The sequence below is a fragment of the Triticum aestivum genome, chromosome 5A (genome assembly GCF_018294505.1).
Source record: "Triticum aestivum cultivar Chinese Spring chromosome 5A, IWGSC CS RefSeq v2.1, whole genome shotgun sequence".
Taxonomy (NCBI): domain Eukaryota; kingdom Viridiplantae; phylum Streptophyta; class Magnoliopsida; order Poales; family Poaceae; genus Triticum; species Triticum aestivum.
In genome coordinates, this window is record NC_057806.1 from 682,842,620 (window position 1) to 682,914,708 (window position 72,089).

At 46.2% G+C, this 72,089-nt stretch overlaps 2 protein-coding genes across 5 annotated transcripts; both read left to right on the forward strand.

Annotated features, from left to right (window-relative positions):
* The first annotated feature begins 5,741 nt into the window (after positions 1-5,741).
* Positions 5,742-10,920, forward strand: LOC123105977 (WAT1-related protein At5g64700-like). Of its 4 annotated transcripts, none has more exons than XM_044528161.1 (7): positions 5,742-6,068; positions 9,355-9,366; positions 9,460-9,573; positions 9,667-9,907; positions 10,104-10,262; positions 10,349-10,500; positions 10,673-10,920. In XM_044528161.1, exons 1-7 carry the CDS (start codon positions 5,881-5,883, stop codon positions 10,821-10,823), a joined length of 1,017 nt encoding a protein of 338 aa, XP_044384096.1. In that variant the 5' UTR covers positions 5,742-5,880; the 3' UTR covers positions 10,824-10,920. The 4 variants fall into 4 exon arrangements, with proteins under 4 accessions (XP_044384096.1, XP_044384094.1, XP_044384095.1 ...); XM_044528159.1 differs by having other exon boundaries at positions 5,744-6,068; positions 9,304-9,366; XM_044528160.1 differs by lacking the exon at positions 5,742-6,068 and adding an exon at positions 8,426-9,144.
* Positions 10,921-29,754: 18,834 nt separating this feature from the next.
* Positions 29,755-36,924, forward strand: LOC123101801 (WAT1-related protein At1g44800-like). The gene is made up of 6 exons (XM_044523089.1): positions 29,755-30,033; positions 35,258-35,270; positions 35,492-35,605; positions 35,697-35,937; positions 36,378-36,529; positions 36,702-36,924. The coding sequence occupies exons 1-6, from the start codon at positions 29,856-29,858 to the stop codon at positions 36,922-36,924; spliced, it is 921 nt and encodes a 306-aa protein (XP_044379024.1). The 5' UTR covers positions 29,755-29,855.
* Positions 36,925-72,089: the final 35,165 nt, after the last annotated feature.

The following is a 72,089-nucleotide window of genomic DNA, read 5'->3' on the forward strand; positions in this document are numbered from 1 at the left end:
TCTTTTATTTTTAAACGTGCCTGGGGGCGGGCCTGGGGCCGGCGGCTGGGGACCTACTCGCCCCCAGGCCCAATTTTTGCGCCGGCTCACCCCCAGGCGGTGATTTTAGGCGCCCCTGGGGGGCCAACGGCTGGAGATGCTCTTATACCACTGGAGCACCCCCCCCGGCCCTCTCGCTCGACCAAAACTCTCGAGAACACCCAAACCCTAGAAAATAACGATGTCGGTCTCCTACCCCCTCCCGCCGCGCCCCTATCCGATCGACAAACTCTCTTGAGGCCACCCAAATTTACCAAGTTAAAAGAGCGCTGTCGTCGAGGCCACCCCAAACCCTAGAGAAGCGTCGAGGCCAGGCCACTAATATGATTCCTTATTGTGCTTAGCTAGCTAGTTCAACGTTTGCCACTAATATATCCATCTGTCATGTTTGAATAATAATTGTCATGTTGTAAATATTTGCAGAAACTATGGATCTGCACCCCTGAGACGAAGCAAAAGAAGCGGTGTTGGGGGAGATAATCGCACACGGAAGTGATGCCGTCTTGTCGTTTCTCAACGTCACATGCATCGATGGTCTGGAAAGACAGGATGAAGAAGCAGGCTACGACGATGATCAAACAATGGAGGAGGAAGGACACTGTGATGACGGCTCCGGTGACCGAATGGAGGGGAAGGACACCGTGATGACGGCTCCGATGACTGAACGAAGGGGGAAGGACACCATGATGATGGCTCCGGTGACTGAACGGAGTCCGGCCAGGTATATATATTAATTAATTATGTGCTGACTATAGCTAATTGATGCATTAATTGTTTTTGGTATGTACACATATTAACTCTCTTCTTTTTCTTCTTTTCTAGCCCTCCGGATCGAGCAACACTTCGGTAACGAGACGAGGCCCGAAGAGAAAGTTGCGCGCGGATGAAAGGTACACGATCATCGAAATTGATCGCGCTGGCCAACCGATTGAACCCCTCCGGACCAAGCAAAAATTTAATGCTTAGTGCGGCGTTCTAGTTAGGGACATGATCCCAATCAGCATCAAGCAATGGTTGAAGCCTAAGGACAAAGACTCTCAGGTGTCTTATGTCAGCGATAGGCAGAAAGCTGATCTTTGGACCGCGCCGCAGGAAAATTTCACCTTCCCGCCAGAGGAGGATCCGGAGAATCCAGTTAAAAAGCCAATGATCAAGGCTTATGCTCTTAAGAAGATGGCTGAGCTATTCAGGAGGTGGAAGAATGACCAAGACAAGACTCCAGAATTCATCGGCCGATTTGAGAAGATCAAAGATCAGTGGCCCACATTTGTCACCAAAAAGAAATCTGAGAGAGCAGCGAAGATGTCAGCGACAAACAAGAAAAATGCTGCAAAGAAGAAGCATCACCATCGCACGGGGTCATGTGGCTACCTGAAAGCCCGACCGTTGTGGGACACGGATGAGAATGACCTCATTGATAAAGGGATCGAACCAGAGACGCGACATTGGCCAGACCGTTGCAGGACTTGGTTCTTCGGGATTGGGGGAAAATGGGACCCTGTAACAGGGAAGTGCGTTTGGACCAACGAGCAGCTAAACACACCCATCGAGAAGCTTCAGGAGTATATCGAAAAGGCGCAGCAAGGGACGTTCGTTCCAAACAGAGAGGACGACGAGCTCACAGAGGCCCTCGGGAATCCTGAGCACCCTGGACGGACCCGAGGCACGCCAGGCTCCCATTCGTGGAAGGCAGGATTTCTCGATGCAGGCGGTTACAAATGTCGGGAGAGGAAGAAGAAAAAGGAGTTGACCCAACTAGAGGCGCTGCACGCAAGGGTACAAGCGCTAGAGGAACGAGACGAGGCCCGCAGCACGCGACCTGCCGAAGCTACACCCGAAGCTACCCCGTCATCTCAGCGGAGAAGTAGCGTGGCTTCCACGGAGATGCTTCAGGAGCCTGTCTTCACGGCTCCTGCTAGCTACCCTGTGGATGCATGCTATCACGGAGTCTCAGAATTGCCACCTTATGATGCAGTGGATGGAACTGAAAGTCAAGGCGGCTGTTGGCTCTATTGCACCTCCTGAACCTGGCGCAACTTTTCACCGCCGGCCGATTACAGAAGGATATGCTAGGGTGATGGTGGATGAAATCACAGAAGGATTTGAGGACCTCCAGCTTGACCACCCTACGGGTGGCGGGGAGACTCGGCTGGGTTCTTGTCTGAAGACTCCATGCCTATGGCGGAAGGAGCTCATCAACCTTCCGAACTGGATGCCTCCGCCTCCTCCTCCGGTGAGTCAGGGCACTCCACCTCCTCCACCACCTCCTCCTCCGGCGAGTGATCAGGGCACTCAGCCTCCTTCTCCAGCGCGTGGCGGCACTCCGCCTACTTCTCCGCCTGTGCCGGTGCGCCCGAGCAGCCACCAGCCTCCTCCTTCTCCGCCTCGCCAGCAAGGGCGGAAGAGACTCGCCGCCACCCCGGCTGCTCCGGCGTGTCGTAGTCCTCCTCCCCGTAAGCTAGGAAAGAAGACAGCCGCAACCGCTCCGTCTGCTTCGGCGTCTAGCAGTACATCCAGAGGCGGGAGGCAATACAGATTCGGTCCTTCTCTGAAGACTCTAGAGAAGTTACCATACGAGATGACCCCGGAGGAAAACGAGAAGATCGTGCGACACGAAGTGAGGAACTTCTTTGAAGGGGTGAAAGCAAAGAAACATCCACCTTCGGAGGAGAAGGTAGATCCGGTGAAAGCGAAGCGCACTCTGGAAGCCCTGAAGAAACCACCAAAGTCTCCGCCAAAAGGCAACTATGAGCGCATTATTGAAAAGTCATTTATCAAAGCGGAGTGGTCGAGAAGTACTGTCAGTGATCAAAGGTTAGCGGAACGACGAGCTGGGAAAAAAATTGCTCAGCTAGGCGAACAAGCGAACCAATCGTCCTCCCCGCTCAAGGTGTCTAGCGATATCGTCGCTAACAATTCGAGGATGGTGCCCGGTTATAACAATCTTGATGATTACCTGCCCGACGATGTACATTATGAATTCTTGGAGGTGGAAGAACACAGATACGAGTACGGGAAGCCTCTCGTCAAAGATGAAAGGTCTCTAACAACGATGATGCGAAGATTCCATGATTGGTACATGAAAACCTGCAGAGAGTCTGGGGGGAGGAATACTTTGACGCTGAGAGTTAAAGAGGAGCATGACCTCGTTGGAACTGATCTGTTGAATGTTCCATTTGAGGAGTTCTTCCAGCTTTTCAATCAAAGGGCCCTCGATAAATTAACGGTCACTTGCTACTGTCTGTAAGTACTACTTCTGTCATTAAGTCTCTATATATAAGTCAGCTCTTTCATTGCATGTATTTATAATTATCCTTGCTATATTATGCAGATTGAAGATCACCGAATTGAAGAAAAGACAAATCGGTGATATTGGGTTCATTAACCCAAATATCATAGATGCATTTTCGATTGAATTTAAGAAAAAAGAAACCAAGGCCAACTTGCTACGATAGTTGGTATTAAATCAAAACAAAGTTATAATACTCTTTCCTTATAACTTCAAGTGAGTGTTACTTTCTTGTGCTTATTTGGTTTCCCTTATTAGTCGAGGTTATAGTAATGTAATTGATGAGTTATGCATGCGTGCGCAGGTTCCACTATATTCTCCTAGAGATTAAGCTCGGGCAGGGACTAGTAACCGTCTTAGACTCGAGACGAAAAGATCCCAAGGAGTACGCGGACATGACTGAAATTCTCGAGAAGTAAGTTAAATCGATCAGAGGATATGTGGTCAAGCAGTAGCGCGGGTAAATGGGCCCGCGCTACTGCTACCGAGTTACCTGCAGCGTCGGGTAGGTGGCAAGCGCTACTAGTAAGTGAGGCCAGCAAGATGGCTATACGTATAGATAGTAGCAACGATGAGTACAGGACCCGCACTACTGCTACATGGTTAGTTGCAGCGCGAGTAGTATACCCCGCGCTACTACTATGGCTCGACCCAGGGCTACCGTAGGGCCCACTTAGCAGCAATGTGTTTTATGTCAACCCGCGCTGCTACTAAAACATACCTGTAGCGTGTGCTCTTGCCCGGGTACTGCTACTTAACAGTAGTGTGGGGCTCTTACCCGTCGCTACTGCTAAGCATCTACTTATGAGGTATTTCTTAGTAGTGCATGGCGAAATGAGATTTAAGATCAAAAAGCCTCTTATGTAAAGCATATAATATGGGGATCAAATAGCACATCTTTTGTTGAGGATAACTAACTATCGGAGAACAAAAGTGCAAAAGTTGTGAAAACTATGGATCCCAAATAAAAACGCAGGGAGCCAACTCGAGGAGGCGTTAGCTTGGTGTTGACACCAGATTTTTGTATGGAACAAAACCCAATAAAGATAACATCAGATGAAAAAAATTTCAAACATCAAAGTTGTGCGTCTCATCGAAACTGTTAATTTTGATATAAAAATCATCTTGATCTGAGTTCGTATGTAAAAGTTAAAGCCAAAACGATATTTCTGCAGAAAATTGGACATTACCGGACTGTCCGGAAATTGGACCAGACTGTACATGGACGATTATGGGCTTAAGATGGAGTCAAATCAAAAAACGCATAACAGTTTTGAACAGTTCAGTCCAAACCATGCGAATTAGAGTCAAATTAGGGCGTTTAGAGCTTTAGACGTGAATCCAAGTTATTTCTTGCACGGGAAGCTCAGCCACCTCTTATATACCTAAGGGGTGACGGCCGATCGAACAACAACACACAATCGACAAAACCCATCTACTTTTTATCCTAATTTTACATCTCTCCCTTGTTCTTTCTCTCTCGTTCTTCATTCGTTCTTCGTGTTGAAGGGCAGCGATCCTCGAGGCTCTAGGGGCGAGCAAACCGACCGAGGGCAGCCCATAGCCGCGCGCGTTCAGACGGGGTCCCTCCCGGGCGTATGGGGTTTCAGATCCTGAAATGCACCCGCCAGATTGCCTGCGTGCCGCGCTTTCGGACGGGTCTCGTTCGACGTGAGCTGCGGTGCATCATCCTTGGCGTTGGAGGTATACGGTGACGTGTTCATGTGCGAAGAGTTGGCGAGGAACATGCAACCAACAAACAGGATAGTGAAGAGAACGGTGGACGGAAGTCCTGGCCACCGGTGCAGCACCGGGGGTGGGAAAGAAGAGAAGAGGCGCGACCATGCAAACCCCATGTGCGTACAATAATTGTTTCCGAACCGGTTTATTTAATTTTTATTTCAAACATTTTTCTTAAAATATTGTTAGTCAGTTTTTAACATGGAAAAATGATATCGCTAAAAATGAAAAAGTGTTCATGTATGTACATATGAATAAAAATCCCACCGCGTATATAAAAATGTTTGTATATAGAAAAAGGTTCATGTATTTTTAGAAATAGTTCATAGCTAGTTTTGTTTAGAAAATATTCATACACATTTTGAATATATATTCATGTACTCTAGAAAATATGTTAAAAAAATCCAAGAAAAGGAGGACATAAATAGACAACAAAAAGGTGGAAATAGAAACAAAAAAATGATAACATAAAAGGTAAAACAAAGTAAGCAGAAGTATTGAAAGAAAAAGGAAAAGTCCAACTAAAGAATCTGCCCAATAGACTGGCTGAATCTACTCTCTACCAAGCAGACTGAACTTGCTGTAGCAGTTGCGCGTGAATCTAGCTAGGAGCGAAGAATGGGTCACACGGCCTGCAGCTCGCCCGCCCGATCCCACAAGAATCTCTCCCCTGGTTTGTTACTTCACTCCAGTGGTTGGCCCATCGATCACCCATCCCACTCGACCCCCCCGCAACTCGCATCACACAACTCCTATTCTCTTGTTGGCTGATCAACCAAGTTCTCGTCGTCTCGATCGTCGAAAATCTATCGATGGGGTCGTCGTTTAAGTCGGAGTGGGGGCCGGCGATCTGCATGGTGCTCATCGAGCTGTTCACCACGGGGCAGCTGCTGCTCACCAAGGTGGTGGTCGACGCTGGCCTCATGGTCTTCGCCCTCCTCACCTACCGCTTCTTCCTCGGTGCCGCCCTCGTTGTCCCTCTCGCCCTCATCCTTGAGCCGTACGTCATCGCTTCTCTACTCACCGCCAATGCATCTCATCTTCAAGATTTTATTGTTACTCCCTCCGATCTATATTAAATGTCGCTGGTTTAATACAAAGTTGTTAGAGGGAGCACTTATTAATTTATGCACGCATGCATTTCTGACCGATTATATTCATGACGTGACGTGATCGAATTCCTTCTTTGCACTTATATTGATATGTGGTTCGTGTGTGCCTATGGGTGGATGGCATGTTGTGTTTGCCTGTTGCCGCCGTGTCACTAGCATGTACTCCTAAAAATGTATAAGATTGTTTAGACCACGAAAGACTATTTCTTTACAGAGGGAGTAGTCTCCAGACAAGTTTAGCTTGACAGACCATTTGTCTTCTTTCCTGGCGGCCGAAGAAGCTACTGAGTTTGGCGGTGGGAACTGAAAGCATATCAAATCTGATATGTATGCCACGCACATATGTTACCAGGATCTATTTCACGAGTCTTCCATGACAACAACACAACCTTGGCGCCTGCCTTATAAGTAGTATGGAGGGCGATCACATCTTTAGGGAATGAAGGGGAAGTAGTGGCTACTGGCTAGGGCTACACCTGGATCAAAAACATAGCAAAACATTTCAAAAAAAAATCTCTGTATTTTTTTACATCCCAGGAGCTATGTAGCTCTGTACTTTTTGCAAAGCTGCTCGGATGTCATTTGGGAATCAAACTTTGCAAAGACCTATAACATTTGTTCATAATCATTGTCACAAAGTTAGACAACATGGTCTACAAGTAACACTTAAGGCCGCATCAACGAAAATTACGCTCGTAAATTAAAAGTAATTGGATACACTAGCACCACCTCATGATCAGAAATTACAATATGCATGATCTTTGCATTTATATTGATCTGTTATGTTCTTCCCTGCTGGACCAATATATGGTTTGTGTTTTGTCTATGGCGTGTTTGTCCGTTGCGTTCACCATGTCGCCAGCATGTGTTCTGTTACTTCTGTACTGTGTTTAGCTATTGTTTATCTTCTTTCCTGATGGACAAAGAAGCTATACTGGGTTTGTAGGCGTGGGAATCATAAGCATATCAAATCTGATATGCCAAACATATTTTCCCAAGATCTTTTTAAAAAAATATGCAGCAAAGTCCAGCTATTTCTCTCAAAAAAATCTCAAGATCTCACTAGCCTTTTTTCGAAACAGAGGCAAAAGCTTTGCCTCATCTCATTAATAAGAAAAAGGGTAACAAGTTGCCCGGTTAATTAACAAAGAACCGGGCGAAAACCGCTACAACACAACCACAAGAAAGGGCACCCCGGTCGACTTGGCACCGACGAGACCACACACACCACCAAGAAGAGGACACTGCCGAGGTTGCCTGCAATGTCATCGTCATCACCTCTCCCCGAGCAGGCGACTCCGATTTCGCCGCTGACGACCCATCAAGACACCTTCGAACAAGCGACACACGAGAACCTCGCCGGCCAAGGGCAACACCACGCGACCTGGCCACCCACACGAAGACACACACGCTGGCGAGAAGAAACACAAAGCTGAGGTTTCCACCAGGTCTCATCGTCGTCACTCCTCCACGAGCCAGTGATTCCGACTTTACCATTCAACTTCCACAAACGAAATCCTCGTCGCAACAGACGCCGGTACCCATGCCGGCCCATGCCAAACAGTCGACCCTCGCGTAGCAACAGGCAGCTCCGACTCTGATGACAAGCTCCGGAGAGGAGATGCGCAAGACCCGCGCCGAAGAAGATCTTCACCACCGGACCGCCCCTTCCAGGTCATCGTACGCCGCTCAAATGAAGAGGCTCAAAAAGCATAGCAGCTCAGACTTCACAACAAGCGAAGACCAAGACGAAGATACTCGGACATGCCAGAGCCAAGCCCACTAACAACGTCTTGCCTCTACCAGACCATCGCTCACCAACGTCATCGTTGCCATACAAGCCGTCACACGGACCTCTCACATCGCCGGCCACGTGCCGCGATGCCGTGCAAGTCCAACCCAGGATCTCACTAGCCTTTCATGACAACAACAACAACAACAACAACAACAACAACAACAACAACAACAACAACACACCTTGCATATGCTTCTCATATGGTTATTTACCAATATGGGTTTAGCTCTCGATGTCTTTGGGTTTTGGAAGTCCTCCGCCGAACGAGTAGTATTTCACCATGAAAGGCTTACAAAGAAATTCCACTAGTATCCTACAGACTACTCCCTCCGATCCAAATTAATTGACACGGATTTAGTACTAAATCCGTGTCAATTAATTTGGATCGGAGGGAGTACATGATAGAGGTTGAGCTCATTACTCGAATGAAACCAAGTCTACAACAAAAGGCTAGGAATTACTTTATTACTCCCTCCGTTCACTTTTATAAGTCGTTTTAGATAACTGAAAGTAAGCTAATTTGCACCTTGTCTGAAATGTCTTCAAAGCCTTATAAAAGTAAACAGAGGGAGTAATTAATTGGAGGCATGTAGCTAACAGAGCAGGCCATAAATCTGAAAGATTAGAAAGTTGAAAGTATAGCTAATTAGATGCAAACATAAATTCTTTGTATAGCTAACAGAGCATGCACCGCCCACCCATATTCCACTATTTATTTTTTAGAGATTGAGGAATAACTCTTATATATCCCTCAAACATAAAGAGAAAAATTAGAGGGTGGAGACATCTTGCAAACACAAGTTCTCTGTGCATGCACGCCACTAGCTCACACATAAAGAATGACAAGCACTTGGTGAGTTGTGAGAGCTAGCACTCATCTCCCCTCCCTCCCCGTAGCTTTGCCATTCCCTCCTTGTCACTTTGCTCAAAGGCTATCTCCATTCTCCAATTCTCCACCACGTACGTACAGCGACAGTAATGGGGGGCTCGACGAACGTGAAGGAATGGTGGCCTGCCATCTTCATGTTGTTGATCCAAATTTTCACGACAGGGTTAATGTTGCTCACAAAGGTGGTGGTGGACAGTGGGTCACTTGCTTGGACCTTGCTCACGTACCGCTTCTTCCTTGGCGCCATCTTGGCCATCCCCTTGGCGATGTTCTTTGAGAAGTTAGCTCTAATTAACTACTGTTATTTTAGCATATTTTTCTCCTTCTCATGGTTGTCATATGACAGGAAACATTTGGCAAGTAATTATCAAAATGTGTCGTGATATAAAAACATTTTGCAAATGATTATCTGTTTACTTACCCTCATCACCTCATCTAGAGGGAAGTTGAAGGAGCTTACACTGAAGGCGTTCATATGGATTTTCACCAGTGCACTTGTGGGGTTAGTCATTTCGTTCACATCATCTCAGTTCGGCAATGGTTCTGATAAATATCTACGCACAAAGTAGTGGTGATTGTTGCTTTCACCTTCCAGATTCACAATTCCTGGTTTCGCCTACATTGGCCTCGGAGACACATCGCCAGGATACGCGGTAAACTTCTATAACATCATACCGATTGCCGCCTTCATCCTCGCGGTTCTTTTCAGGTAAACAAGATGGAAATATAATCACAAACGCCTACTAGGAATATTGGGTCCATAGAGGAAGGAACTGCAACAACCGACTGTTATTTTTCTCAGGAAGGAGCCACTGGACATGAGGAGCCTGGTGGGGAACATCAAGGTCGTCGGAACCCTAGTCTGCGTTGGAGGAACGCTGGTGATCAGCCTGTACAAGGGCAAGGTGCTGCACCTTTGGCCCACAAATATCATTGGCTACCACCCGAAGCAAGCCGGAGCTGCTTTTGGTCACCACCATGTGCGTGGAACCATCTTGCTCATCACCAGCAGCCTCAGCCTCGCCGTCTGGTACACAGTACAGGTATATAACAAACATATAAGCAACAAGTCACTATTGCAACGTCTCAAATAAATAGTATTACCTATATATCATTAATTTTGTACAGGTATTTCATGCAAAATTCAACTCCTCCTCCGAGGGAGTATTACCTTTTTTAAAATTCTTAAGCAAAGTGTGACCAATACAGCTTAATTATATATGAGTTTGTAATGAGCAGGCTCAGATGCTAAAAGTGTTCCCATATAAGTACTGGTCCACTGTCGCTACATGCTTCGTGGGGAGCATCCAAACGGCTGTCGTGGGGGTTGCGATGAACAGAGAGAAGGCAACATGGGCGCTCAAATGGAACATGAGCTTGCTCACCATTGTGTACTCGGTAAAACTATTCGGCTATTCCTTTTGTTGTGCATCAGTTCACTTTGTGGCCCTCAGTTGAAGGTCCTCATTTACATCTTGCTGCAGGCAATACTCAACACTGCTGCCAAATTTGTGATGATTTCGTGGGTCGTCACGCAGCGTGGGCCAACCTATCCGGCCATGTTTTGCGCCGTGACGGTGTTCTTCACTACTATTCTCGACTCGTTGCTTCTCGGCAATGATCTGTCCGTTGGGAGGTATGCTTACCACTTCTCTCCATCCTATGTTAATAAGTGCTGATTTTGGCTAACGTTCTTAAGACCGTAGGTATATACCAAAATATGCATCGCCAATTACTAACATTATTTTCTTAAAATTTGTTGCTGAGTTTCCTTGCAATTAATAACCGATCTGTTTACATGCATGCAGTGTTCTAGGCATGTTCATGATTCTAGCTGGGCTCTATCTTTTCCTTTGGGGAAAGAGAAAAGAATCGGTACCTCCGAGTGAAGAAAATCCAAAGGAACAAATGTTGTTTCAGAGTGGAGACAAGAATGATAAATCAGTAGCTAATGTATGATTATTTCATTTGGCAATATTACAAAAGGGACTATTCAGAAGTTTGTGTATTACGAAAAACAGAGGAAAAAGGTCAATATTGTTTGTGATGTCCTCAACCATTCATCCAATTTGATCATCACGTAAAAAGGTCAATATCCCAAATTGTTGATTATGGTAGTTGTCTTCATTTTAGTTAGCGAATTTTAAACCAGACAGTGAAAATAGCAAAATGACACAATTAGTTCTAAGTTTTGTAGTTTCTTTGTTTGGTTTTATATGAAGTCCTCAAGCATTGACCCTGCATTATTGTATCTCTCCACTGCCTCATGCCTTTTCCTCCTGTCTGAAATGATCGAGGTGGATCTGCGAGGGGCCAGGGCGTGAATAGATCTCTACAATATTTATAATGCTTGCAAGGTCAAGGGACCAAAGTAAAACACAAATGAATGAGCTACGGTTAAGGACAATCGAAGGCACGGGGAAACGAAGATTTATTTCGATGTTCACTCCCTTGGAGGGGAGATAGTCGCACCGTTGGAGAGGTGGGAATCCACAAAGGAAACCTACACCACATTGCATAAGAGCAACTCCAATGCACCGACCCAAACGGACGTGCTCTTTGTCCGTTTTTTGTCCATTTGGGTTGGTCGCCCGCTCGACGTCCGCCCTCTTTTTGATTTGGGTCGGCTATGCGCCCAATGCACAGGACCCATTTCATGTCCACACATAAATTTTAAAAGGCTCGCGGTCATAGATCATGTCAGCGGCCATGCCATCGGCCAAAATTCATGCTGGTGCCATGCCAACGGCCGGGATACAAAGCCAGTCTCCCAAAAATACACCACACAGTTTATGCTAGCACACTTGCCAGCGGTCGGCACACATGCCAGCACACAAAAAGGGGTGGGAATTTGACCACGCCATCTCAGCCGTGGTCATGCCAGCACACTTGCCGGCATACAAAAAAAGGATGATGCTCTCCACCATAGATCACTCGTTGTTGAACTTGAGCATGTCGGCCTGAATCTTCTCGAACCACGCCTCTTCCTCGGCGACACGGTGTTCAGGTCCACCTTCATGACCTCCACCCCCGTCATCATGCTAGCGAGTGCCACTTATTTTGCCTTTCTCTTGGCATTGGCGGCCTCGATCTCGAGCATCTTGGCTTGCTTCTCCGCTTCCATCGCAAGCATCTTGGCTTGCTTCTCTCGAGGTCAAGCCTCCCCCTTTGGATCTCCATGAAGGTGTTCATTTGATCTTCCTTATCTTGCCGACGCTTCTCCTCCCTTGTGTCCTTCTTGCTCATCATGCCCTCCACGGTTGCAAGCAAAGAAATCAACGCCGCATCACGCTTGTCCTCCTTCTTGGAGTTGGTCTTCCCTCGCGGCCGTGGCTTTTCGCCCTCCCCAAGCTGCTCCATGGCTTCCTTTGTTGGGGAACGTAGCAATAATTCAAAATTTTCCTACGTGTCACCAAGATCAATCTATGGAGTCATCTAGCAATGAGGGAGGAGTGGATCTACATACCCTTGTAGATCGCGCGCGGAAGCGTTCAAGAGAACGGGGTTGATGGAGTCGTACTCGTCGTGATCCAAATCACCGATGATCCTAGCGCCGAACGGACGGAACCTCCGCGTTCAACACACGTACGGAGCAGCGACGTCTCCTCCTTCTTGATCCAGCAAGGGGGAAGGAGAGGTTGATGGAGATCCAGCAACACGACGGCGTGGTGGTGGAAGTAGCGGGATTCCATCAGGGCTTCGCCAAGCACTGCGGGAGGAGGGAGGTGTGTCATGGGAGGGAGAGGGAGGCGCCAGGGCTTGGGTAAGGTTGCCCTCCCTTCCCCCCACTATATATAGGGCCAAGGGAGAGGGGGAGGGCGCAGCCTTGCCCCTTCCTCCAAGGAAGGGTGCGGCCAAGGGGGGAGTCCATCCTCCCCAAGGCACCTAGGAGGTGCCTTCCCCCTTTAGGACTCTTCCTTTCCCCTCTTCTCTTGGCGCATGGGCCTCTTGGGGCTGGTGCCCTTGGCCCATATAGGCCAAGGCGCACCCCCTACAGCCCATGTGCCCCCCCGGGGCAGGTGGCCCCACCCGGTGGACCCCCGGGACCCTTTCGGTGGTCCCGGTACAATACCGGTGACCCCGAAACTTGTCCCGATGGCCGAAATAGCACTTCTTATATATAATTCTTTACCTCCGGACCATTCCGGAACTCCTCGTGACGTCCGGGATCTCATCCGTTACTCCGAACAACTTTTGGGTTACCGCATACTAATATCTCTATAACCCTAGCGTCACTGAACCTTAAGTGTGTAGACCCTACGGGTTCGGGAGACATGCAGACATGACCGAGATGACTCTCCGGTCAATAACCAACAGCGAGATCTGGATACCCATGTTGGCTCCCACATGGTCCACGATGATCTCATCGGATGAACCACGATGTCAAGGACTTAATCAATCCCGTATACAATTCCCTTTGTCTAGCGGTACGATACTTGCCCGAGATTCGATTGTCGGTATCCCGATACCTTGTTCAATCTCGTTACCGGCAAGTCTCTTTTACTCATTCCATAACACATCATCCCGTGATCAACTCCTTGATCACATTGTGCACATTATGATGATGTCCTACCGAGAGGGCCCAGAGATACCTCTCCGTCACACGGAGTGACAAATCCCAGTCTCGATTCGTGCCAACCCAACAGACACTTTCGGAGATACCCGTAGTGTACCTTTATAGCCACCCAGTTACGTTGTGACGTTTGGCACACCCAAAGCACTCCTACGGTATCCGGGAGTTGCACAATCTCATGGTCTAAGGAAATGATACTTGACATTAGAAAAGCTTTAGCATACGAACTACACGATCTAGTGCTATGCTTAGGATTGGGTCTTGTCCATCGCATCATTCTCCTAATGATGTGATCCCGTTATCAATGACATCCAATGTCCATGGTCAGGAAACCGTAACCATCTATTGATCAACGAGCCAGTCAACTAGAGGCTTACTAGGGACATGGTGTTGTCTATGTATCCACACATGTATCTGAGTTTCCTATCAATACAATTCTAGCATGGATAATAAACGATTATCATGAACAAGGAAATATAATAATAACTAATTTATTATTGCCTCTAGGGCATATTTCCAACAGTCTCCCACTTGCACTAGAGTCAATAATCCAGTTCACATCGATATGTGATTAACACTCAAGGTCACATCCCCATGTGACTAACACCCAAAGAGTTTACTAGAGTCAATAATCTAGTTCACATTACCATGTGATTAACACTCGATGAGTTCTGGGTTTGATCATGTTATGCTTGTGAGAGATGTTATAGTCAACGGGTCTGAATTTTTCAGATCCGTGTGTACTTCGCAAATCTCTATGTCATCTTGCAGATGCAGCTACTACGCTATATTTGGAGCCATTTCAAATAACTGTTCTACTTGGAGCTATTCTAAATTGTTGCTCCATTATACGTATCCGGTATCTCTAATCAGAGCTATCCAGATAGGTGTTAAGCTTGCATCGGCGTAACCCTTTACGACGAACTCTTTTACCACCTCCATAATCGAGAAAATTCCTTAGTCCACTAGTTACTAAGGATAACTTTGACCGATGTCTGTGATCCATTCTTGGATCACTCTTGTACCCCTTGACTAACTCATGGCAAGGCACACTTCAGGTGCGGTACACAGCATAGCATACTGTAGAGAGCCTATGATAAAAGCATAGGGGACGACCTTCGTCCTTCCTCTTTCTTCTGCCGTGGTCGAGCTTTAAGTCTTAACTTCATACCTTACAACTCAGGCAAGAACTCCTTATTTGACTGATCCATCTTGAACACCTTCAAGATCATGTCAAGGTATGTGCTCATTTGAAAGTACCATTAAGCGTTTTGATCTATCCTTATAGATCTTGATGCTCAATGTTCAAGTAGCTTGATCCAGGCTTTCCATTGAAAAACACTTTCCAAATAACCCTATATGCTTTCCAGAAATTCTACATCATTTCTGATCCATAATATGTCAACAACATATACTCATCAGAAATTCTATAGTGCTCCCACTCACCTTTTTGGAAATACAAGTTTCTCATAAACTTTGTATAAACCCAAAATCTTTGATGATCTCATCAAAGCGTACATTCCAACTCCGAGATGCTTACTCCAGTCCTTAGAAGGATAGCTGGAGCTTTGCATACTTATTAGCATCTTTCAGGATTGACAAAACCTTCCGGTTGTATCACATACAACCTTTCCTCAAGAAAATCGTCGAGGAAACAATGTTTTGACATCCTATCTGCAAGATTTCATAAATAATGCAATAATCGCTAATATAATTCCAACAGACTCTTAGCATCGCTACGAGTGAGAAAGTCTCATCGTAGTCAACTCCTTGAACTTGTCGGAAAACATCTTAACGACAAGTCGAGCTTTCTTAATGGTGACATTTACCATCATTGTCCGTCTTCCTTTTAAAATCCATCTGTACCTAACAGCCTTACGACCATCAAGTAGTTCTTCCAAAGTCTACACTTTGTTTTCATATATGGATCCTCTCTCGGATTATATGGCCTCGAGCCATTTATCGGAATTCAGGCCCACCACCGCTTCTCCATAGCTCGTAGGTTCATTGTTGTCTAGCAACATGACTTCCAAGACAGGATTACGTACCACTCTGAAGTAGTACGCATCCTTGTCATCCCACGAGGTTTGGTAGTGACTTGATCTAAAGTTTCATGATCACTATCATAAGCTTCCACTTCAATTGGTGTAGGTGCCACAGGAACAACTCTTTGTGCCCTGCTATACACTAGTTGAAGTGACGGTTCAATAACCTCATCAAGTCTCCACCATCCTCCCAGAAACTTTTCCTCGAGAAAGGACCCGATTCTAGAAACAATCCCTTATTGCTTTTGGATCTGAGACAGGAGGTGCACCCAACTGTTTTGGGTGTCCTATGAAGATGCATTTATCCGCTTTGGGTTTGAGCTTATCAACCTGAAACTTTTTCACATAAGCGTCGTAGCCCCAAACTTTTAAGAAATGGCAGCTTAGGTTTTTCTAAACCATAGTTCATATGGTGTCATCTCATCGGAATTATGTGGTGCCCTATTTAAAGTGAATGTGGTTGTCTCTAATGTCTAACCCATAAATTATTGTAGTAATTCGATAAGAGACATCATGGTATGCATTATATCCAATATGGTGCAGTTATGATGTTCGGACACACCATCACACTATGGTGTTCCAGGCTGTATCTATTGTAAAACCATTTCCACAATGTCTTAATTCTGTGCCAAACTCATAATTCAGATATTCATCTCTATGATCATATCATAGATCTTTTATCCTCTTGTCACGACGATCTTTCAACTTCACCCTGAAATTACTTGAACCTTTCAATAATTCAGACTCATGATTCATCAAGTAAATATACTCAACATCTACTCAAATCATCTGTGAAGCAAGAACAAAACGATATCCACTACATGCCTCAGCACTCATTGGACTGCACACATCAAAATGTATTACTTCCAGCAAGTTGCTTTCTGGTTCCATTTTACTGAAACTGAGGCTTTCAGTCATCTTGCCCATGTGGTATGATTTGCATGTCTCAAGTGATTCAAAATCAAATGAGTCCAAATGGTCCATTTGCATGGAGTTTCTTTATGCATATCTACCAACAAACATGGTTCGCATGTCTCAATCCTTTCAAAAATGAGTGAGTCCAAAGATCCATCAACATGGAGCTTCTTCATGCGTTTTATACCGATATGACTTAAGTGGCAGTGCCACAAGTAGGTGGTACTATCATTACTATCTTATATCTTTTGGCATGAACATGTGTATCACTACGATCGAGATTCAATAAACCATTCATTTTAGGTGCAAGACCATTGAAGGTATTATTCAAACAGAGTAACCATTATTCTCCTTAAATGAATAACCGTATTGCGATAGACATAATCCAATCATGTCTATGCTCAACGCAAACACCAATCTCGATGGTAGAGGGAGCGGACGATATTTGATCAACCTTGGAAATACTTCCAACACATATCGTCATCTCACCTTTAGCTAGTCTCCGATTATTCCGTAGCTTTTATTTCGAGTTACTAACACTTAGCAACCGAACCGGTATCTAATACCCTGGTGCTACTAGGAGTACTAGTAAAGTACACATCAACACAATGTATATCCAATATACTTCTATCGACCTTGCCAGCCTTCTTATCTACCAAGTATCTAGGGTAATTCTGCTCCAGTGGCTGTTCCCCTTATTACAGAAGCACTTAGTCTCGGGTTTGGGTTCAACCTTGGGTTTCTTCACTAGAGCAGCAGCTGAATTGTCGTTTCATGAAGTATCCCTTCGTTCCCTTGCCCTTCTTGAAACTAGTGGTTTCACCAACCATCAACAATTGATGCTCCTTCTTGATTTCTACTTTTGTGGTGTCAAACATCACGAATTTCTCAAGGATCATCATATATGTCCCTGATATAGTTCATCATGAAGCTCTAGCAGCTTGGTGGTAATGACTTCGGAGAAACATCACTATCTCATCTGGAAGATCAACTCCCACTCGATTCAAATGATTGTTGTACTCAGACAATCTGAGCACAAGCTCAACAATTGAGCTTTTCTCCCTTAGTTTGCAGGCTAAGAAAATCGTCGGAGGTCTTATACCTCTTGACGTGGGCACGAGCCTGAAATCCCAATTTCAGCCCTCGAAACATCTCATATGTCTCGCGACGTTTCAAAACGTCTTCGGTGCCTCAACTCTAAACCGTTTAACTGAACTATCATGTAGTTATCAAAACGTGTATGTCAGATGTTCGCAACATCCACAGACAACGTTCGAGTTTCAGCACACTGAGCGGTGCATTAAGGACATAAGCCTTCTATGAAGCAATGAGGACAAACCTCAGTTTACGGACCTAGTCCGCATAATTACTACTATCAACTTTCAACTAAATTTTCTCTAGGAACATATCTAAACAGTAGAACTGAAGCGCGAGCTATGACATAATTTGCGAAGACCTTTTGACTATGTTCAGGATAATTAAGTTCATCTTATGAACTCCCACTCAGATAGACATCCCTCTAGTCATCTAAGTGATTACATGATCCGAGTCAACTAGGCCGTGTCCGATCATCACGTGAGACGGACTAGTCAACATCGGTGAACATCTTCATGTTGATCGTATCTACCATACGACTCATGCTCGACCTTTTGGTCTCTTGTGTTCCGAGGCCATGTATGTACACATGCTAGGCTCGTCAAGTCAACCTAAGTGTTTCGCGTGTGTAAATCTGTCTTACACCCGTTGTATGTGAACGTAAGAATCTATCACACCCGATCATCACGTGATGCTTCGAAACGACAAACTTTCGCAATGGTGCACAGTTAGGGGGAACACCTTCTTGAAATTTTAGTGAGGGATCATCTTATTTACTACCATCGTTCTAAGTAAACAAGATGCAAAAACATGATAAACATCACATGCAATCAAATAATAGTGACATGATATGGCCAATATCATATAGCTCCTTTGATCTCCATCTTGGGGCTTCATGATCATCTTGTCACCGGCATGACACCATGATCTCCATCATCATGATCTCCATCATCGTGTCTTCATGAAGTTGTCTCGTCAACTATTACTTCTACTACTACAGCTAACGGTTAGCAATAAAGTAAAGTGATTACATGACGTTTATGTTGACACGCAGGTCATAAATAAATTAAGACAACTCCTATAGCTCCTGCCGGTTGTCATACTCATCGACATGCAAGTCGTGATTCCTATTACAAGAACATGATCGATCTCATACATCACATATATCATTCATCACATCCTTTTGGCCATATCACATCACATAGCATACCCTGCAAAAACAAGTTAGACGTCCTCTAATTGTTGTTTGCATGTTTTACGTGGCTGCTATGGGTTTCTAACAAGAACGTTTCTTACCTACGCAAAGACCACAACGTGATATGCCAATTGCTATTTACCCTTCATAAGGACCCTTTTCATCGAATCCGATCCGACTAAAGTGGGAGAGACAGACACCCGCTAGCCACCTTATGCAACTAGTGCATGTCAGTCGGTGGAACCAGTCTCACGTAAGAGTACGTGTAAGGTCGGTCCGGGCCGCTTCATCCCACGATGCCGCCGAATCAAGATAAGACTAGTAACGGCAAGCATATTGAACAAAATCAACGCCCACAACTACTTTGTGTTCTACTCGTGCATAGAAACTACGCATAGACCTAGCACATGATGCCACTGTTGGGGAACGTACCAATAATTCAAAATTTTCCTACGTGTCACCAAGATCAATCTATGGAGTCATCTAGCAACGAGGGAGGAGTGGATCTACATACCCTTGTAGATCGCGCACGGAAGCGTTCAAGAGAACGGGGTTGATGGAGTCGTACTCGTCATGATCCAAATCACGGATGATCCTAGCGCCAAACGGACGGCACCTCCGCGTTCAACACACGTACGGAGCAGCGACGTATCCTCCTTCTTGATCCAGCAAGGGGGAAGGAGAGGTTTATGGAGATCCAGCAACACGACGGCGTGGTGGTGGAAGTAGCGGGATTCCATCAGAGCTTCGCCAAGCACTGCGGGAGGAGGGAGGTGTGTCATGGGAGGGAGAGGGAGGCGCCAGGGCTTGGGTAAGGTTGCCCTCCCTTCCCCCCACTATATATAGGGCCAAGGGAAAGGGGGAGGGCGCAGCCTTTCCCCTTCCTCCAAGGAAGGGTGCGGCCAAGGGGGGAGTCCATCCTCCCCAAGGCACCTAGGAGGTGCCTTCCCCCTTTAGGACTCTTCCTTTCCCCTCTTCTCTTGGCGCATGGGCCTCTTGGGGCTGGTGCCCTTGGCCCATATAGGCCAAGGCGCACCCCCTACAGCCCATGTGCCCCCCGGGGCAGGTGGCCCCACCCAGTGGACCCCCGGGACCCTTCCGGTGGTCCCGGTACAATACCGGTGACCCCGAAACTTGTCCCAATGGCCGAAATAGCACTTCCTATATATAATTATTTACCTCCGGACCATTCCGGAACTCCTCGTGACGTCCGGGATCTCATCCGGGACTCCGAACAACTTTCGGGTTACCGCATACTAATATCTCTATAACCCTAGCGTCACCGAACCTTAAGTGTGTAGACCCTACGGGTTCGGGAGACATGCAGACATGACCGAGATGACTCTCCGGTCAATAACCAACAGCGGGATCTGGATACCCATGTTGGCTCCCACATGTTCCACGATGATCTCATCGGATGAACCACGATGTCAAGGACTTAATCAATCCCGTATACAATTCCCTTTGTCTAGCGGTACGATACTTGCCCGAGATTCGATCGTCGGTATCCCGATACCTTGTTCAATCTCGTTACCGGCAAGTCTCTTTTACTCGTTCCGTAACACATCATCCCGTGATCAACTCCTTGATCACATTGTGCACATTATGATGATGTCCTACCGAGTGGGCCTAGAGATACCTCTCCGTCACACGGAGTGACAAATCCCAGTCTCGATTCGTGCCAACCCAACAGACACTTTCGGAGATACCCGTAGTGTACCTTTATAGCCACCCAGTTACGTTGTGACGTTTGGCACACCCAAAGCACTCCTACGGTATCCGGGAGTTGCACAATCTCATGGTCTAAGGAAATGATACTTGACATTAGAAAAGCTTTAGCATACGAACTACACGATCTAGTGCTATGCTTAGGATTGGGTCTTGTCCATCATATCATTCTCCTAATGATGTGATCTTGTTATCAATGACATCCAATGTCCATGGTCAGAAAACCGTAACCATCTATTGATCAACGAGCCAGTCAACTAGAGGCTTACTTGGGACATGGTGTTGTCTATGTATCCACACATGTATCTGAGTTTCCTATCAATACAATTCTAGCATGGATAATAAACGATTATCATGAACAAGGAAATATAATAATAACTAATTTATTATTGCCTCTAGGGCATATTTCCAACATCCTTCCCCCCATGCGACATGAGGGTGGCATATTGCGCCTTGAACTTCTCCTTCCCCTTGATGACCATCAACAATGGGAGAGGTGGAAGGACTTGCCATCATGTTGGACCTTGAATGCCTCCAAAGCTTGGAATGCCTACAAATGAATAGCATGCAAGCATATGGGCAAATGGACATGCAAGCATAAATGAAAATGTAAACAGATACGAAGAGGGGCACATGTATAACATATCTTGCATGCGATGCCGCTCATGGGGCGTGCCTTGATGGTCTCAAGGATGGCACAAAACTTGTTGCACTCTTGTTGTATCACCCTCCATCGCTTCGAGAGGGACACCCACCCACACTTGCTTTGCATTTGGTACGGCATAAACTTCTTGTGTTCATGGTACTCGTGATGCACACGAATCCAAAAGGTTGATGCCTTTTGTTCGGCGTCGACCTTGGGGTCTTGCCCAATGCCCCTCCAACACTCACAAAGGAGCTTGTCCTCGGACGGGGTGTATGCCTTCGTCCACTTGCTTTTGCGCTTTGGCTTCATGCCGGCTTGGTTGAGGAGCTCGTCCTCGAACAAAGGCTCCCCGTCGATGTCCATATCATCCTCTTCCTCGAGGTTGTAGTCCTCTGGGAACCCGTGGTCGAGCGGGAAGCTGCCCAGACCGACCTGATCTTGCATGAACGCGTCCTCCATGCCAGCTTCATCATAGCTCGATGGCGTGAATGGCGCTCAGTCGTCATGGCTTTGGGCCTCCTCGGGATCATAGGCAGCTGCAGCGGCACCGCCAACGGAGGCAGTGGCCGCTGCACCACCTTCGAAGATGATGTTCTCCATGATGAAACAGCTAGCCGTTTCGTCCTCGTCGGCCGCCGCCATTCTGTCGAACAGGTTGTGTGCGCCGGGGATCATGTCGGCTGGCATCTCCCGCGAGCGTTTCCTCGCTCCTCTAGAGGATGATGAACTGGCCACCGACGTGGCGTTGAGGTCGATGGCCATGGGCGCGGGCGTGGATGGCGCCACCATGCTCACCTCCGGCGAGCATTCCCAAGAGAAGTGGGAAGCTTCCGAATAGACGTGGAAGCCGGGAATCGGCTGCGTGGCAGACGTGCGCGGCGACTCTGGCAGCACCATGGGAGGAAACGCTGACGAGCCCGTGCTGGTCGCGGCCACGGCGGCGCTGATGAGCCCGATCTGGACAGAGTTCAACCCTAGGTACATCAGGGCCTCCCTCATTGCGGCGGCGACTCGGGCACTGGTTTCCTCCTGCTGCGCGGCGGCAGAGAGGGCGGTGACGGCCGCCGCTTCGTCCCTTGCGTCTGCCACGTGCCTCTGGTCCGTTCGCTTCGCCGACTGCACGACCCACTCCGCGTCAGCTTCTTCTTCTTCTTGGGTGGCGTCGCGGTCTTGCGGGGCACAGGCGAGGCCGGCGGCGGCATCAAGGGTCGGCGCGTCATCGACCATGGCTGGGAGCGCGAGCGGGCGGGGCGTTTTGGGAAAGTGGAGGGAAATGGTGGTCGATGTGCCACCGACTGGCGGGCCAGGGGGAGGAGTAGGCGTGCGTCACACGCGTCCGTTTCGTGTTCGCGCCGACGCAAATGAGGCTTAAATTTGGGCCAGCAATGGATCGGCGGGCGGACGAAAAGCGGACGCGCGTCCGTTTGGGTCGGCTTGTTGGGACGACTTTCTGTCCGCGACGACCCAAACGGACGCGCGCGGACGAAATAGGTCGGCGCGTTGGAGTTTCTCTAAGGGACTAAAACCTGAGTGTACACTTAGCAAACATATTAGTCCTTATCAATGTCGAAATCTGAATATGTTGACTAAAACCTGAATGTACTAGAAAATGTTGACTAAAACCTGAATAACATTTGACAATGAAGGAGATGCTGTGCATTTTAGCACGTCGAGGAAGTTCTTCGGTTCCGCCAAGTTAAGAGTACATTTTTGTACATAACTTGACGAGCTGCCCGATGAGATTCCAATCTTGTATTTTTTGCACGTATGATGTTTCTTCAGGGATCTCCATGGTAGTGTCGTCAAATCCTTTTGGCGTTGCCTATTCTCCTTGAGATATCACCACAAAGGTGATTAGCAACCACTAGTGTTATTGTGTTAGACCTTGAGACAGCATCCAAACCTTCATAAACTTTCCGAAGGGAAATCACAAGTTGATCCCTCATAGGTCCATCTCGGTCATTTCACCCCCAACCCATTCATAGGTTCCAAATTATTGGAAATCCAAACAAAAAGACCTCAGAAGGTCCGTAGGAAACATGCTCGACGACTTTGAATGAACTATCGTGAGCCTATCCTAGAAGGCTCTGAATGAATGGAACATAAGGTTTTGTAAAATTCACTTATCCCAAGTTGAAGGTTCCGACCCACTCACCATTCGGATGGTACGAATTATATTGGGACCTAGGGATGTCGCTAGTGATCAATATCAAGATGTTTGGGTGGATATGTATATAGTGTCCAATTTCATTGAAACCAAACTTCACTAGCTCAAGGGTCTTGGAAGAATTCACTTGCAGGAACCGAATGAGAGTAGGACCATCTTTGGCATCATGTAATGTATGAACCACCAGATCGAAGGGTCTGAACAACACTCAAAGTAACTCGAACACTCTTTAAAGGACTCGAGGTTCCAAAGATAATGCACTCTAAAGGCTTGGGGCATGAAAAGAGGAGAGGATATGGGTGGAAGAGTGAGGGGTTTTGTGCGAGTTCTGGAAGTTTGAGTTTGAGCACTTAGCAAGAAATAACTTCTTCTCACAAAGTCCAATATCCCATGGTTTCTTTTAAGGGTGGGCATAAAAACCGACGAACCAAAGACCGAATCGATGCCAAAACCGAAAAAACCGAAAGTTTGATTTTTATTGTTCCTACAGAAAAATTCGGTTTTTAGCTATGTTAACCGAACTTAATTCCTTTGGTTAACAGGAAACCGAACATTGATGGGGACACGTGAATCTGCAGCGATGCTCCCGCGCTAGGCGGCAAAAATGACAAATTGACCTATGGACGAAACTATTTCACAAATTAAACTATGTTTGAAAAAATTTCACCCGACTGACCCTTTTGTGTAGCGCCCGACATATAGGCGTCACATTACACGATGCAATGTCTAGCTCTCAGGCGCTACACACCTAGCCAGAGCCGCATCTCAGAATGTCTGAAAAATACTAAGTCAGTGTGCAACGTTTGAGAGTTAGACACTACACTATACAGTGTAACGCCTAGTGTGTAGGCGTTGCACAGGATACGATATGCAAACCCATGCACAAAGTTAATTTAACACGCAGGAGAGGGCAAGGAAACAAGCAGACAAAAGAGCCTACAGGCAGAGGTACGACGCTCAGCATGTCTGGATGGACATGTGCTTTCATGCATGCATGCAGGAGAAAAAGTGGTATAAGTATACTAGTATAGGTAGTATATATGAACATGGTAAGTGGAGAAAATATTTGGGCCGGGTCCACACCGTGTCATGCATGCATGGGCTTGCCCTGTAGAGTGTGTCCACACCGTGACGTTGGGTGAAGTCACTGCAATGCCTACACGCTAGGCGCTACACTATACAGTGTGGCGCCTAGTTCTCAGTCGTTGCACATTGACTTAGCATTTTTCAGGTAGTTTGGAGTGCGACGCTGGATATGCGTGTAGCGCCTCAGAGCTAGGTGTTGCACAGTATAGTGTGACGCCTAATTGTCGGACGCTACACAAAAAAATTAGTTGGGTGAATTTTTTTCAAACAAAGTTCAGTTTGTCAAATAGTTTCGTCCATAGGTCAGATTTGTTAATTCTGCCGCGCTAGGCAGCCTCCGGAAAGCTTGCGGTCGCGATAAAAAGATTCCCTGCATGCAGGCCCAAACTTACAAGCAATTATGGATTTATGGGCTTCTTTTTCACGTGTGACGCTGATGTAGTACACAGCGCTGCAGTTTGATCGTTTAGTGTCGCCTCGGCCAGCCGCACAGAAAGAGGTGTATAGCAAATACGGTATAAACCGATTACCGAACCGAAAAGCTCGGTTGGTTAACCGAACTTTTGGTTAGCTCCTTTTAGAAGCTATTTTCGGTTTTTATCTTTGCTAACTGAATTTATAAAATAATCTTATCGATCCTTTCTCACAGTTTTTGAGGGGTCAAGAACATCTCTACCAACTAGGTGGACTAGAAATGATCAATACTTGAGTAAAATGTTCGTCCATCAATCTTGTCTTGAATCGTCAAAACGTAGTATGGGGGCCTAGATGCACTTTCAACCTTTATTATACGATGTATTATTTTGTAGATGTATTAGTTTTGTCTTGTATATATGCAACAATACATACACAAATATATAAGTACACTCTTTGTACAAACTGTAGATCTTCAAAGCGTTGAACAAAACCAAACTAAGATTACCTCAGATGGTTAGGTTTCACTAGTGCTCCCATTTTTCTGGATTTATTTCAGTCTTTCTAACGATGTTCGTTTAGTGGGAGGAGACGTTCCCGTCGACTACGAAGCATCTGTGGTGACTTCGTCAATCCCACGACGTAGGCTCGGTATCTCAAAGGTGCTCATAGAGGTTGTGCATGTGCATTCATAGGGGTTGTACTGTGTTAAATAAAAGTATTGAACGAAAATTTTGAAAATTGACATTACTACTCATTTTGTTTCAATCCAAACACCGAAAATAATGGAATTGATCACCAATTATATTGCTCGAGGAACTGGAATTGGTAAACAGATCCTAAGTAGAATTTTAATTATCAACTGTGTACTCACCCTCTATAGTCAAAAACCGCCAGCGCTATATCTAGCATTCAGCGAGACAGTAGAAAACCTCGTTGAAGCATCTACAGTAATTGGGTCGGCCCATCCGCACACATTAAAGGAAAAGGAGAATGAAAAAGAAGGAGAACACAGCTTCTAGTCGAGGCGATTGGAGCCGGTTTCCTCCGTTTTTTTTTTGTTTTCTTTTGTTTCTTTTCTTTTTCCTTCTCTATTTTTCATTCCTTTTTCTTCTACGTCAGCTTACATACATAGTATTACTACTATTTTCTTTTTCTTCTCCGATTTTTTCATTCTTTTAGCATTTGTTTCTTTGTTTTCTATTTATGATTTTCTTTTTTCTTTTTTTCTTATTCGGTTTTTTATCATTCTTTTTGCATTTGTTTCTTTGATTTTATTTTTTGGTTTTTTGTTTCATTTTTGTTTATTTTTCGTTTTTCCTTGTTTCTTTTGGTTTTTTCTACATTTTTTGTATATGTCTACAACATTTTTTCCAAGGCAAATATTTTTAAAAATACATGGTCAACAGGTATTCTTTGCATATTTTTAACATTTTTCAAATACTTAATTAACATTTCTAAGACCAGATAAACATTTTATGAATACATGATCAACATTTTTTCTATACAAACTTTAAAAAATTTCAAATACATGTGTGCATGCATTTCTGATCGATTATATTCATGACGTGACATGATCGATTTCCTTCTTTGCACTTAGAGTATCTCCACTCGTTCGGCCCCCCAGCGCACATGTCAGCGTTATTTCAGGCGCCCGCCCGGCGCTTTTTAGGCCCTGGGGACGATCTAGGTCCCAGCCACGCTCCCAGGTGCCGCACCCCAAGGCGCCACAAATTCAAACTTGGTCATTCCCGCTCCCAAAAAAGGCCACAAGTCTGGCAATCAATGGCCCAGTTCGGCGATCCCCTTGCCACAGTTCGGCAATCAAATGAAAAGCAAAAAAGAAAGGACGCGCAGGCAACGCATCAAACGACATTGGTGGAGTCGGCGTGCGCGGGCTGGGCGGCGTCATCGCGGCTTCTGTGCTTGGCGGCGTCGGCGCGGCTTCTGTACTGCTGGGCGTCGTGGAGGCATTATCGCTCGGGCTTGGCGGCGGCGGCGGCGTGGGCGTGGGAGTGGGCGGCGGCGGCAACGGCAGCTGGTTCAGGATGAGGCCACGCTCCACCAGGTACCACGCCTTGAGCTGCTCGTCGTTGCTCTGGAGCATGTCCGCCCCGCCCATCACGAAAGCCGGGTCGGTGTTCCTCTTCTTCCCGGCGCCTTCCGGGCGCTGAACTTCCGCCCTCCAGTCGGCGTTGGACATGCCCGGGGGCTTGGACGATGGCGCCCTCGGCTTCCTCTGCTTCGGTTGGGTGGCGGCGACAATGGTAGCATCCGCCACGACGCGGGGGGGGGGAGGGGGGCACGTACTTCTTCGGCGGCATGCCGGTCGACTGGGAGTGGAGGAGGAGGAGATTGGCGGGAGGAATGGAGAATGAGAGGAAAGCCAATGGGGGAAAGCGGGAGGAAACGGCGGGGAAAGGGCCTCCTCGGGCGCTTGGGTTCGGCTCGAGGAGACGGCTGTTGTTTCGGCCCAAACCGACGCTAAATGAGATCCTGAGGGTGCGACTGGGCCGATTTTCGGCCGTCGGCGCTTAAAAAATGCCCTGAGGGGACCGAGGGAGGCTGTTGGGGACGCGGCCGGAGATGCTCTTCTATTGATATATGGTTCGTGTGTGCCTATGGATGGATGGCATGTTGTGTTTGCCTGTTGCCGCCATGTCACTAGCATGTACTCCTAAAAAAAGATTGTTTACACCACGAAAGACTATTTCTTTACAGAGGGAGTAGTCTCCAGGCAAGTTTAGCTTGACAGACCATTTGTCTTCTTTCCTGGTGGCCGAAGAAGCTACTGAGTTTGGCGGTGGGAACTGTAAGCATATCAAATCTGATATGTATACCACGCACATATGTTACCAGGATCTATTTCACGAGTCTTCCATGACAACAACACAACCTTGGCGCCCGCCTTATAAGTAGTATGGAGGGTCATCACATCTTTAGGGAATCAAGGGGAAGTAGTGGCTACTGGCTAGGGCTACACCCCGGTCGAAAACATAGCAAAACATTTAAAAAAAATATCTCTGTATTTTTTACATCCCAGGAGCTCTGTAGCTCTGTATTCTTCACAAAGCTGATCGGATGTCATTTGGGAATCAAACTTTGCAAAGACCTGCAGCATTTGTTCATAATCATTGTCAGAAAGTTAGACAATATGGTCTACAAGTAACACTTAAGGCCGCAACAACGAAAATTACGCTAGTAAATTAGAACTAATTGGATACACTAGCACCACCTCATGATCAGAAATTACAATATGCATGATCTTTGCATTTATATTGATCTGTTATGTTCTTCCCTGCTGGACCAATATATGGTTTGTGTTTGTCTATGGCGTGTTTGCCCGTTGTGTTCACCGCGTCGCCAGCATTGTTCTGTTACTTCTGTACTGTGTTTAGCTAGATAGGTTGTTTATCTTCTTTCTTGATAGACAAAGAAGCTATAATGGGTTTGTAGGCGTGGGAATCGTAAGCATATCAAATCTGATATGCCACACATATTTTCCCAGGATCTTTTTTAAAAAATCAATAAAAATATGCAGCAAAGTCCAGCTATTTCTCTCAAAAAAAATCCAGGATCTCACTAGCCTTCTTTTCGAAACGGAGGCAAAAAATTTGCCTCATCTCATTAATAAAGAAAAAGGGTAACAAGTTGCCCGGTTAATTAATAAAGACCCGGGCGAAAACCGCTACGACACGCCCACAAGAAAGGGCACCCCGATCGACTTGGCACCGACGAGACCACACACACCATCGAGAAGAGGACACCGCCGAGGTTGCCTACAATGTCATCGTCATCACCTCTTCCCGAGCAGACGACTCCGACTTCGCCGTTGACGACCCATCAAGACCCCTTCGAACAAGTGACACACGAGAACCTCGCCGGCCAAGGGCAACACCAGCCGACTTGGCCACCCACACCAAGACACACACGCTGGAGAGAAGAAACACAAAGCCGAGGTTTTCACCAGGTGTCATAGTCATCACTCCTCCACGAGCCACCGATTCCAACTTTACCATCGAACTTCCACAAACGAAGTCCTCGTCGCAACAGACGCCGGTACCCATGTCGGCCCATGCCAAACAGTCAACCCTCGCGTAGCAACAGGCAGCTCCGACTCTGATGAGGAGCTCCGGAGAGGAGACGCGCAAGACCCGCGCCGAAGAAGATCTTCACCATCGGACCGCTCCTTCCAGATCATCGTACGCCGCTCAAATCAAGAGGCTCAAAAAGCATAGCAGCCCCGACTTCACAACAAGCGAAGACCAAGATGAAGATACTCGGACACGCCGGAGCCAAGCCCACTAACAAGGTCTTGCCACTACCAGACCATCGCTCACCAACGTCTTCGTTGCCACACAACCCGTCACACGGACCTCTCGCATCGCCGGCCACCTACCGTGATGCCGTGCAAGTCCAGCCCCGGGATCTCACTAGCCTTTCATGACAACAACCTTGCATGTTTCTCATGTGGTTATTTACCAGTATGGGTTTAGCTCACGATGTCTTTGGAAGTCCTCCGCCGAACGAGTAGTATTTCACCACGAAAGGCTTACAAGGAAATTCCACTAGTATCCTACAGACTACCCCCTCCAATCCAAATTAAGATTTAGTACTAAAGTTGTGTCAATTAATTTGGATTGGAGGGAGTACATGATAGAGGTTTAGCTCATTACTCGAATGAAACCAAGTCTACAACAAAAGACTAGGAATTACTTTATTTATTAATTGGAGGCATGTAGCTAACAGAGCAGGCCCTAAATCTGAAAGATTACAAAGTTGAAGGTATAGCTAATTAGATGCAAACACAAGTTCTCTGTATAGCTAACAGAGCATGCACCGCCCACCCATATTCAAATATTTATTTTTTAGAGATTGAGGAATAACTACTATATATCCCTCAAATATAAAGAGAAAAATTAGAGAGTGGAGACATCTTGCAGACACAAGTTCTCTGTACATGCACGCCACTAGCTCACACATAAAGAATGACAAGCACTTGGTGAGTTGTTAGAGCCAGCACTCATCTCCCCTCCCTCCCCGTAGCTTTGCCATTCCCTCCTTGTCACTTTGCTCAAAGGCTATCTCTATTCTCCAATTCTCCACCACGTACGTCCAGCGACAGTAATGGGGGGCTCGACGAACGTGAAGGAATCGTGGCCTGCCATCTTCATGTTGTTGATCCAAATTTTCACGACAGGGTTAATGTTGCTCACGAAGGTGGTGGTGGACAGTGGATCACTTGCTTGGACCTTGCTCACGTACCGCTTCTTCCTTGGCGCCATCTTGGCCATCAAACAACATTGTTACATGCGTGACAAGGAGGCAGCAGCACCAGATCATCTTAGGTAGTTGGTAGAGTTGGTTAGCTAGGATCTATCTTTATCTTCCCTTTGTAATCTTATCTCTACCTAGCTTCCTTTCCAAGATGTAATCTAAACTGTATGCGCTATCAGGGTGGTGCGCCCCTGCCTATAAACACGTACGGCGTCCCCGCGAGTTGAGGTACGACGCTTTTGCCTTCGCACATGGTAATCAGAGCCCTTCTCTTCCACGTCTAAACCCTAGAACTCTATCCAGTGCAACTATGTCATCTTCCTCTTCCTCTGGTGCCTCCCAGGCTGGTCCCAACGGCCAAGTCACGGAGAGGTTCTCCTGCACCAACTACGTCCTCTGGCGCGCGCAGATCATGCCGCAGCTGAGGGGCGTGGGTGTCTTCGGCTACGTCGACGACACGACACCGGAGCCGGCCAAGATCCTCCACACCAAGGACAAAGATGGGAAGGAATCCTCTGAGCCGAATCCCCTCCACTCCATCTGGGTTCGAGAGGACCAGCAGGTGCTCGGGTACCTGCTGAACAACCTCACCAAGGAGGTGCTCGTGCAGGTGACCGCGATCACCACGGCGCGCGAGCTCTGGGTGGCGCTGTCGGGGATGTTCTCCTCGCAGTCGCTCAGTCGCGTAAACAACATCAGAACCTCTCTGGTGAACGCCCAGAAGGGCAACAAGACCGTCGCCACCTACTTTGCTGAGATGCGGGGCTTCGCCGATGAGCTGGCCGCCGCCGGGAAACCTCTCCGGGATGATGAACTCATCTCCTACATCATGCACGGCCTCGACATGGACTACCAGCCACTCGTCTCCGCCCTCAACGCCTGCATCACCCCGGTATCCCTCGATGAGCTTTTTTCAATGCTTAGCAACTTTGATCAGAGGGTGGCGCAATACCAGGGATTAGGCGGCTTCAAGTCGTCAGCTAACGTCGCGACGCGCGGGCACGGCGGCTACGCTCGTCACTGTGGTCCTCTTCACTCCAAGGGCAAGCAAGGGAGCGGCGGCAACAACAGCGGGTCCAACTCCAGCAACGGACGGCCCAACTACACCAACACCAGGGGCCGTCGCGGCAGTTCTTCCAGGTCGCACCCGGACGCGGTGCGCTGCCAAATCTGCGGCAAACCGGGCCACACGGCGAGGGACTGCTGGTACCGGTTCGATGAGGTGAGGCCTCCTCTGAAGATGAGGAAAAGGTTACTGCTGCTGTTGACGGTTCATATGGCATCGATACCAATTGGTATCTTGACAGCGGCGCAACGAACCATCTTACCGGCGAACTGGAAAAGGTGACACTCAAGGAGAAGTATCACGGCAAGGACCAGATCCACACCGCAAGTGGTGCAGGTATGAGGATATGTCACATTGGTCATTTAGTTTTTCGTACCACACGTCGAAAATTTCATCTTAGGAAAATTTTGCATGTCCCTAGCACTGACAAGAACCTTCTATCTGTCCCTCGAATCACCCTTGATAATCATGTTTATATTGAATTTCATCCCTTCTTCTTTTTGATCAAGGATCAGGTCATGAGGAAAACTCTCTATCAAGGTAGATGTGTTCAAGGCCTTTACCCGTTGATTCCGGAGCTTCGAAGATACAATAAACAAGCTTGTGGTGCTATCAAGCTTTCGACCACACGATGGCACGACCATTTAGGGCATGCTTCATTTTCCTTAGTTGATTGTTTACTTAAAAAGAATAAGCTCCCGTTTGTTGGTGACCGCAATGTTGAAACCATTTGTGATTCTTCTCAGAAAGCAAAAAGTCATCAACTTCCTTATCCTATTTCCACTAGTGTTTCTACTCAACCATTGCAATTAATTTTTTCCGATGTATGGGGTCCTGCTCCAAGCTCTGTTGGTAGACACACGTACTACGTCAGTTTCATTGATGACTATAGCAAGTTCTCTTGGTTCTACCTTCTTAAAAAGAGGTCAGAAGTTTTTCAGGTCTTTAAAAACTTTCAAGCTCTTGTAGAAAGACAGTTTGATCGAAAGATTCTTGCTGTCCAATCCGACTGGGGTGGGGAGTATGAAAAACTAAACTCCTTTTTCCAAACACTAGGAATTTCCCACCATGTGTCATGCCCTCACGCTCACCAACAAAATGGGTCCGCAGAACGTAAGCATAGTCACATTGTTGAGGTTGGCCTTGCTCTCTTGGCCGGAGCTTCTATGCCCTTAAAATTTTGGGACGAAGCATTCCTCACTGCTGTACACATCATAAACATGCTTCCTAGTCGGGTTATCAACAATGAAACTCCCTTAGAAAGGCTTCTCCACACAAAACCAGATTATAAATCTCTTCGTGTTTTTGGATGCGCTTGTTGGCCGAATCTTCGCCCCTACAACACTCGCAAGCTTATGTTTCGCTCCAAAAAGTGTGCATTTCTTGGGTACAGTGCTCAGCATAAAGGAGTAAAATGTCTTGATGTCTCTACTGGTCGTGTCTACATCTCTAGAGATGTTGTTTTTGACGAGACAAAATTTCCTTCTGCTGATCTCCACCCTAATGTCGGCGCCTTACTTCGCAAGGAGATACTTCTCCTACCACCTCATATCTCCGGTCATGATCAAGGAGGACACGATAACTGTGATGATCATTTGTTGACTAATCCTCCTAACCATATGCATGAGCCTTGTGATGACACAGGAGATCATAGCGGCGAAAACAGCGAAGAAAATGGTGCAAACAGTGAAGAAAACAGCGCAACAGTCCATCCATATCGTATGTGTCATGGCGCAGCGGCAGGTGGATCAGCCTCGGGATCTGACGCGTCAGCCGCGGTAGGAATATCTGCCCCGGGATCCGGAGCGACAGGCGCGACAGCGCGCAGTGCTGCGACAGCGGCGCCCGTCTCCGCGTCGGCCACGCGGCCAGCTGCGGCTGGCAGCAGCGGCTCCATCAGCCCGCGTGAACCAGCAGCTGCCACGTGTCAGGCTACCGCTGGCCCGATCGGCTCATGCTTCAGGAGCCAGCCGGCTGTCTACAAGCGGCGCGGCGCGGTTCGATTGGCTGGCGCAGGACCGGACGCACCAGGCACCGTTTCCGGTCGGACGGGATCTTCTGCGCCGGATCCGCCTTCCCCACAACAGCCAGCTGCCACAGAAGATTAGCCAGCAGCGGACCCCGTCGAAACTGCTGGCGCAGGCGGATCTGCCTCGGATCAGGCACAAATTCCACCCCCTAATTCTGCCATGGGATCCTCTGTGGCGCAAAACAATGTTGCTGCACAGTAGCGCCGTACACGACTACAATCAGTGGTAACTAAGCCAATTAATTACAAGCACATAACCAAATATGGTATGATCTGTTCTACAGGTGAACCAGGTGAGCCCACCACATTTGAGGAGGCTCTTGGTGATGAGAAGTGGAGAAAAGCAATGCATGAGGAGTATGTACGTGGCACTACAGAAAAATAAAACATGGCATTTGGTTCCTCCAAACCAAGGTAAAAATCTTATTGACTGCAAGTGGGTCTTTAGGATCAAAAGGAAGTCTGATGGAATAGTTGATCGTTACAAGGCAAGGCTAGTTGCTAAAGGCTTTAAGCAACGGTATGGCATAGACTATGAGGACACCTTTAATCCAGTTGTAAAAGATGCCACCATCTGTCTTGTTTTGTCTATTGTTGTTTCCAGGGGATGGAATCTTCGACAATTATACGTACAGAACGTGTTTCTTCATGGTGTTCTGGAAGAGGAGGTTTATATGAAACAACCTCCTGGGTTTGAAAGCAAACATGCACGCTCTCATATATGCAAGCTTGATAAAGCGCTGTATGGATTGAAACAGGCTCCTAGGGCATGGTATTCTCGTCTCAGTAAAAAGATGCAAATGCTTGGTTTGTTCCTTCAAAGTCGGATACTTCACTGTTCATTTACAATAAGTCCAATACATCAATATTTGTTCTTATATATGTTAATGATATTATTGTCGCAAGTTCATCTGATGAGGCAATAACAGGATTATTGAAGGACTTAAGTACTGAGTTTGCTCTAAAGGACCTTGGTGATTTGCACTATTTCTTAGATATTGAAGTAAAGAAGCACAAGGATGGACTTCATCTCTCCCAAGAAAAATATGCAAGTGATTTGGTAAGAAAAGCTGGGCTGCAAGGTTGTAAACCTACTACTACTCCTTTGTCTAGTACAGAAAAATTGTCTCTCACAGAAGGAACACCTTTGAGTTCAGAAGACAGCACCAGGTACAGAAGTCTTGTGGGTGCACTTCAATACTTAACACTCACCCGACCTGACATTTCTTTTGCTATCAACAAAGTGTGTCAATTCCTTCATGCACCAACCACAGTTCATTTGACTACTGCAAAACATATAGTCAGATATGTGAAAGATACTTTGAGCATTGGTCTTAATTTTAGCAAGTCATACTCTACTCTTATTAGTGCATTCTCTGACTCAGATTGGGCAGGATGTTTGAATGATAGACGGTCTACTGGTGGCTTTGCAGTATTTCTTGGACCTAACCTGATTTCTTGGTGTGCCAGAAAGCAAGCCACTATTTCCAGGTCCAGTACAGAGGCAGAATACAAGGCACTGGCCAATGCTACAGCAGAAATTATATAGGTTCAATCCATCCTTAAGGAGCTCGGTGTGAAAACTGCTCAGGCTCCATGTCTGTGGTGTGATAACTTGGGTGCAACCTATCTCTCAGCAAATCTCGTTTTTCATGCAAGAACAAAACATATTGAGATAGATTTTCATTTTGTCAAAGAGAGAGTTGCTAATAAACTCCTAGACATTCGGTTCATACATTCCCAGGACCAGATTGCAGATGGGTTTACAAAAGCCTTGCCTATACGAAGCTTTGAGACTTTCAGATATAATCTCAACTTAATGAAGTTGTTATTAAGGGAGGGTGTCAAACAACATTGTTACGTGCGTGACAAGGAGGCAGCCGCACCAGATCATCTTAGGTAGTTGGTAGAGTTGGTTAGCTAGGATCTATCTTTATCTTCCCTTTGTAATCTTATCTCTACCAAGCTTCCTCTCCAAGATGTAATCTAAACTGTATGCGCTATCAGGGAGGTGTGCCCCTGCCTACAAACACGTACGGCGTCCCCTCAAGTTGAGGTATGACGCTTTCGCCTTCGCACAACTCTAATTAACTACTGTTATTTTAGCATATTTTTCTCCTTCTCATGGTTGTCATATGACAGGGAACATTTGGCAAGTAATTATCAAAATGTGTCGTGATATAGAAACATTTTGCAAATGATCATCTATTTACTTACCCTCATCACCTCATGTAGAGGGAGGTTTAAGGAGCTTACACTGAAGGTGTTCATATGGATTTTCACCAGTGCACTTGTGGGGTTAGTCATTTCGTTCACATCATCTTAGTTCGGCAATGGCTCTGATAAATATATATGCACAAAGTAGTGGTGATTGTTGCTTTCACCTTCCAGATTCACAATTCCTGGTTTCACCTACATTGGCCTCGGAGACACATCGCTAGGATGCGCGGTAAACTTCTATAACATCATACCGATTGTCGCCTTCATCCTCGCGGTCCTTTTCTGGTAAACAAGATGGAAATATAATCACAAACGCCTACTAGGAATATTGAGGCCATAGAGGAAGGAACTGCAACAACTGACTGTTTTTTCTCAGGAAGGAGCCACTAGACATGAGGAGCCTGGTGGGGAACATCAAGGTCGTCAGAACCCTGGTCGGTGTTGGAGGAACGCTGGTGATCAGCCTGTACAAGGGCAAGGTGTTGCACCTTTGGCCCACAAATATCATCGGCTACCACCCAAAGCAAGCCGGAGCTGCTTTTGGTCACCACCATGTGCGTGGAACCATCTTGCTCATCACCAGCAGCCTCAGCCTCGCTGTTTGGTACACAGTACAGGTATATAACAAACATATAAGCAACAACCCACTATTGCAAAGTCTCAAATAAATAGTATTACCTATATATCATTAATTTTGTACATGTATTTCATGCAAAATTCAACTACTCCTCCGAGGGAGTATTATCTTTTTTTAATTCTTAAGCAAAGTGTGACCAATACAGCTTAATTATATATGAGTTTGTAATGAGCAGGCTCAGATGCTAAAAATGTTCCCATACAAGTACCGGTCCACTGTCGCTACATGCTTCGTGGGGAGCATCCAAACGGCTGTCGTGGGGGTTGCCATGAACAGAGAGAAGGCAACATGGGTGCTCAAATGGAACATGAGCTTGCTCACCATTGTGTACTCGGTAAAACTATTCAGCTATTCCTTTAGTTGTGCATCAGTTCACTTTGTGGCTCTCAGTTGAAGGTCCTCATTTACATCTTGTTGCAGGCAATACTCAACATTACTACCAAGTTTGTGATGATTTTGTGGGTCGTCACGCAGCATGGGCCAACCTATCCGGCCATGTTTTGCGCCGTGACGGTGTTCTTCACTACTATTCTCGACTCGTTGCTTCTCGGCCATGATCTGTCCGTTGGGAGGTTTGCTTACCACTTCTCTCCATCCTATGTTAATAAGTGCTGATTTTGGCTAACGTTTTTAAGACCGTAGGTATATACCAAAATATGCATCGCCAATTACTAACATTATTTTCTTAAAAATTGTTGCTGAGTTTCCTTGCAATTCATAATCGATCTGTTTACATGCATGCAGTGTTCTAGGCATGTTCATGATTCTAGTTGGGCTCTATCTTTTCCTTTGGGGAAAGAGAAAAGAATCGGTACCTCCCAGTGAAGAAAATCCGAAGGAACAAATGTTGTTTCAGGGTGGAGACAAAAATGATAAAACACAAATGAATGAGCTACGGTTAAGGACAATCGAAGGCACGGGGAAACGAAGATTTATTTCGATGTTCACTCCCTTGGAGGGGAGATAGTCGCACCGTTGGAGAGGTGGGAATCCACAAAGGAAACCAACACCACATTGCATAAGAGAAACTCCAACGCGCCAACCTAAACGGACGCGCGCTTTGTCCGCTTTTTGTCCGTTTGGGTCGGCCGCCCACTCGACGTCCGCCCTATTTTTGATTTAGGTCGGTCGTGTGCCCAATGCACGCGACCCATTTCATGTCCACGCATAAATTTTAAAAGGACCGCGGTCATAGATCATGTCAGCGGCCATGCCGGCGCCATGCGAATGACCGGCATACAATGCCAGCCTCCAAAAAAGCCAGCACATGATATGTCTCCAACGTATTTATAATTTTTGATTGTTCCATGCTATTATATTATCTATTTTGGATGTTAATGGGCTTATTTATACACTTTTGTATTATTTTTGGGACTAACCTACTAACCCAACGCCCAGTGAAAATTGCTGTTTTTTTTGCCTATTCCAGTGTTTCGTAGAAAAGGAATATCAAATGGAATCCAAACGGAATAAAACCTTCGGGATATTTATTTTTGGAACAAACGTGATCCAGGGGATTTTGTGTGGATGTCATGCAACCAAGAGGAGGCCACGAGGCAGGGGAGCGCGCCCTCCACCCTCGTGGGCCCCTCGTGGCCACACCGACCTACTTCCTCCTCCTATATATATACCCCGAAAACATCCAGGAGCACCACGAAACCCTAATTTCATTGCTGTAACCTTCTGTACCCAAGAGATCCCATGTTGGGGCCTTTTCCGGAGCTCCGCCGGAGGCGGAATCGATCACAGAGGGCCTCTACATCAACTCCATGGCCCCTCCGATGATGTGTGAGTAGTTTACTTTAGACCTTCGGGTCCATAGTTATTAGCTAGATTGTTTCTTCTCTCTCTTTGGATCTCAACACAATGTTCTCCTTGATCTTCTTGGAGATCTATTCGATGTAACTCTTTTTGCGGTGTGTTTGTCGAGATCCGATGAACTATGGGTTTATGATCAAGTTTACGTATGAACAATATTTGATTCTTCTCTGAAATCTTTTATGTATGATTGGTTATCTTTGCAAGTCTCTTCGAATTATCAGTTTGGTTTGGCCTACTAGATTGATCTTTATTGCAATGGGAGAAGTACTTAGCTTTGGGTTCAATCTTGCGGTGTCCTTTCCCAGTGACAGCAGGGGTAGCAAGGCACGTATTGTATTGTTGCCATCGAGGATAAAAAGATGGGGTTTATATCATATTGCTTGAGTTTATACCTCTACATCATGTCATCTTGCCTAATGTGTTACTCTGTTCTTATGAACTTAATACTCTAGATGCATGCTGGATATCGGTCGATGTGTGGAGTAATAGTAGTAGATGCAGAATCGTTTCGGTCTACTTGTCGCGGATGTGATGCCTATATACATGATCATGCCTAGATATTCTCATAATTATGCACTTTTCTATCAATTGCTCGATAGTAATTTGTTCACCCACTGTAATACTCATGCTATCTTGAGAGAAGCCACTAGTGAAACCTATGGCCCCCGGGTCTATTCTCCTTTATATTAATCTCCCATCAACAAGCTATTTCTGGCACCGTTTATTTTGCAATCTTTACTTTCAATCTATATCATAAAAATACCAAAAATATTTATCTTATTATTATTATCTCTATCAGATCTCACTCTCGTAAGTGACCGTGAAGGGATTGACAACCCCTTTATCGCGTTGGTTGCGAGGTTCTTATTTGTTTGTGTAGGTACGAGGGACTTGCGTGTAGTCTACTACTGGATTGATACCTTGGTTTTGAAAAACCGAGGGAAATACTTACGCTACTTTGCTGCATCACCATTTCCTCTTCAAGGGAAAACCAACGCAGTGCTCAAGAGGTAGCAAGAAGGATTTCTGGCGCCGTTGCCAGGGAGATCTACATCAAGTCAAGACATGCCGAGTACCCATCACAAACTCTTATCCCCCGCATTACATTATTTGTCATTTGCCTCTCATTTTCCTCTCCCCCACTTCACCCTTGCCGTTTTATCCACCCTCTTTTCCGATCGCCTCTTTTTGTTTGTCTCTTGCTTGCTTGTGTGTTGGATTGTTTGCCGCGATGGCTTTACCAAAAAGTGTTGATCCTCACCTTAGAAGGTTGGAAGAAATTGAAAACAACGTCAGAAGTTTTATGTCCTTGCAATTTGAGCATAATAATTTCTTCAGAAACGAGCTAGAAGAACAAAAAGTTTTATGGGGTACATGAATAAAGAGCTCGATGATATATCTAAAGAATTTTATGGTCTGAAATCTCAGTTCGTTCATCTTGAAAACTTAATAGCCCAAATCTCAGATAAGCAGGCCACCTTAGTTAATAAGATGGCCGGCAAACCGGAAGAATTTGATGATAATAAGGATGCAGATCTAAAAGTGATTGATGTGTCCCCTATTAAATCTTTGTTTTGTAATATGAATCTTGATAATGATGGGACTGGAGATGAGTGAACTTTAGGTAAAAGGCGTCCCAATGATTCGAAGTTTTTAGATCTTGATGCAAAAATTAATAAAAGCGGGATTGGAGAGGTCAGAACTTTACATAGCAATGAACCCACTATTTTGGATTTCAAGGAATTTAATTATGATAATTGTTCTTTAATAGATTTTATTTCCATGTTGCAATCCCTGCTAAATTCTCCGCATGCTTATAGTCAAAATAAAGCTTTTACTAAACATATCGTTGATGCTTTAATGCAATCTTATGAAGAAAAGCTTGAAATGGAAGTTTCTATCCCTAGGAAACTTTATGATGAGTGGGAACCTACTATTAAAATTAAAATTAAAGATCATGAATGCTATGCTTTATGTGATTTGGGTGCTAGTGTTTCCACGATTCCAAAAACTTTGTGTGATGTGTTAGGTTTCCGTGAATTTGATGATTGTTCTTTAAACTTGCACCTTGGGGATTCCACTGTTAAGAAACCTATGGGAAGAATTAATGATGTTCTTATTGTTGAAAATAGGAATTATGTGCCCATAGATTTCATTGTTCTTGATATTGATTGCAATCCTTCATGTCCTATTATTCTTGGTAGACCTTTCCTTAGAACGATTGGTGCAATTATTGATATGAAAGAAGGAAATATTATATTCCAATTTCCGTTAAGGAAAGGCATGGAACACTTTCCTAGAAAGAAAATTAAATTACCTTATGAATCTATTATGAAAGCCACTTATGGATTGCATACCAAAGATGATAATACCTAGATCTATTCTTGCTTTTATGCCTAGCTAGGGGCTTTAAATGATCGCGCTTGTTGGGAGGCAACCCAATTTTATTTTTGTTTCTTGCTTTTTGGTTATGTTTAGTAATAAATAATTCATCTAGCCTCTGTTTAGATGTGGTTTTATGCTTTTAATTAGTGTTTGTGCCAAGTAAAACCTTTGGGAAGACTTGGGGAAAGTCTTTGCGATCTTGCTGTAAAAAATAGAAACTTTAGCGCTCACGAGATTTGCTGTCTTTTTTACTGGAGAGTGTGATTAAGTTGATTCTTTTTTAAGATGATTAATAGATAAATTCCTCACGTCTAGCAATTTATTTTATAATTTTTGGGGTTACAGAAGTATTCGAAACCTACAGATTACTATAGACTGTTCTGTTTTTGACAGATTCTGTTTTTCGTGTGTTGTTTGCTTATTTTGATGAATCTATGGCTAGTATCGGAGGTTATGAACCATAGAGAAGTTGGAATACAGTAGGTTTAACACCAATATAAATAAATAATTATTTCATTACAGTACCTAAAGTGGTGGTTTGTTTTCTTATACTAATGGAGCTCATGAGATTTTCTGTTTAAGTTTTGTGTTGTGAAGTTTTTAAGTTTTGGGTAAAGATTTGATGGATTATGGAACAAAGAGTGGCAAGAGCTTAAGCTTGGGATTCCCAAGGCACCCCAAGGTAAAATTAAAGGACAACCAAAAGCCTAAGCTTGGGGATGCCCCGGAAGGCATCCCCTCTTTCGTCTTCTTCTATCGGTAACTTTACTTGAGGCTATATTTTTATTCACCACATGATATGTGTTTTGCTTGGAGCGTCTTGTATGATTTGAGTCTTTTCTTTTTAGTTTACCACAATCATCCTTTCTGTACACACCTTTTGGGAGAGACTCCCATGAATTGAAATTTATTAGAATACTCTATGTGCTTCACTTATATCTTTTGAGCTAGATAATTTTGCTCTAGTGCTTCACTTATATCTTTTAGAGCACGGTGGTGGTTTTATTTTATAGAAATTATTGATCTCTCATGCTTCACTTATATTATTTTGAGAGTCTTTTCGAACAGCATGGTAATTTGCTTTGGCTGTAAAATTAGTCCTCATATGATAGGCATCCAAGATGGGTATAATAAAAACTATCATAGAAAGTGCATTGAATACTATGAGAAGTTTGATACTTGATAAATTTTTTGAGATATAAATGTGGTGATATTAGAGTGTGCTAGTTGAGTAATTTTGAATTTTAGAAATACTTGTGTTGAAGTTTGCAAGTCCCGTAGCATGCAAGTATGGTAACCGTTGTGTAAAAAATTTGAAACATGAGGTGTTCTTTGATTGTCTTCCTTATGAGTGGCGGTCGGGGACGAGCGATGGTCTTTTCCTACCAATCTATCCCCCTAGGAGCATGCGCGTAGTGCTTGGTTTTTGATAACTTGTAGATTTTTGCAATAAGTATATGAGTTCCTTATGACTAATGTTGAGTCCATGGATTATACGCACTCTCACCCTTCCATCATTGCTAGCCTCTTCGGTACCATGCATTGCCCTTTCTCACCTTGAGAGTTGGTGCAAACTTCGCCGGTGCATCCAAACCCCGTGATATGATATGCTCTATCACACATAAACCTCCTTATATCTTCCTCAAAACAGCCACCATACCTACCTATTATGGCATTTCCATAGCCATTCCAAGATATATTGCCATGCAACTTTCCACTGTTTCATTCATGACACGCTTCATCATTGTCATATTGCTTTGCATGAACATGTAGTTGACATCGTATTTGTGGCAAAGCCACCATGCATAATTTATCATACATGTCACTCTTGATTCATTGCCCTTCCCCGTACACCGCCGGAGGCATTCATATAGAGTCATATTTTGTTCTAGTATCGAGTTGTAATCATTGAGTTGTAAATAAATAGAAGTGTGATGATCATCATTAATAGAGCATTTTCCCAAATATAAAAAAAGTCCAAAAAGGCCCAAAAAAGAAAAAAGAAAAAGAAATAAAAAGGGGCAATGCTACTATCCCTTTTTCCACACTTGTGCTTTAAAGTAGCACCATGATCTTTATGATAGAGAGTCTCTTGTTTTGTCACTTTCATATACTAGTGGGAATTTTTCATTATAGAACTTAGCTTGTATATTCCAACAATGGGCTTCCTCAAATGCCCTAGGTCTTCGTGAGCAAGCAAGTTGGATGCACTCCCACTTAGTTTCTTTGGTTGAGCTTTCATACATTTATAGCTCTAGTGCATCCGTTGCATGGCAATCCCTACTCCTTGCATTGACATCAATTGATGGGCATCTCCCTAGCCCGTTGATTAGCCTCGTCGATGTGAGACTTTCTCCTTTTTTGTCTTCTCCACATAACCCCCTATCATTATTCTATTCTACCCATAGTGCTATATCCATGGCTCACACTCATGTATTGCGTGAAAGTTGAAAAAAGTTTGAGATTACTAAAGTATGAAAACAATTGCTTGGCTTGTCATCGGGGTTGTGCATGATGAGAGCATTATTGTGTGACAAAAATGGAGCATGACCAAACTATATGATTTTGTAGGAATGAACTTTCTTTTGCCATGTTATTTTGAGAAGACATGATTGCTTAGTTAGTATGCTTGAAGTATTATTATTTTTATGTCAATATTAAACTTTTGTCTTGAATCTCTTGGATCTGAACATTCATGCCACAATAAAGAAAATTACATTGAGAATTATGCTAGGTAACATTCCAAATCAAAAAATATGTTTTTATCATTTACCTACTCGAGGAAGAGCGGGAATTAAGCTTGGGGATGCCTGGTACGTCTCCAACGTATCTATAATTTTTTATTGTTCCGTGCTATTATATTATCTATTTTGGATGTTAAAGGGCTTATTTATACACTTATATATTATTTTTGGGACTAACCTACTAACCCAAGGCCCAGTGCAAATTGTTGTTTTTTCCTATTTCTGTGTTTCGCGGAAAAGGAATATCAAACAGAATCCAAACGGAATAAAACCTTCGAGAGAGTTATTTTTGGAACAAACGTGATCCAGGGGACTTGGAGTGGATGTCAAGCAACCAACGTGGAGGTCACGAGGCAGGGGGCGCGCCCTCCACCCTCGTGGGCCCCTCGTGGCTCCACCGACCTACTTCTTCCTCCTATATATATTCATATACCCCGAAAACATCCAGGAGCACCACGAAACCCTATTTCCACCACCGCAACCTTCTGTACCCAAGAGATCCCATATTGGGGCCTTTTCTGGAGCTCCGTCGTAGGGGGAATCAATCACGGAGGGCCTCTACATCAACTCCATGGCCCCTCCGATGATGTGTGAGTAGTTTACTTCAGACCTTCGAGTCCATAGTTATTAGCTAGATGGCTTCTTCTCTCTCTTTGGATCTCAATACAATGTTCTCCTTGATCTTCTTGGAGATCTATTCGATGTAACTCTTTTTGCAGTGTGTTTGTCGAGATCCAACGAATTATGGGTTTATGATGAAGTTTATGTACGAACAATATTTGATTCTTCTCTGAAATCTTTTATGTATGATTGGTTATCTTTGCAAGTCTCTTCGAATTATCAGTTTGGTTTGGCCTTCTAGATAGATCTTTCTTGCAATGGGAGAAGTGCTTAGCTTTGGGTTAAATCTTGTGGTGTCCTTTCCCAGTGACAGCAGGGGCAGCAAGGCACGTATTGTATTGTTGCCATCGAGGATAAAAAGATAGGGTTTATATCATATTGCTTGAGTTTATCCCTCTACATCATGTCATCTTGCCTAATGCGTTACTCTGTTCTTATGAACTTAATACTCTAGATGCATGCTAGATAGCGGTCGATGTGTGGAGTAATAGTAGTAGATTCAGAATCATTTCGGTCTAGTTGTCGCGGACGTGATGCCTATATACATGATCATGCCTAGATATTCTCATAATTATGCACTTTTCTATCAATTTCTCGACAGTAATTTGTTCACCCACCGTAATACTCATGCTATCTTGAGAGAAGCCACTAGTGAAACCTATGGCCCCCGGGTCTATTCTCCTTTATATTAATCTCACATCAACAAGCTATTTCTGGCACCATTTATTTTGCAATCTTTACTTTCAATCTATATCATAAAAATACCAAAAATATTTATCTTATTATTATTATCTCTATCGGATCTCACTCTCGTAAGTGACCGTGAAGGGATTGACAATGCCTTTATCGCGTTGGTTGCGAGGTTCTTATTTGTTTGTGTAGGTATGAGGGACTTGCGTGTAGTCTCCTACAGGATTGATACCTTGGTTCTGAAAAACTGAGGGAAATACTTACGCTACTTTGCTGCATCACTCTTTCCTCTTCAAGTGAAAACCAACGCAGTGCTCAATAGGTAGCACCACACAGTTCATGCTGGCGCACTTGCCAGCGGTCGGCACACATGCCAGCACACAAAAAGGGGCGGGTATTCGACCAAGCCATCTCGGCCGTGGTCATGCCAGCAAACTTGTCGCCATACAAAAAAAGGATGATGCTCTCCACCATAGATCACTCATCGTTGAACTTGAGCATGTCGGCCTGCATCTTCTCGAACCATGGCCTCTTACCCGGCGACACGATGTTCTAGTCCACCTTCATGATTTCCACCCCCATCATCATGCTAGCGAGCGCCACTTCTTTTGCCTTTGTCTTGGCATTGGCGGCCTCGATCTTGAGCATCTTGGCTTGCTTGTCCGCTTCCATCGCAAGCATCTTGGCTTGCTTCTCTCGAGGTCAAGCCTCCCCCTTTGGATCTCATGAAGGTGTTCATTTGATCTTCCTTATCTTGCCGGAACTTCTCCTCCCTTGTGTCCTTCTTGCTCATCATGCCCTCCACGGTTGCAAGCAAAGCAATCGACGCCACATCACGCTTGTCCTCCTTCTTGGAGTTGGTATTCCCCCACGGTCGTGGCTTTTCCCCCTCCCCCAAGCTGCTCCACGGCTTCCTTCCCCCCATGCGACATGAGGGTGGCATATTGCGCCTTGAACTACTCCTTCCCCTTGATGACCATCAACAATGGGAGATGTGGAAGGACTTGCCGTCATGTTGGACCTTGAATGCCTCCAAAGCTTGGAATGCCTACAAATGAATAGCATGCAAGCATATGGGCAAATGGACATGCAAGCATAAACGAAAACGTAAGCGGATACGAAGAGGGGCACATGTATACCATATCTTGCATGTCGATGCCGCTCGCAGGGCGTGCCTTGATGGTCTCAAGGGTGGCACAAAACTTGTTGCACTCTTGTTCTATCACCCTCCATCACTTCGAGAGGGACACCCACCCATGCTTGCTTTGCATTTGGTATGGCGCAAACTTCTTACGTTCATGGTACTGGTTGAGGGAGTCCTGGATTAGGGGGTCTCCAGACAGCCGGACTATATCCTTTGGCCAGACTGTTGGACTATGAAGATACAAGATTGAAGACTTCGTCCCGTGTCCGGATGGGACTCTCCTTGACGTGGAAGGCAAGCTTGGCAATACGGATATGTAGATCTCCTCCCTTGTAACCGACTCTGTGTAACCCTAGCCCCCTCCGGTGTCTATATAAACCAGAGGGTTTAGTCTGTAGGACAACATACAATCATACCATAGGCTAGCTTCTAGGGTTTAGCCTCTACGATATCGTGGTAGATCAACTCTTGTAATACTCATATCATCAAGATCAATCAAGCAGGAAGTAGGGTATTACCTCCATCGAGAGGGCCCGAACCTGGGTAAACATCGTGTCCCCCGCCTCCTGTTACCATCTGCCTTAGACGCACAGTTCAGGACCCCCTACCCGAGATCCGCCGGTTTTGACACCGACATTGGTGTTTTCATTGAGAGTTCCACTGTATTGTCATCATAAGGAGGGATGGCTCGTCTCGTTGTCAAGAACAACATCACCTCTGGGGGAGCCCTCGCTGTAGGCCAAACTCTTCGACTAGGCGGCTTCGTCATGACCGACCGCTCGGCCGCTGCGCCGACGATGACTTCTTGGGTCATCGAAAATAGCCTCCACATCGGCTCTAAATTCACCGAGCAGATGGATCCAATAGAGCTCTCCTCTTTGAACGAGCTCTTGGATCGCATCACCGCTCTGGGAGTCGCTACGGACTATGATCGGATTGGGCTTAAACCCGACCAAAGGGAGATTAACTCTCCGCCGGTCACCATCAGATAGCAGTGGTGGAGGAGTAATGCGGCGATTATTCCTCTATCCTGAGGACGAACTATGTCCGGATTCCCGAGCTCTTCGAGCCGGATACCCGTCCATGCGAGGACATCGCCCTAACCCTGAACCTAGAATCAGGCAGCATGCCGAACCTATGGGGCAACATCCCGGAACCCGAACTTCCAAGATTGGAAACTCCCCCGCCCCTGGGTCTCAGATTGGGTCAAGGTCTGGACTTAAATTCACCCACCCACCCAGATATAAAAAATATTTCCCACATTAGGCAAGAGCCCCAAGAGACAGTGCATCACTATTGGGCCAGATTCCTCCTTGTAATGAACAAGGTCAAGGACTGTCGCGAGGAAGACGCAATTTCGTTCTTTTGCAACAATTGCATGGATAAGGGAATCCTCAACACCATAAGTCGCCGTGACATAGCACACTTCACTGACTTGGCGGCCATAGTACGATGGAAAGCGCCTGGAAAACCCAAACAAAATTTTGGGATAATCTGGCTCTGACAAAACCCCTAGTCCGAACTAAAAGGGTGCACTCTCATAAGTCGCCTGACTCAATTACAAAGAAGCAAAAGCCCACTACAGGGCGTGGAACTGTATTGGAGGGATGGCTTAACGGGCCCTACAAATTTCATAGTACAACGGATACCATACCAACACACAGCCTTAGAGCATGTTGGGTACTCCGGCAGGTGGCCAAGAGCGGTGAGGATCTCCTCATTCAAAACACCGCAGAGCACCATCCCGTGGATAACAATATAGTATTGACAGTCTTCGAGACCTTCGCCTCAAATAATAGGCGTAAGCGAGCACTCCGCAGCCTTGCCGAAGTCTGCCACGTGGCAGCAATAAATCCATGGAGCGACACGACTATCACCTTCAATGCCAGTGACGGACCTAAATTCCGAACAGCCCGAGCACCAGCCGCCTTGGTCCTCAGTCCAATTGTGGACGGCTTTCGGCTTACTAAAGTGCTCATGGACGGCGGCAGCGGATTAAACCTCATTTATGAGGAGACTCTTCAAAAAATGGAAATAGACAGAAACCGTATTGAGCAAGGCAGCACGACCTTCCGAGGAATCATCCCCGGTCGGGAGGCACGTTGCGCTGGGAAAATCACACTAGATGTGGTATTCGGCACTCCGGAGAATTACAGGTCCGAAGAAATCACATTCCAAGTGGCCCCGTTCAGTAGCAGATACCACGCCCTTCTAGGGTGGGAGGCATTCACGATCTTCCAAGCCATACCCCATTACATGTACATGAAGCTCAAAATGCCCGGGCCCAATGGAATCATCACTCTAGCTAGTGATCTGGACATAGCACTCCGCGCCGAGAACAAAACAGCCGCACTGGCCCTCGAGGCATTACCCGAAGCCCTTGCGGCGGAGGAATTAACTGCGCTGCGCTCCACAGTGGACAGGGATGACATGATACTCGACAAAGGATCCAAGTCCACCTCTTTTAAACCAGCGGGTGAAATAGTCAAATTCCAAGTCCATCCAAAGGACCCCACAAAAAAAGCATCCATCGGGGCACAGTTAAACCCTGTTGTAGACGCCGCACTACGGGAGTTCCTGCGCGAGAATTGGGACATATTCGCCTGGCATCCTTCAGACATGCCAGGAATCCCACGCAGGATGGCTGAGCATAGCCTTAACATTCTAAAGGGATTCAAGCCGGTCAAGCAGACTCTTCGGCGTTTTTCCGAACCTAAGCGACAAGCCATGGGAGAAGAGCTAGCGAAGTTACTGGAGGCCGGATTCATTAGAGAAATAAAACATGCGGACTGGCTAGCAAACCAGGTAATGGTACCAAAGAAGGACAAATCCTGGTGCCTATGCGTCGACTTCAAGGACCTTCATAAGGCTTGCCCAAAGGATCCCTTCCCCCTCCCTCGCATCGATCAAATTATCGACGCCATCGCAGGACACGACTCATTGTGCTTCCTCGACGCATACTCCGGTTACCACCAAATTAAGATGGAGGAGTCCGATCAAGCCGCAACGGCATTTATCACTCCATACGGCCCCTTCTGTTTTAACACAATGCCCTTCGGGCTCAAAAACACCGGCGCAACATATCAACGCATGATTCAGACATGTCTGGAAAAGCAGATCGGCAAAACAGTGGAGGCATACGTAGACGATGTGGTCGTTAAAACCAGACATGTCGACTTCTTAATAAACGACTTGAGGCTCATGTTCGACAATCTCTGAACATACGACATTAAGCTCAATCCAGAAAAATGCGTTTTCGACGTACCCACCGGAAAGCTCCTGGGCTTCATCGTCTCCAGTAGAGGAATTGAAGCAAATCCAGCTAAAATCCGAGCTCTGTCGCAGTTGGCTATCCCAACTGACCTCAAGCAAATCCAGAAGTTAATTGGATGTGTGGCGGCCTTAAGCCGATTTATCTCCCGATTAGGAGAAAAGTCACTCCCCCTTTATCGCCTTCTTCGACGCACCGAACACTTCGAGTGGACGGACGCAACCATGACCGGATTGGAAGAAATAAAATCCATCCTGGCCACCAACCCAATCTTGGCCGCGCCAAATGTCGGCAAACCAATGCTGTTATATATAGCGGCAACTCACCAAGTCGTAAGCGCAGTGCTGGTCGTCGAACGAGAGACGGACGGACATAAATTCCCACTTCAAAAGCCGGTATATTATGTATCCATTGTCCTCCTCACTCCATGCAAATCACGGTACCCACATTATCAAAAGATAGCATACACGGTATTCATGGCATCTCGGAAATTATGACACTACTTTCAAGAGTGTTCAATTATGATGGCCTCAGAAGTACCACTCAACGACATAATAAACAACCACGATGCCACGGGCCGGATTGCCAAATGGGCTATCGAGCTCCTCCCATTCTACATAACATATAGACCACGACAAGCCATTAAGTCGCAAGTACTGGCCGATTTCGTTGCCGAGTGGACAGAAGTCGAACTCCCTAAAGAGTACGGCGCGTACTCCAATTGGATCATGCACTTTGATGGATCTAAAATGCTGGCTGGTCTGGGGGCTGGCGTCGTCCTGACATCCCCCACCGGAGATACAGTCCAATACATACTCCATATACTATACACAGACTCCAACAACGCAGCCGAATACGAGGCCCTATTACATGGTCTTCGGATGGCAGTTTCCATGGGCATTCAACGCCTGGAGGTGCGTGGGGACTCGAACCTCACAATATCTTAAATAAATGGAGACTTCGATGCCAAGGATCCGAAAATGGTGGCATATCGCAACGTCGTCCTCAAAATGTCAGCTCGGTTCGAGGGGCTTGAATTCCATCATGTGGCTCCGGGAAACAATCAGGCGGCGGATATCCTCGCCCGTATCGGTGCTAAGCGCGATCCTGTCCCACCTAACATCTTCTTGGAAAGGCTGTTTAAGCCATCTGTGGTATGGGAAGGGGACACCGGTAACAATAGTACGGACCCGGCCACAACACCAGATATCGAACACTCTGACACAATCGGAGGCTTTGCCATCGAAATAACACCTTCAGCCCACGTGATAATGGCCGTCATCGCCCCGTGGACAGAACCATTCCTAGCCTACCTAACCAGGCAGGAACTACCCGAGGACCAAAATGAGGCACGCTGCATAGTGCGGCGATCTAAAGCCTACAAGGTCCACGAGGGAGAGCTTTATAAGAAAAGCACTACCGGAGTCCTTCAAAGGTGAATCTCCGAAGAGGAAGGGCGGAAGCTTTTGGCAGAAATCCATGCTAGACTCGGCGGCCACCACGCCGCAGCCCGGGCTCTTGTAAGCAAGGCCTTCCGTATAGGTTTCTATTGGCCGACGGCCTAAGCAGATGCACAGGATCTGGTCCAACATTGCGTCAGTTGCCAGCTTTTTGCAAACCAAAGCCACATGCCTCCTACCGCTCTCCAAACAATCCCCATTACTTGGCCCTTTGCGGTCTGGGGGCTTGATATGGTCGGACCCCTTAAAGGGGGAACCCATAAGAAAAAATACTTACTGGTCATGGTGGATAAATTAACCAAATGGATAGAAGCCAAACCTGTTAAAATGGTTGAATCCAGACCGGTGATAGACTTCATATCTGGGGTTGTACACCATTATGGCATACCCCATAGCATCATCACTGACAATGGCACAAACTTTACAGCCGACGAGGTAAAACTTTGGTGCAGCAACATGGGCATCAAACTCGGTTATGCTTCTGTCTATCACCCGCAAACTAACGGTCAAGTCGAGCGATCAAATGGTCTTATCATGAGCGGCATCAAACCCAGATTAGTGCGGTCCTTAAAGGAATCAAACACGCACTGGGTAGAGGAGCTCGACTCCATACTATGGGGGCTGTGGACCACGCCGAATCGCACTACCGGATACACACCGTTTTTTATGGTGTACGGCGCAGAGGCGGTTCTGCCTAACTCCATACTATGGGGGCTGTGGACCATGCCGAATCGCACTACCGGATACACACCGTTTTTATGGTGTACGGCGCAGAGGCGGTTCTGCCTTGCGACATAATTCATGACTCACCTCGAGTGCACATGTACGAAGAAAAAGAGGCCGAGCACGATCGGCAGGACAGTTTGGACGCCCTGGAGGAGGAGTGCAACGTGGCAAAAGCCCGTTCCACATTCTATCAGTAACAGGCTCAAAAGTATCAAAGCAGAGAAGTACGGGCCAAAACCTATAACGTTGGCGAACTAGTTCTACGCCTGTCGGAGAAGAAAAAGAACAAGCTCAAGCCCAAATGGGAAGGTCCCTTCATTATTGACCAAGTTCTGACTGGTGGAGCGTACCGTCTGCGGGATGCATCGGACAATCGACTCGAACCAAACCCATGGAATGCAGCCAAACTCCGAAGATTCTACGCCTAGCGCCGGACTCTATGTTCGTCTCCTTACCCCCGTCAATTTTTTGCATATCTGTTATCTGTCTTTTCTCTCTTCTTTTTTCTTCTCCTCAAGGCCTTAAAAGGCTAACTTGTGTCTTGACTACACAATCTTGACGCGCTAACCGCGCTCATTATACCTGGGGGCTTCTTATACAGAAGCTTAATATAACTATTTTTCTGGGCTTTATGCCCCACACATTTGTTATTCTTCCACATGTACCTTTTTCGCCATTATATGCATCGATATGACTTAACTTTTGGCCAAGTTGGGTTGCCTGGCTCTTGTATTTATGCCCTATGTTCCCGTTAATTCGGCTAGGGCATAAGGGGAGCACCTCTGCGATTGTTACTGCCAGGTCAGCCGGATGTGTACCTCAGACTGGGTGAAGCCGAAAGCTAGCGTTCTTAAGGGAATATTCGGTCGGTGAACAAAATATGACTTTTATTTATTTTGATACATGCCCCTAGATGTTTATAGCATGCGTCTCTTTTCGCAGTTCGGACATGCACATTAGGGCATGCGTACCCAGGGAAAGGAACCCTTAACAGAACTATTCTACCTGGAAGATGTTTCTTACTATCCATGTAATGTAACATAGCTAGTTGGGTACTTGTCTGTTCAAGCACTTATGACCCCTACGCCTGGTTTCCACGCATACCCCGGTTTTTACATAACCGAGCGGGTATTCGGATACACTCCGGACTATCGGGTCCAGAGGTCGAAGCAAAAAGGTCCGCCATGACAAATGATTTACAATCCGGCTAGGGACATTATATATGTCACTTAAAGTACACAGTCACTAAGACTGACTAAATTCTTCTTCTATACCATCCAACAGGTTGTCTAGCCTACAATCCTGTTGGGAATACTTTGAGGCTAATTCTACTTGGTCATACACCAAATTGACGGGGATCTCTTTCCCATCGGGCCCCATAGGTCCGACCTCGGCCATGTGGTTTGGGTCAGCTTTGGTATATCGCGTCTTCACCATGGCCCAGGCTTCCCATGCACCTTGTCGGCAGGCTGATATCTTCCATAATCGGAAGCGCCGCCGCGCTCCCCTGAGCTTCTCTATAAGCTCCCCCACGCATCCTGGCAGGGAGGCGGATGGCCACAAGGCTTGGGCAATACCCTGCATCACCTGTCGAACTTGTTCGTGCAATTGTGAGAGCTCTGGTAGAAGATCACCCGCAGTCCCGGAAATCTCCTCCACGGGACGACCCGTCAGCATACCTGCAGACATAACTCTGTTAGCCGGCTTCTTCACCGAACTCTTTCAAAAGTTCATTCAAGAACTTACTGAAAATGCTGCGTCGAAGCCACTTATTCTCCTTCACGGAGTCCGCAAGCTGGGCTCGGACATCTTTCAGTTCCACGCCCAGCTGGATATTGGCGTCCTGGAGATTATTTTTCTCCTGCCTGACCCGCGTAAGCACGCGCTCGCCAGCATTTAGCTGTCGATTAGCACGTTGCCCATTCTCCGTCACGGCCTCCGGAGTCATCTGCAACATTTATTGTTAGATTTGCATGCATGCAGCATACTATCTGGTACCTGTCATTCTTTGCAATGGAAACAAGTGTTACCAGAGGAGGCCTTCTCGGACTCCTTCAACGCGGCAACCGCGGCCCGTAGTTGGGCTTTGCACTCTTCCAGCTCTTGAGACAATTGGGTATTCTTCTCTGTAAGAACCTACACAAATAATGATCCTTAAATCAGTTGTGTCAACTGTTTCAAGTCTCGGGGGCTACTGATATATATAATCGTCAGATTTTCTTACCCGTATATCCTTTACATACTGGTCCGTGGCTCTGGCAAGACCGTTTTGAGCAGCACAGATGTACGCGTCTCCTGAGTTGAAGGCATCGAACGCCTCTTGGGAGAAGCAAGTGTCACGAAGTACGGCCCGGCGACACCTGTGATTCATGGCGCTCTCCACTTCGGAATTTGTAGCGAATAGTCTATCCGCATCCTCTGTAGGAGGAGCATCCGGCGTTCGCCCCGTGTTAGCTTCTGCCTCTATGTCCGGCCCTGGAGCCCGACTGGTGGAGGCGTGATCGGCAACCTCTCCGGATATAGTCCGGTGAGCGTTTTTCCTACTAGGAAACATGGACGTCATTATATTTTAAGAAAGACGACAACCACTGAGCGAGGTTCTGTATCATACCTCTGCGCCGGGTCTCAGTCCTGACCGCCTTCCTTTTTAGCCTACCCGGCTTCGGTGTCCCTTGTTGGTGAGTCACTGCGGGTTCGGCATGGCGTCCCGAGGGCCTTCCCTGTAAAATGCCATATGTGTACGGTAGGTGAACTGCATAAAAGGGGATCCTTCTCAGAAGTTGGGACTCCGGTTTTTCGTACATGCGATGCAGGGAGTAGCCCAGGATAGTCGGCTATGATGGCCACCATGGCATCATCGCAGCTCAATTGATAGAATGTCATGTCGATCAGCTCCACAAATATGTCTGGATACTCTTCGAGTCTGGGATCGAGGGCCCAGTCAGGGTCCTCCAGTTGTGGAGGTGGGCTGTTGACCTCCCTTATAGCTTTTCGCAGTTCCTGCCATGAAACGGCAAAGTGAGTATTTATGACGAAGAATGCGGGAAGGTTGGGAGTAAAAAGTGACAGCTCACCCAGCTTGGAGGGTTGTACATGGAGAATCCATCCCGTGGCTTAATACGGATGAACTCCTCTTCCACTCCCTTGAACAAATCGGACAGAATTTTTGCTAGAGCACTAACTGAGTCCGGTCCCTTACGCCTGCAGCGGGTGGCATCATCTTCCCCGTTAAAGCGCCACATGGGGTGCCCTCGATATTGAAGTGGTTGCACCCCCCACATTATACATACTGACATAACCTCGATTATTGTCAGTCCTGATTGAGCCAGCACTTTTATCCTGCCCATCAGGTAAAGGACTTCTCCGTTATCTTCCTCCTGAGGGCTCCATGGGCGCCAGCTTTGGCGTTTCTTCAAAGGGGCATTGTCGAACTCGGGAAGACCCATCCGAATAGGATCTGGAAGGGGGACGTCCTCCATGTAAAACCACTCCAAAGGCTAGTTTTTGGACATCTTCTTCGGGGTACCGGACAGGTATTCGGTCCCGACGATGCGCCATATTTCGGCTCCGCCCACTTGATATATTGACCCCTTCTGTGTACGGGGCACAAGGCAGAATAGCCTCTTCCACAGCTCAAAATGAGCTTCGCAGCCCAGAAACAGCTCACAAAGGGCAACATAACCAGCGATGTGTAATATGGAAGCGGGGGTGAAATTATGCAACTGGAGGCCATAAAACTCCAGGAGCCCGTGAAGGAACGGATGGATCGGAAATCCAAGTCCCCTTAGAAAATAAGGGACAAGGCATACCCGCTCCCCCTTGGAGGGATTGGGGAAGCTCACCGCTTGCTCCCCGCCATTATAGGTGGCGAGCCCGGCTCGAACGGGGACCATATACGCTGGAGGGAGAAATCCCTGGGTCTGTAACTCTACTAATTGGTTGTGCGGGACGGAACACTTCTCCCAATCACCGGCCTTAGGGCTACGGGAGCGGGAGGAGGAGCTGCGATGGCCGGCCATGTTGGAATGGATTTTTCCGAGCGTGCTCCGATGGATACTCGCCGTGGGAGGATGGTGTGGTCTGGATCTAAGAATCTCTGTCTCTTTAATAGACAATTTACTTACATGGCTAGGGTGGCGAATGTAAAAATGCCTGGCTCCTCGCATTCGCTCGACACGTAGAAGATAGCCCTTATTGGGCACGGAAGCCAAGAAGTGCAACATTTATGGGGAGCCGGACACTACTCAGTAGATATTCAGAATTTGGAGAAGAACCCACCTTGCAATGCCGAAGATAATCTGCACGCCGGACTCATCGTCATTGAAGCCTGGTTCGGGGGCTACTGAGGGAGTCCTAGATTAGGGGGTCTCCGGACAGCCGGACTATATCCTTTGTACGGACTGTTGGACTATGAAGATACAAGATTGAAGACTTCGTCCCGTGTCCAGATGGGACTCTCCTTGGCGTGGAAGGCAAGCTTGGCAATACGGATATGTAGATCTCCTCCCTTGTAACCGAATCTGTGTAACCCTAGCCCCCTCCGGTGTCTATATAAACCGGAGGGTTTAGTCCGTAGGACAACATACAATCATACCATAGGCTAGCTTCTAGGGTTTAGCCTCTACGATCTCGCGGTAGATCAACTCTTGTAATACTCATATCATCAAGATCAATCAAGCAGGAAGTAGAGTATTACCTCCATCGAGAGGGCCCGAACCTGGGTAAACATTGTGTCCCCCGCCTCTTGTTACCATCCGCCTTAGACGCACAGTTTGGGACCCCCTACCCGAGATCCGCCAGTTTTGACACTGACACTCGTGATGCACACGAATCCAAAAGGTTGATGACTTCTGTTCGGCGTCGACATTGGGTTCTTGCCCAATGCCCCTCCAACACTCACAAAGGAGCTTGTCCTCGGACGGGGTGTATGCCTTCCTCCACTTGCTTTTGCGCTTCGGCTTCGCGCCAGCTTGGTTGAGGAGCTCGTCCTCAAACAAAGTCTCCCCGTCGATGTCCATATCATCCTCTTCCTCGAGGTCGTAATCCTCTGGGAACCCATGGTCGAGCGGAAAGCTGCCCAGGACGACCTGATCTTGCATGAACGTGTCCTCCATGCTAGCTTCATCATAGCTCGATGGTGTGAATGGCGCTCGGTCGTCTTGGCGTTGGGTCTCCTCGGGATCGTAGGCAGTTGCAGCGGCACCGCCAGCAGAGGCAGCGGCCGCTGCACCACCTTCAAAGATAATGTTCTCCATGACCAAATGGCTGGCCGTTACATTCTCGCCGGCCGCCGGCATTTTGTCGAACAGGTTGTGTGCACCGGGGAGCATGTCGGTTGGCATCTCCCATGAGTGTTTCCTCACTCCTCCAGAGGATGATGAAATGGCCACCAGCATGGCATTGAGGTTGATGGCCACGGGCGCGGGCGTGGATGGCGCCACCATGCTCACCTCCGACGAGTATTCCCAAGAGAAGCGGGAAACTTGCGGATAGATGCAGAAGCCGGGAATCGGCTGCATGGCAGACTTGTGAGGTGATTCTGGCAGGACCATGAGGAAACGCCGACGAGCCCATGCTGGCCATGGCCACGGCGGCGCTGATGAGCCCGTGCTGGACATAGTTCAACCCTAGGTACATCAAGTGAAGGCAATATGCCCTAGAGGCAATAATAAAGTTATTATTTATATTTCCTTATATTATGATAAATTTTTATTATTCATGCTAGAAGTGTATTAACCGGAAACTTAGTACATGTGTGAATACATAGGCAAACAGAGTGTCACTAGTTTGCCTCTACTTGACTAGCTCATTGAATCAATGATGGTTATATTTCCTAACCATAGACATGAATTGTCATTTGATTAACGGGATCACATCATTAGAGAATGATGTGATTGACTTGACCCATCTATTAGCTTAGCACGATGATCGTTTAGTTTGTTGCTATTGCTTTTTCCATAATTATACATGTTCCTATGACTATGAGATCATGCAACTCCCGAATACCGGAGGAACACTTTGTGTGCTACCAAACGTCACAACGTAATCGGGTGATTATAAAGGTGCACTACAGGTGTCTCTGATGGTATTTGTTGAGTTGGCATGGATCCAGATTAGGATTTGTCACTCCGATTGTCGGAGAGGTATCTCTGGGCCCTCTCGGTAATGTACATCACTATAGCCTTGCAAGCAATGTAGCTAATGAGTTAGTTACGGGATGTAGCATTACGTAACAAGTAAAGAGACTTGCCGGTAACGAGATTGGACTAGGTATTGAGATACCGACGATCGAATCTCGGGCAAGTAACATACCGATCACAAAGGGAACAACGTATACCGTTATGCGGTTTGACCGATAAAGATCTTCATAGAATATGTAGGAACCAATATGAGGATCCAGGTTCCGCTATTGGTTATTGACCGGAGACATGTCTCGCTCATGTCTACATAGTTCTCGAACCCGTAGGGTCCGCACGCTTAATGTTCGATGACGATCGGTATTACGAGTTTATGTGTTTTGATGTACCAAAGGTAGTTCGGAGTCCCGGATTTTATCACGGAGATAATGAGTAGTCTCGAAATGGTAGAGACGTAAGGATCGATATATTGGAAGCCTATGTTTGGAGATCGGAATGGTTTCGGGTGAAAACGGGAGTATACCGGAGCACTGGGAGGTTACAGGAACCCCCCCGGGAGGTATATGGGCCTTATAGTGGGCCTTAGTGGAAGAGAGGGGAAAGGAGCAAAGGAGGGTGCGCCCCCCCCCCCAAGCCCAATCCGAATTGGGATGGGGTCGGCCCCCCGTTCCTTCATTTTCCCTCCTCCTTCCTTCTCTCCTGAAACCAACAAGGCAAGGGGGGATCCTACTCCCGGTGAGAGTAGAACTCCCCTTGGGGCACGCCTAGGATGCCGGTCCTCTTCCCCTCCTCCACTCCTTTATATACGGGGGAGGGGGCACCCCATAGACACACAAGTTGATCATTGATCTTTAGCCGTGTGCGATGCCCCCCTCCACCAAAATACACCTCGGTAATATCGTAGCGGTGCTTAGGCGAAGCCCTGTTTCGGTAGCAACATCATCACTGTCATCACGCCGTCGTGCTGACGAAGCTCTCCCTCGAAGCTCTACTGGATTGTGAGTTCGCGGAACGTCACCGAGCCGAACGTGTGCAGATCGCGGAGGTGCCGTATCTTCGGTACTAGATCGATCGATCGTGAAGACGTACGACTACATCAACTGTCTTGTCATAACGCTTCTTCTTACGGTCTACAAGGGTACGTAGACGATACTCTCCCCTCTCATTGCTATGCACCACCATGATCTTTCGTGTGCATAGGAAATGTTTTTGAAATTACTGCGTTCCCCAACAGTGGCATCCGAGCCAGGTTTATGCGTAGATGTTATATGCACGAGTAGAACACAAAGGAGTTGTGGGCGTGGGTATATATATATATATATATATATATATATATATATATATATATATATATATTTCTTGCCTTCACTAATTGATTCTTGATTCAGCGGCATTGTTGGATGAAGCGGCCCAGATCGACATTACGCGTACGCTTACGCGAGACTGGTTCTACCAACGTGCTTCGCACACAGGTGGCTAGTGGGTGTCTGTTTCTCCAGCTTTAGTCGAATCGGATTCAATGAACAGGGTTCTTTCTGAAGATCAAAAAGCAATCACTATACCGTGTTGTGGTTTTAGATGCGTAGGTAAGAACGGTTCTTGCTCAGCCCGTAGCAGCTACGTAAAACTTGCAACAACAAAGTAGAGAACGTCTAACTTGTTTTTGTAGGGCATGTTGTGATGTGATATGGTCAAGACATGACGCTAAATTTTATTGTATGAGATGATCATGTTTTGTAACACAGTTATCGGCAACTGGCAGGAGCCATATGGTTATCGCTTTATTGTATGAAATGCAATCGCCATATAATTGCTTTACTTTATCACTAAGCGGTAGTGATAGTCGTAGAAGCAATAATTGGCGAGACGACAACGATGCTTCGATGAAGATCAAGGTGTCAAGCCGGTGACGATGATGATCATGACGGTGCTTTGGAGATGGAGATCAAAGGCACAAGATGATGATGGCCATATCATATCACTTATAGTGATTGCATGTGATGTTTATCCTTTATGCATCTTATTTTGCTTAGTTCGGCGGTAGCATTATAAGATGATCTCTCACTAAATTTCAAGGTATAAGTGTTCTCCCTGAGTATGCACCGTTTCTACAGTTCATCGTGCCGTGACACCACGTGATGATCGGGTGTGATAAGCTCTATGTTCACATACAACGGGTGCAAGCCAGTTCACAGATTACTCGGGTTAAACTTGACGAGCCTAGCATATGCAGATATGGCCTCGGAACACTAAGACCGAAAGGTCGACGTGAATCATATAGTGGATATGATCAACATAGTGATGTTCACCATTGAAAACTACTCCATCTCACGTGATGATTGGACATGGTTTAGTTGATATGGATCACGTGATCACTTAGATGATTAGAGAGATGTTTATCTAAGTGGGAGTTCTTAAGTAATTTAATTAATTGAACTTTAATTTATCATGAACTTAGTACCTGATAGTATTTTGCATGTCTATGTTGTTGTAGATAGATGGCTTGTGCTGTTGTTTTGTTGAATTTTAATGCGTTCCTAGAGAAACCTAAGTTGAAAGATGATGGTAGCAACTACACGGACTGGGTCCGTAACTTGAGGATTATCCTCATTGCTGCACAGAAGAATTATGTCCTGTAAACACTGCTAGGTGACAAACCTGCTGCAGGAGCAACGCCAGATGTTATAAACACCTGGCAGAGCAAAGCTGATGACTACTCGATAGTTCAGTGTGCCATGCTTTAAGGCTTAGAACCGGGACTTCAACGACGTTTTGAACGTCATGGATCATATGAGATGTTCCAAGAGTTGAAGTTAATATTTCAAGCAAATGCCCGGATTGAGAGATATTAAGTCTCCAATAAGTTCTACAGCTGCAAGATGGAGGAGAATAGTTATGTGAGTGAACATATACTCAGAATGTCTTGGTACCACAACCACTTGACTCAACTGGGAGTTAATCTTCCTGATGATAGTTTCATTGACAGAGTTCTTCAATCACTGCCACCAAGCTACAAGAGCTTTGTGATGAACTATAATATGCAAGGGATGGATAAGACGATTCCTGAGCTCTTCGCAATGCTAAAGGCTGCGGAGGTAGAAATCAAGAAGGAGCATCAAGTGTTGATGGTCAACAAGACCACCAGTTTCAAGAAAAAGGGTAAAGGTAAGAAGGGGAACTTCACGAAGAACAGCAAGCCAGTTGCTGCTCAAGTGAAGAAACCCAAGTCTGGACCTAAGCCTGAGACTGAGTGCTTCTACAGCAAAGGAACTGGTCACTGGAAGCGGAACTGCCCCAAGTATTTGGCGGAGAAGAAGGATGGCAAAGTGAAAGGTATATTTGATATACATGTTATTGATGTGTACCTTACTAATGCTCGCAGTAGTGCCTGGGTATTTGATACTGGTTCAGTTGCTAACATTTGCAACTCGAAACAGGGGCTACGAATTAAGCGAAGATTGGCTAAGGACGGGGTGATGATGCGCATGGGAAATGGTTCCAAAGTCGATGTGATCACCGTCGGCACGCTACCTCTACATCTACCTTCGGGATTAGTTTTAGACCTAAATAATTGTTATTTGGTGCCAGCGTTGAGCATGAACATTATATCTGGATCTTGTCTGATGAGAGACGGTTATTCATTTAAATCAGAGAATAATGGTTGTTCTATTTATATGAGTAATATCTTTTATGGTCATGCACCCCTGATGAGTGGTCTATTTTTACTAAATCTTGATAGTAGTGATACACATGTTCATAGTATTGAACCCAAAAGATGCAGAGTTGATAATGATAGTGCAACTTATTTGTGGCACTGTCGTTTAGGTCATATTAGTGTAAAGCTCATGAAGAAACTCCATTCTGATGGACTTCTGGAATCACTTGATTATGAATCACTTGGTACTTGCGTACCATGCCTCATGGGCAATATGACTAAAACTCTGTTCTCTGGAACAATGGAGCAAGCAACAAAGTTACTGAAAATCATACATACTGATGTATGTGGTCCAATGAACATTGAAGCTCGTGACGGATTTTGTTATTTTCTCACCTTCACAGATGATTTGAGCAGACATGGGTATATCTACTTGATGGAACATAAGTCTGAAACATTTGAATAGTTTAAAGAATTTCAGAGTGAAGTGGAAAATCATCATAACAAGAAAATCAAGTTTCTACGATCTGATCGTGGAGGTGAGTATTTGAGTTATGAGTTTGGACTTCATTTGAAACAATGTGGAATAGTTTCGCAACTCACGCCACCTGGAACACCAGAACGTAATGGTGTGTCCGAACGTCGTAACCGCACTTTATTGGATATGGTGCAATCTATGATGTATCTCACTGATTTACCGCTATCAATTTGGGGTTACGCTTTAGAGACAGCTACATTCACGTTAAATAGGACACCATCTAAATCCGTCGAGACGACACCTTATGAAATGTGGTTTGGCAAGAAACCCAAGTTGTCGTTTCTTAAAGTTTGGGGCTGCGATGCTTATGTGAAAAAACTTCAACCTGATATGCTCGAACCCAAATCGGAGAAATGTGTCTTCATAGGATACCCAAAGGAGACTGTTGGGTACACCTTCTATCACAGATCCGAAGGCAAGATATTCGTTGCTAAGAATGGATCCTTTCTAGAGAAGGAGATTCTCTCGAAATAAGTGAGTGAGAGGAAAGTAGAACTTGACGAGGTAATTGTACCTTCTTCCTTATTGGAAAGTAGTTCATCACTGAAATCAGTTCCAGTGATTCCTACACCAGTAAGTGAGGAAGTTGTTGATGATGATCATGAAACTTCTGATCAAGTTACTACCGAACCTCGTAGGTCAACCAGAGTAAGATCCGCACCAGAGTGGTACGGTAATCCTGTTCTAGAAGTCATGTTACTTGACCATGACGAACCTACCAACTATGAGGAAGCGATGATGAGCCCAGATTCCGCAAAATGGCTTGAGGACATGAAATCTGACATGGGATCCATGTATGAGAACAAAATGTGGACTTTGGTTGACTTGCCCGATGATCGGCATGCCATAGAGAATAAATGGATCTTCAAGAAGACTGATGCTGATGATAATGTTACTATCTACAAAGCTCGACTTGTTGCAAAAGGTTTTCGACAAGTTCAAGGTGTTGACTACGATGAGACCTTCTCACCCGTAGCGATCCTTAAGTCCGTCCGAATCATGTTAGCAATTGCCGCATTTTATGATTATGAAATTTGGCAAATGTATGTCAAAACTGCATTCCTTAATGGATACCTTAATGAAGAGTTGTATATGATGCAACTAGAAGGTTTTGTGGATCCAAAAGGTGTTAACAAAGTGTGCAAGCTCCAGTGATCCATTTATGGACTGGTGCAAGCCTCTCGGAGTTGGAATATACGCTTTGATAGTGTGATCAAAGCATATGGTTTTGTACAGACTTTTGGAGAAGCCTGCATTTACAAGAAAGTGAGTGGGAGCTCCGTAGCATTTCTGATATTATATGTAGATGACATATTGTTGATCGGAAATGATACTGAATTTCTGAATAGCATAAAAGGATACTTGAATAAGAATTTTTCAATGAAAGACCTCGGTGAAGCTACTTATATATTTGGCATCAAGATCTATAGAAATAGATCAAGATGCTTGATTGGAATTTCACAAAGCACATACCTTGATAAAGTTTTGAAAAAGTTCAAAACGGATCAGGCAAAGAAAGGGTTCTTGCATATATTACAAGGTGTGAAGTTGAGTCAGACTCAATGTCTGACCACTTCAGAAGATAGAGAGAAAATGAAAGGTGTTCCCTATGCTTCAGCCATAGGCTCTATTATGTATGCAATGTTGTGTACCAGACCTAATGTGTGCCTTCCTATAAGTTTAGCAGGGAGGTACCAAAGTAATCCAGGAGTGGATCACTGGACAGTGGTCCAGAACATCCTGAAATACCTGAAAAGGACTAAGGATATGTTTCTCGTATATGGAGGTGACAAAGAGAAGGGGGTGTTCCACCACGGACCTATATCGCGAGCTGATGTCCCAACTCGCATAGGCATGCAACGTCAGGACCTCACGCTCTTCAAGAATCTAGGGGGCATCCTCGACGATATGGAAGGGTGGAAGTTCTAGTGATTTACGATGTCGATGATGATGATATATGTCGGTTGAACTTGTATACTTTCTGTAGCGATGAAACTTTGTGATGTCCATGGTCCCTGCCGAACTTTTGTAACGCTACTTTGTTAGTTTGGGTACGATGACCTGCGTACCTCTAATTAATTAGTTTGTGTATGATGAAACTGCGCTGATTAGTTATATGTTTACTATATGTTGCATCTAGTTGCTAACCCTTTATTTTTCGTGTTGCTCAAGTATATTGTTGTTGCATATGATTGTGCATTCTCTTGATGAAGATGCATCTCTAACAGGTAACTAGATTCTTGATGGCGAAGAAGCAGTGCTATGTCGTGTGCAAAGGGAAGATTCCGGGAATGTATGATGAGTGGCCCAAGTGTCAGGCGCAAGTGGAGGGGGTCTCGGGTGCCAGCCATAAAGAGTTCAAAAGCAGACAAGAAGCAGAAGCTAGTTACTTGAGGTTCACGCTAGCGCGAGAGAGGACTCATAACCGCCACCTCATGTACTGCATAGTTCCGCTCTCACTCATAGTGATAGCTCTTCTCACATATATCGTTGTTTAGATGGATGACGGTGTAGTTGCAAGTATTCGAGACTTGTATCGCTATTTTCGAGATGATGACGAGAGATCACTTTGTGTTGGATGATGATTATGATAATGACATGATTTGATGATACTATTTGTATGTATATGCTATGATTACATTTGTATGTGTATGATATGCTAAAGATTATTGTATAAAGCATGTTCAAATACAAAATAAATATGCAGAAAAAAAATAGAAACTAATAAAACTAGCATAAGCGAGGGGAATAAAGTTAGCAGCAGCGCGCTCTTACCAGTAGTGCGGCTTAATTCAAAGTGTTGCAGCTATTAGCAGTAGCGCATTCCTGTAAGGCTCGCTACTACTAACCATGTATAGCAGTAGTGCGGGCCAACACGCGCTACTGCTACAAGTTAGTTGTACCGCCGTATCAGTAGCGTGGCAGCCCGCGCTACTGATACACCTAATACCCGCGCTACTGCTAGGCTTTTCCCTAATAGTGGGGAGAGTGAGGGAAGGGTCGGCGACGAGAGAGAGTGGAGAGGAAGAGTGAGGGGGATAGTGAGGGCTGACGCGGAAGAGGATAATGTGGTCAAGCAGTAGCGTGGGTAAATGGGCCCGCGCTACTGCTACCGAGTTACCTGCAGCGCCTGGTAGGTGGCAAGCGCTACTAGTAAGTGAGGCTAGTAGGATGGCTATACGTGTAGATAGTAGCAACGATGAGTACATGACCCGCACTACTGCTACATGGTTAGTTGTAGCGCGAGTAGTATACCCCGCGCTACTACTATGGCTCGACCCAGGGCTACCGTAGGGCCCATTTAGCAGCAGCATGTTTTATGTCAACCCGCGCTGTTACTAAAACATACCTGTAGCGTGTGCTCTTGCCCAGGGTATTGCTACTTAACAGTAGTGTGGGGATCTTACCCGGCGCTACTGCTAAGCATCTACTTATGAGGTATTTCTTAGTAGTGCATGGCAAAATAAGATTTAAGATCAAAAAGCCTCTTATGTAAAGCATATAATATGGGGATCAAATAGCACATCTTTTGTTGAGGATAACTAACTGTCGGAGAACAAAAGTGCAAAAGTTATAAAAACTATGGATCCCAAATAAAAATGCAGGGGGGCAACTCGACGAGGCGTTAGCTTGGTGTTGACACCAGATTTTTGCATGGCACAAAACCCAATAAAAATAACATCGGATGAAAAAAGCTTCAAACATCAAAGTTGTGCGTCTCATCGAAATTGTTGATTTTTATATAAAAATCGTCTTGATCTGAGGTCGTATGCAAAAGTTAAAGCCAAAACGATATTGCCGCAGAAAATTGGACATTACCGGACTGTCCGGAAATTGGACCAGACTGTTCGATCCAGATCGTGAAAATCGTCCAAACCTTCTGTTCGTAATACTCAGTTTAGTAAACAGTCTGGTCTAAATCGGGACTGCGAGTTTTCGTAAGTTTGATCGGTACATAGACGATTATGGGCTTAAGATGGAGTCAAATGAAAAAAGGCATAAAACGCATAACAGTTTTGAACAGTTTAGTCCAAACCATGCGAATTAGAGTCAAATTAGGGCGTTTAGAGCTTTAGACGTGAATCCAAGTCATTTCTTGCACGGGAAGTTTAGCCACCTCTTATATATCTAAGGGGTGACGGCCGATCGTACAACAACACACAATCGACAGAACCCATCTACTTTTTATCCTAATTTTACATCTCTCCCTTGTTCTTTCTCTCTCATTCTTCATTCGTTCTTCATGTTCAAGGGCAGCGATCCTCGAGGCTCTAGGGGCGAGCAAACCGACCGAGGGCAGCCCATAGCCGCGCGCGTTCAGATGGGGTCCCTCCCGGGCGTATGGGGTTTCGGATCCTGAAATGCACCCGCCAGATTGCTTGCGTACCGCGCTTCCGGATGGGTCTCCTTCGACGTGAGCTGCGGTGCATCACCCTCGGCGTTGGAGGTATACGGTGACGTGTTCGTGTGCGAAGAGTTGGCAAGGAACATACAACCAACAAACAGGACAGTGAAGAGAGCGGTGGACAGAAGTCCTGGCCACCGGTGCAGCACCGGGTGTCGTGGGTTTGTCACGGCAGATGTCCTAGAGAAAGGACTTAGTCATGGAGCCATCGCGATGGGTTAGCTTGAAGGGGTTAAAGCGGACACAAGGACGCAAGAGAGTTTATACTAGTTCGGCCCCTTCGATGAAGGTAAAAGCCTACGTCTAGTTGTGATGGAATTGATGGGTGTTTCGATGACTAGGGAGCAAACAAGCTTCGCCTATGTTTCGAGTTGTTGTATGTCCTCCTTGAACCGCCGCCGGGTCGTCCCCTTATATACATGGGTGACGCCCGTCGGTTTACAGAGTCCCAACACCGGCTCATAGATGTGTCCGGTTTGGTCTCTACTTATTCCTAACTTACAATACAAGTTACATATTGACGCCGGTTTACGGCTACAGGCTCTCAACCGATTATGGGTCTTGAGCCCTCATCTATCTTCATGGGCTTTAACCTGCTTAACTACCGATGAAGTTAATCCAGCCCAGATAGGCCGGTTTACGCCCAGTAGTAATATCCCCAACATTAGGCCCCAGATTGATTTGAACAGGTTTATGTCAATCCTTAGCAAAAATTTCATTTTCAACATCTTCTTGTAGTTTGGTGAACCGTTGTGATGTCATCTTCTTTGATTGCTGTACACCGGCGTGACGTCATCTGTCATAAAGAAATTATCCATGATACCTTCTTGTTTAATAGATCTGCGATAATCGAGGCGACGGCTCTGTTTCCAAACTTGCGGCCCCTTGATTTTCGCGCCTGATCATTGTCCCTTGCTTTATAAATAGGACCGAAGGGTCATTTCTTTTTTTCCCTTCGTGCCCTTCTGCTTCATCTTTCTCGCGTCGCCCAGTCTTCGGAGCTCCGCCGCCGCCGTCGACCTCTGCACCAACCTTGGCCGCTGCATCACCCTGAGCGTACCAGAGCACCGCGGCGACCTTCCGCTTCTTCCTCAACTCCAGTAAGTCTTCTATCCTTTCCCTCATAGATCTGTTCTAGGGTTTCCATGTTCTCCCATGTTCATCGCTTGCTTTATGTTCATATGATAGATCCTTAGACGAGTCTGTGAACCTTCGCTCTGTGTAGCAGTAGTTTTTATCCTCCGTTTTCACTTTCGCATATTAAGACCATAGATCTTATCCGTACCTTCGTTTATTGATTCGGCTGCTCCTTTTGGGCCTTGAATATTTATCTCATTTATAAACATGTTCCAGATCCAAAGCTGTAGTATAATCTTGTGAAATCTGTTTTTGTGTACTTACTCATCTGCAGTCTTGACTGTTCAATGCTTAGACCACGCGGTTTAACTTTGTAGAAGAATTTGACAAACCGGTATATACCATTAGTCCCCTTGTTGAATCACCGGATGTTGGTTGCTTCATGAAACTCCGGTTCAAATAATTCTGTTTCCGGTTTAACAGTGCCCATACCAACGTACCTTGATCAAATGCATTTTTGAACCGGGATCTTCTGCCTTGTAGATTCCATCATGGCTAAGCAAGTATATGAGTGCAATTGGGTTCCTTCTCGCGTCACAGAGGATCAACTGGACGATCTAGTCCTGATTGGCGCTTTAGGCAGCAAAGATACCATCCATTGGAGGGCTCCTGGCAAAGAATGCCCTCCCACACCTCGAGAAGGAGAGGTTGTTGTTTTCGTAGATCACTTAGCCCGGGGTTTTAAGCCGCCCGGTTCTAAATTTTACCGGGATGTTTTACCCGATTTCCAACTCCATCCGCAAGACACTGGCCCCAACTATGTTACAAATATGTGCCACTTCCAAGTACTCTGTGAGGTGTTCTTTCAAGAGGAGCCCACAGTGGAATTATTCAGAGATCTTTTCCACCTAAACCACCGTACCGAGTTTACTGATGGCTCTAATACGGAGTTGGGTGGCATGACAATTCAGAAAAGGAAAGAGGTCACATACCCTCACGCCAAGCTACACAGTCACCCCAAGGAGTGGAATCAGACATGGCTCTACTGCAAAGACACCTCCCCTGCTGGTGAGAATCCCTTGCCTGGCTTTCGTCCGGAGCAGCTCAGCAATACACACCCTTTTCCTCAAAGATTGACTGCCCAGGAGAGAAGCAAATATGCTCCCCAGCTGTCAAAGCTTAGAGCCTTTATGGCCAACGGTTTAACCGGGGTTGATCTCGCTCGCTGTTGGATATCATGGAGCATACTGCCCCTTAGTCAGTGCTCCAGTTTGATGTGCGAGTATACTGATAGTGTTGATGACCCACTGCGACATTCAAAACTCCAACTCTCCGGTGAAGAGATCACAGAGGCTATGCGCAAGATACTGAATGAACCGGAACACGTCTGCGCTAGAACCGGCCTGCTTCCCTTCTGTGCCACCAACAAACCGCCAGCTGTAAGACTTTGATTTTTCTCTTTGCTGAATCTGTTATTGATATGTCTGGTCATTGTTTGTAATATCAGTGTCTGCATAATCAGGGCGATGATCCGTTTTGGAGCAAAAAGCTGCCGCAGGAGAAACCAGAGAAACCAGACAAACCGGATAGAGCAACCCGGCAAAAGACTAAGGTTGTGAAGAAGACTGCCCACAGGAAAAGAACCACTGCATCTTCTAATCCGGCCCCTGATGATGAGGTGGATAATCCGGACTTTGAGGTAGAGCTTGACTCACTTGGTTTATTTTTCGTGCGTCTTATTGATGATGATATTTGTTAGGATGATGCCGAAGCCAGCCATGCGGATGTTGCAGAGGTAATTATTCTCTCTTCCGATTCAGAAACTTTGCCTTCACAAAAAATCCGTCAGACAAACCGGAAAGTTAAATTTTCTCATCCTCTTGCTTATTTGGATCCTAAACTTCTTATGAAGACTCAACAACACGAAGCTCGCCACACCACCCGGCACAGCGGCCAGGTAGTTACCTCCGCCGGTTTACCGAACAGTCCGGTTCGGAAACGTCATTCCGAGGTCTCTAATTCGCTTGTCAGTGCTTGTCCTAAAGCGGGCTGCTTTCGTCAACCTCTTAATCCGTCTGACTCCGATTACCAGGTTATTTCCCACTCATCTTCTGGCGAGTCATCGGCTACTCAGCTCCCATCGCTCAAAACGGTGCTTGGGTAAGCTATATTTATTGCGATGTTTGCAGTACATTGCCTTAGAACATATGTTGTATTTAACTTTGTTATTCTTCTCAGGGCCAAACCTAGGCCAAGCAAGAAGGCCCGCCTGGATAAAGCGGCCGAAGAAGATGTCATTCTTGAACCAGGCACAACACCCAATCTTGAAGCGGCTATTCCTGAGGATATTCCCAACGATCCACCGCAGCTAGATGATGATCTTACTGCTGAAGAGAGACCTACTGATATCTCAGGTCCTATCCATCAGCCCACAGGTTCCCTCCGGATTGGAAGCTCCACCGGTCCAGCAAAACCTACTAACAAGCCAACAGCTCTAGTGCAAACCGGCAGTACCAAGGATGATGAAGTTGTCATTACTGGCACTGGCCATACTGAGCCAAGCAATCCTGTCGCTTTATCCAAACATTCTGCCAAGGAAGAATTTGCTGCTTTTGGCAAAGGTAAGTGGAATGCTGATCTGACGGCTTACGCTGCTCCGAACGCCCAAGATATCCATTCCGGCTATCTGAACCGGCTGTATACCAGTCGTGACTATGAAGCCGGTCTGGTTAACATGATGAAAGATAAATATGAGGTAACTTCCATATGCTCCTTCCTGCTTGTATGCTTTCATTCTTGCTGACTCTCCTAGCCCCTAAGGGCCGGTTTAAAATATTCTTTCAAACCGGGACTTAATAATATCGATCAGATAGTATGACCCGTTGTGCAGATTTTTGCTGACCACGAAAGGCCCCTCCCAAGGTGGGGATAGCTTATGCATATCAGTCTGATCTTGGATGAGGCGAAGCACCAAATCTCCTTCCTGAAAGGCTCTGGTTTTGACCCGGCGACTGTGATAACGACGAAGATCCTGCTAGTAAATCGCCGATCAGGCGGCTGCGATGTCACGCTCTTCATCCAACCGGTCCAAAGCATCTTGCCGTGCTGTCTCGTTGTCCGCTTCAACATAAGCCGTGACACGAGGTGAATCATGACGGATATCACTGGGGAGAACCGCCTCCGCTCCATAAACCATGAAGAACGGTGTGTATCCTGTTGTTCTGTTGGGTCTTGTATTGATGCTCCATAACACAGATGGTAATTCTTCTACCCAACAACCCGGCGTTCTCTGCAAAGGAACCATGAGCCGGGGCTTGATGCCTCTCAAGATCTCTTGATTAGCTCTTTCTGCTTGACCATTGGACTGTGGATGTGCCACTGATGAAACGTCGAGCCGGATGTGCTCCCGTTCACAGAACTCCTTCATAGCACCTTTGGACAAATTGGTACCATTATCTGTGATAATACTGTGCGGAAAGCCAAACCGGAAAATCTCCTTTTGATGAACCGAACCGCCGTGGCCGCATCACACTTGCTAACAGGTTCTGCCTCCACCCACTTTGTAAACTTGTCAACCGCCACCAGGAGGTGGGTCTTCTTATCTTTGGACCTTTTGAAAGGCCCAACCATATCCAGCCCCCAAGTCGCAAACGGCCAAGTAATTGGAATCATTCTCAATTCTTGAGCCAATACATGAGCACGTCTTGAAAACCTTTGGCAACCATCACATCGTCTGACCAGATCCTCCACATCAGCATGAGCAGTTAACCAATAGAAGCCATGGCGAAACGCTTTAGCCACCAGAGACTTTGAACCTGCGTGGTGACCACAGTCTCCTTCGTGGATCTCACGCAAAATTTCACGGCCTTCTTCAGGAGACACGCAACGTTGAAAAGCTCCTGATATACTACAATGATGCAACTCGCCGTTGATGATAGCCATGGACTTGGATCGCCGGATTATCTGCCGGGCCAGAATCTCATCCTCTGGCAACTCGCCCCGGTTCTTGTACGCCAGGTAAGGAAGCGTCCAATCCGGAATAACATGAAGAACCGCCACCAATTGAGCCTCCAGATCAGGAATAGCCAAATCCTCTTCACCAGGGATCTTGACCAACGGGTTGTGCGGCACATCCAGAAAAACATTGGGTGGGACCAGTTTGCGCTGAGAGCCCAGCCGGCTTAAAGCGTCTGCCGCTTCATTTTTCCGCCGGTCCACATGGTCCACCTGATAGCCTTTGAAATAACTGCGATAGTATCCACCTCACGACGATATACTGCCATGAGTGGGTCCTTGGACTCCCAAGTTCCAGACACTTGCTGAGCCACAAGGTCCGAGTCACCGAAGCACTTAACTCGACTTAGATTCATCTCCTTAGCCATCCGGAGACCATGGAGCAAGGCTTCATACTCAGCTGCATTGTTAGTACAAGGGAACATTAAACGGAGAACATAACAAAACTTATCACCTCGTGGGGAAGTTAATACGACTCCAGCCCCCGAGCCTTCCAACTGCCTGGATCCGTCAAAATGGATGGTCCAATACGTATGATCCGGCTTTTCTTCAGGTGCTTGCATTTCCGTCCAATCATTGATGAAATCAACAAGTGCTTGAGACTTAACCGCTGTCCGAGGCACATACTTCAAACCGTACGGCCCCAGCTCTATGGCCCACTTTGCAATCCGGCCAGTTGCTTCCCGGTTCTGGATGATATCTCCCAAAGGAGCAGAACTGACCACCGTAATTAAGTGCCCTTGGAAATATTGTTTAAGCTTCCGGCTTGCCATAAAAACTCCATACACCAGCTTCTGCCAATGCGGATACCTTTGCTTGGACTCAATGAGCACCTCACTGATATAATAGACCGGGCGTTGAACCGGATGCTCCTTACCTGCCTCCTTTCGCTCCACCACAATAGCTACGCTGACCGCCCGAACATTAGCAGCAACATATAGCAGTAACGGCTCCTTGTCAACGGGAGCGGCGAGCACAGGCGGATTGGCCAATTGCCGCTTTAAGTCCTCAAATGCTTCATCAGCAGCAGAACTCCAGACAAACTGATCCCTCTTTTTCAACATCTGATACAAAGGGATTGCCTTCTCACCCAGGCGACTGATAAACCGACTTAGCGCAGCAATCCGGCCTGCCAGGCGTTGAACATCGTTGATACACTTCGGTTTAGCCAGGGAGGTGATAGTCGTGATCTTCTCCGGATTAGCCTCAATTCCCCTGTTGGACACTAGAAAACCCAATAGCTTGCCCGCCGGTACACCAAAGACACACTTGTCCGGATTAAGCATCATCTTGTATGTTCTCAGGTTATCAAAGGTTTCCTTCAAATCATCAATCAGAGTCTCCTTCTCCCTGGATTTAACCATGATATCATCCACGTAAGCATGTACATTACGGCCAATCTGCTTGTGAAGACAATTTTGTACACACCGTTGGTAAGTTGCCT

Coding starts and splice junctions, on each gene's coding strand:
- LOC123101801 (XM_044523089.1), top strand. CDS start 29,856: ATGGGGGGCTCGACGAACGTGAAGGAATCGTGGCCTGCCATCTTCATG. Junction 35,606..35,696: donor ATCCTCGCGGTCCTTTTCTG/GTAAACAAGATG, acceptor GTTTTTTCTCAG/GAAGGAGCCACTAGACATGA. Junction 36,530..36,701: donor CATGATCTGTCCGTTGGGAG/GTTTGCTTACCA, acceptor ACATGCATGCAG/TGTTCTAGGCATGTTCATGA.
- LOC123105977 (XM_044528158.1), top strand. CDS start 8,954: ATGGGGGGCTCGACGAACGTGAAGGAATGGTGGCCTGCCATCTTCATG. Junction 9,908..10,103: donor CCGTCTGGTACACAGTACAG/GTATATAACAAA, acceptor TGTAATGAGCAG/GCTCAGATGCTAAAAGTGTT. Junction 10,501..10,672: donor AATGATCTGTCCGTTGGGAG/GTATGCTTACCA, acceptor ACATGCATGCAG/TGTTCTAGGCATGTTCATGA.